Here is a 72089-nt window from a genome sequence, read left to right on the forward strand (position 1 = left end):
GCCTTGCCTTTGGACTTGAGGGTCTTTTGCTCTGGTCTGGTCTGGTGGCAGGGATATTCTCACTCTGGCTCCCAATCTGTTGTGCAAGAGAAAGTGATCAATATGTGCAGGGGTTGAGGGTCTTAGAAGCACTTGCCCGTCGGCAAGTACAGGTTATGTTCGACTTGCCCAAAGGTCATTGCCCACTTGCCCGAAAATCGTCTGTTATAAAATGATGGGTAGCCTAACATTTTAATTACCGTTCAATTAACCACTTTTTTACTTTCTGAAGCTGTGCGATAAAAAATGTCATATCTACAATTTTATACAAATATCTACATGGCTATGATTGAATAATATGACTATGGGTTATATATTTAAGTGTAGCAACAGTGAAAACATCACATTACAGGTCAAATGTGCTCTTATTTCACATTCCACATACTCGAAGACAGAGAGTTCTGGCCACGTTCAGGTGTTTAGACAGATATCTGGTTCCGTCAAGGCCATCCCACTGTCTGGTGGAAACGAGGATTCTCTGCCTTATCTACTGTGGTTCGTAAACAACAGTCTATCTGCCTTTGTGGGAATATACTAGGACGACCCCCACGTGTTTTTGATGGATTTGGCAACCTCGTCATATTAGCAGGAACCTATGAACTTGTCCCACACCCATCTGTCATATACTGTATTCTTTTATATACGAATGTCTGACCACCATCTGAGAGAGAGAGCCTGAACTATGGAATCACCTGTCTGTTCTCTCCAATACAACAATTTATGAATAATAGTCCTGGGCTGTCTCTGAGTCTTATTTCGGTGTGAATTAATTCTTCTGGTTATGGATTTATGATCCATATTTTTTAATAACAAACACTTTGCAGATAGAAAGAGGATAATTCAAGCTTTCCATAGAGCTACAATATTGGTGAGTTTGACGTTGTTTAATACAATCAGATAGCAAAAAAACGTTATGATGCATTGAATTCCTATGGGAGGTATTGCATTCCTAGATTCATCAAAATAAACAAAATCTAGTGTTGCAATTTGCGGTTAGGTTATACCAGTGGTTCTCAAACGTTTTCATGTCAACGACCCCCAAATTGACACTAAAGCCGCAGACAACCATTTGAAAAGATATGCAAGGGACCCCCATAAGATATTTTTACGGCCCAACTATTTTAATTTCAAGGTCCCGCAGTTTGACAGGCATTAGGCTACGGACCCCCATTTAATGCCATTTCTAGACCCACATTTATAAAGTAAAATCTATGTTAATTTACAAATGGAACCGTTAGTCCATTTGGTACACTCGCTGAGTTACAGACCCATAAGGGTCCAATTGGTTCCTAACTATCATTTAGCTGGGGACCCCCTGGAACTCCCTCAAGCACCCCTGAGTCTCCCCGGACCCCCCATTTGAGAACCAATGGGTTATCCTAGACGTGATCTAAAAGGCAAGAAGAGACAGTGCCTTGCTTTGGCTAATTAAGTTCACAGAATCTAACACCAAGAAAGCATGGCGCTCATACAATGGCAAATTTTGAAGAATCGAAATCCCTAGTATCATTATATAAAGCCACATTTAACTATTCGTATCACAGATATGCTAGCAAACAACTTCAGCAACGATTAAAAGCACCATTAAGGTTTAAAACGTCTATTACTGATAGCGCCAAAGAACCGCGCGCGAAAAAACGCGCTAGTAGGTAAACACTTGGCCATAAACGAAACTACTGACCGCCGTGTAGAACAAGCAGCTCCGGGGTGAGGTCACAACAAGAGGATAGAATTCCTTCCTTGGTAAAGACACAAGACGGCCACTTTATGAGTTAGGCTATGCATCTATAATAAAGTATTCATTTTCTTGCAAGTTGCAATCACGCTAAATGTTATCACTCCGCTGCTTCCGCCATCTTTCTCCAAGAATCCGAGAAGCGTCACTTCCGTCAAAGGCAGCGCCTGTGTCTTCTTCTTTGATGTCCCATCTCGGATCCTTTTTCTACGGTCTATGGTTTGGATAGGTACAGTGATGGGGTGTTACTGTCTCCCACTGGTCCTATTGGACATTACACCAATACTGTTTGCATAAAGGTCATGTTTTAGGCAGGGTGTTTTGGACTGTACTTGTACTCTATTTGTTTTGTTTTGACTGTACTTGTGCTGTAGGCCTACTAGATTTTTGTCTAATAAAATATTCAATCAATCAAACCATAACCCAACACATTGATTGATTGATTGATTGAATACTTTATTAGAAGTTCATATAGGAAAAACACAAGACGGTACAGTTCAGATACAAGGTCTAGGACCTACTAATCGGATTTAAACCGAAGACAGCTCAATGGCTTGTTTACATTGGGGTCCTTTTGTACTCAATTCTCGTTTTGTTTCTAAAAAGACCTCAAACACAATCATATCAAATATTTATATAGCAGGCCAAGCCATTAATTGTCAGGCCTGACATATTCATTTGCTGTTCACCTGTAGCCTGGAATGCTCCAGCTATTCCTCGTCCTCAAGATACTGAGCCCTACTGTATCAATGGAACCACCCCAAAAACAAGTTTGTTATCTTTATAGCATCTCATTTTGATTGTCCCATTAAAGGTAGCCTAGCCTTGTGTCCACCTAGGCAGATATGTCTGATAATCTGACTGTATATCTGGCTAGGGAAAGTCCTGTTCTGGCGAAGCCCGAACTGGCGAAGTGGGGATTTGTCTCCTACCGTAGCGATCTGGCGAATCGATTGTCCACGACACTGCAAGCGGCGCGAAGGCCAGCGGACCTTGGTCCTGCTCTTCGCCCCCGAGCGCCGCAGGCGCGAGTGGCCGCGAAGAGCGGGCCAGGGCCGCGCGGCCGGCGGAGCGCCGCGCGAGTTACGAAGCCGTGGTGAATGCAATCGTTATATTTATGCCCAGGCCGTAAGGCCTGGGCAAGCGCACGATAAACGCCCTGTCCAGAAGACGTTCGCCAGATCGCTACGGTATCGGACATTTCCCCACTTCGCCAGTTCGGGCTTCGCCTAAAAGGTACGTGCCCATCTGGCTATGCGGAACTAACCACACTTACCATACCTTTCTCTAACCCGGGTTTTCTCAAACGGGTGTGCTCGAGCTGCCTCTAGGGGTGTGCGAGAGGAAAAATCTCTCTACTACTAAAGTAGTATAGTAAAAATCTCTGTAAGCTTTTCATTTAAGTTTCCATTTAAAATTGACAGGTTTGTGCGAAACTTATAGCAGTTAATTAAATCATTGTTGCAGACCTGCAGTTTCAGTTTAGTGCAAATGTGATAGCACATTGTTGTGCGTGTGCTCTCTTGGATATTTAGTTACATACATATCAAATATGCTCTGATTTATGTTTAAACATAGCTTTAATGGTTTTTATTTTTATTTTTTAGGTATTGGGGATTGGGTGTAGAAGTGGGTGCTGCAATGCCTAAAAGACATGGAATCTGATTATTTAACTCATTCTGCAACTTTATGCACATCAGCAAGAATCTGATCTGGTTCATTATATTTAAATCTTACTCTGAGCCAAGTTTCCTGAATCTTTGTGTCTCAGTTGTCCTTCATAAATGTGGCAGGTAAGAGGTAACCAGTGCCTGCCTCCAACTGTGTGTCATGACATAAACAATGGACACCGGCATATGACCACTTTAGTAATCAGATACAATGACATGATGCTATTGTGTATTACAGCTCAACAGTCATTAAGAGTATAATTTGTCTTCCATCTGTTGTAGAACATCCCACTGCTAGCACAAGCAAAAGTCAGTAATTTATCATATGCAACTATTGCATTGTCTTTTAAGTGCTTATTTATTTACCCAGGGTAGTAGCTGAGCAAATGCTCATTTTTAGCAACGTCCTGCACATATAGGCTACACAGTGAGACCCTCAAAGTGAACCACCTATCCAACAATGAAAAGTTATTTATTAAACATAACATGTGTGATTTGTATCATTCAGCATCATCAATCTAATGGTGTAGTATGTACAATTAATTAACCACATTTTTGGTGAAGAGATTGCTGTGGTCAGTTTGGTTCATTTTCAGTTTTAGCAAACATACTGTAATTATGGTCTCTATGAGTAGGTTATCACACATATCACAGCACTTTGCAATCTTTACATGAAGATAGATAGGCTATATGTATCATATATATACACAGTAGGCCTATATATACATATATGAAGTCAACATGTACCATTGGATCAATACATACAATGCATTGAATGCAATAAATACAATCATAAAGAACTTTGATCTCCATGAGTCACTTTATTGAACATAAGAGCAAAAGGTAAATCAGTGTGCAATGGATCAAGCTATAAGTGCATTCATGACTAATCTTGTGCTAGGCTGCTAGCTCAGTGTAACGCTGTCTCTGCTTCTTCATTCAGCCTGCATCAACTACAAGATGGGAAGCTACTGGGATGGTGAAGTGCGCAAACTTTCAGGTCAGCCAAAGGTTGAGTTGCTCCAGCCGACGTTGGCTGCCTCCATGTCAGTAAAGTTAATATAGATCCTGAAACAGATGCAAGACAGTGGTTAATGTGGTTGGATATTAACTGTTGGTAGATACAGTGTTGGTGAATGTTATGTGCATAACATTTCTCTGTCGATCTGTCTTTATATCAGTCAGTATTTGCAAGTGCATGAGTGCAGACAGCAAATATGTATGCATGTCTGTCACTAAGGTATGGTAATGTGAGTCTGTGCATGTGTGTGTGCACGCGCGCGCGTGCGTGCGTGCGTGTGTGTGTGTGTGTGTGCGCGTGCATGTCTGTGTGTGTTACCTGTCAGCAGATATGCTCAGGTGTTTGTTGAGCAGCCCGCACAAGAGCTTTGAGTATTGTTTGTTCTGAGCACCGTTGATTTTGCCGATACTGTGGAGGGAGCATAGGGCACAGGGGTCCCCCTTTCCTCCAAACATCATCATCTGGTCAGGGATGACGTGCACAGCAATGTACTGATAAAGACAAGATGCAAAACTATTAGGAGCCTGGAGGACATGTATGATTTTCGGACTGAGCTTCAACACTAGAAGCAGTGCTCTTCCGAGCACAGGTCTCCACCAGGCCACACAAATCGGCCTGTTATAGCGCCACCATGAGGCTGATTTAAAAAATGTGGGGCAGAGGTTCTGAATTAGCATCCAGGGAGTGTGTGTGCTCAGTTTGGCAGCGATCGGGCCAACGGCGCCGGAGATTAGCTGGTAACAACCAGGCCACACAAATCGGCCTGTTATAGCGCCACCATGAGGCTGATTTGAAAAATGTGGGGCAGAGGTTCTAGATTGGCATCCAGGGAGTGTGTGTGCTCAGTTTGGCAGCGATCGGGCCAACGGCGACTGAGATTAGCTGCACACAAACTGCGAGGACACACGCACGCACGGACGCACGGACGGACGGACACACGGACGGACGGACGGGAAAACATACTCTCCCTCAGCCTTCGGCTGGTGGAGACAAATATACTTCTGGTGTTTTGAGTATAATTATATCTGTAAAATAAGTAAAACATCCAAGACGAGGGAAACTGATGAAACCTTTCATATGACAGTTGCACAGACTCTGCGCATGCTCTGTCTATAGCGCCATTCACAGGATTAGCTCAATCTGGGTTCATGCAACATTGCATGCATGGCCGGTTTAAACTAAAGCTGGTCTGCATTCATATTTGAAAAGTTAAATTCAACATTTTTCATTTCGTAACCGTAACGCATATGAAGCATATTATCCTACATTATCAACCGAAAATCCTTTATTTATCAACTACTACTAGTTTACCTGTGCAGGTTTGCCCATTGCCTTGGCAAGCGCATCAGTGGCCTCGGACAGCAGCTCTGGTGGAACATCACTCTTGGCCACATTAGTATTCACCATGAACATCGGCATGATTGCTCCGTTTCAAGACTCCTTTTCTTCCTGGAGGAGCAGCGAGCGTGGTTGTGGGTGTGAGTGTGATGCCGTTTTCTGCCTGCAGTGACTGACTAGACTTCCTTGCTAGCTATGATCATGTGACAAACAAGTATCATCATGGCCACACAGCGCCTCCATTCGTTGAAACGGTTTTATCTCACGACCGTCATGGATCGACCTCAATGTGGCGTGAAGCAGTGTAGCCAATTTGCCACGTACGGGACAAGAGTTCACAATCAATCAAAAATAAAGTGCTTATTGAAGGTTCACAAATGTCACAATATGATACGGTCAAGCAGAAATACCTGCATCTTCTGTATTGTTTAATAAGAAGCATTTTAATCCGATCATGGCCATTTTCTCTGATTTTCAACTACGAGACCCCATCGGTTGGAAGGTGTATTGCACTCTGATACATTAATGGGGGAATGGTCACTGATCGGATTAAAATGCTTCTTATTAAACAATACGGAAGATACGGGTAATTCTGCTTGAGCGTACCATAGTGTGACATCGGCGAGCCTTCAGTAAGCACCTTATTTTCTAAATTTGAACGTTTGTGTAGATGTAAGTGGCAAATTGGTTAAACTGCTCCGAACCAGGTTGAGATCCATGGCGGTCGTGAGATACGACCGTCCTGTTTCAGGGCTAGCTTATAACCTGATTATAACATCATGAATTATATAACTACTAGATAATTATGCCTATTGTAGCTCAGACACTCAATATACCAGACAAATATAAAATAGGAGTCATGCATGCCTTGACCTATGTTTTCGCCTCAAAGTAGTTTTAATATCCTAGCCTAGGCCTATACATTTACAGAAACTTTGCAATTGCAACCTAACCCTGCCTAACCCATAGACTGTAGAAAAGGGGCCTAACCCCAAATCTAACCCTAAGGCCTAGCCTACTTTTACTTCTACTCCACGTCTCGGATCCAAATATTGTACTTTTACTCCACTACATTTATTTGAAAACTTTTAGTTAGGCCTACTTGTTACTTTGTAGATTTGATTATTATTACAAAACATACATTTACGACTTCAGCCATATATCAATTTTGTTCATTTGAAAATAGCCGATCTGCTATTTCCAAAAGATGTTTGTACATTTTGAAAACTTGAAATGGGACATGCTGCAATTTCTGCATAATGAGATAGAGTAGAGTACATCTACATTGCAGTATTGATAAAACACGTGAGTACCGTTTCCCCCCACCACTGATTAGAAGTGTTTTCAGGGTGCGGTTTGCTCTTGAGTAATTACGGTAGAGCGCAGGCGCTGCGCAGCAGCATCATCACAGCAGCGCTGTGTAGACTTGAGGCAAGGAGGAGGAAAACACTGCGAGGAGGAACAGCAGCAGCCGTTTGGACACAAGTTGGATGTTTTCTCTCATCTTTCACCACTTCGCCGGCTACTTTGCTTCACCAAAAGACCTCCCGATGGTCTGTGGAATAATCCGCCGTTACGCCGTTTGACTTCCCGAGCTCTTGGTGTCAACATAACAACAAACGGGTACGTACTGTTACAGCTATATTAGCCCTTTCTGCTAGCAGCACCACTACTTTCCAACATTAGTAACGTTGTTGCGGAGGGGAAGGTTATGGTTCTTCCTTCACTCCTTCCTTCAGTCTGGATATATTACAAGTCAGCAAGTTAACTGGCAGGCTAACGTGACGTAGCAGCACGCCGCTGGGTTATTACCTTATAACTCTATGGTTATTACTCTTTACATAACGGTACAGTACATTCACTGTATTGTCATTAACTTGATATCGTTGTGATGAATTTGGGAAACTGGCGCTGCTAATTGCTTTATTGAGCAGTGCATATTTTACTAGCCTGGTTGTCATTTGAAGGAGCTTTAATGCGTCAACCGAGAACATATTTTTGTTTCTACTGACATTAGTCATATTAAAACTAAAAGCCATGTTAAATCATGTTGTTGTTGTTGTTGTTGTTTTTTACCTTTACTTTACCTTGTTACTCTCATTGAGATTAAGATGTATTTTAAAGAGAGACCTGGTCAAGAAGGGCAACAGTTACAACAGTACACAACAAACTCATAATACATAATGTTGATACAATAAGGTAGAAATAACGAAACTATTTATTTAACAAATTGCTGTGCTCAAATGGATGCCTTCCATACGCATCCCATTTATGTCATTTGTTGTTTACTTTACACATGCGCATGCACACACACACACACACACACACACACACACACACACACACACACACACACACACACACACACACACACACACACACACAGGATATGACATGACAATTTTGTATTACAGTTGAACTGCTCCAGTCCGTCGTGGCCCACCATGGAGGAATCTGTCACCACGTTTGAGACCCACCTGACAGCTGTCATGGACAGCCTCATCCGCGCCTCGGTCTGTGAGATCACCAAGCTCTTCCAGGAGACTGTCAACGACTACCTGGTGGAGCTGACACTCAACAGGAAGGAGAACGAGACCCTGAAGCTCCGGCTGAGGCTGACCGAGAACAAGCTGAGGAACGAGCGCAAGTACGGCATGGGGTGGGCCGCGACCCGCCGGAGCGCCGGCCTCGCCGCCAACGAGGACGGACGAGTCGGAGGGCGGAAGAAACTAAGAGTCGAAGGGTCTCGTAAGTACTTGTGACCTTGTGTGCTGTGTGTACGCGGATGGCTGCTTTCAAGCCCGTCTCTAGAAATGACACAATGGTATATTTCACCTTTTGGCTTGCTTGACTGATGATGACTGGAACTGCCTGTACATGTACATTCTACCCGGCTACAAGAACCATCTTTATTTAGTACAAACGGTGTCGTCATTATATATTCACTGTTTGCTGTTTTTGAAACATGCGATATAGGAGGGTTTATAACAATGTATTGCAGACAGTGATTACATGAAGACAGACACACTTGTTTTGTTGGAAACCATCTGGCAAGAGCTGATCTCTCTCCCTCCCTCCCTCCTCTCTCTTCCTCCCCCGCCTCCTCTTCATGCTCGCTCCCTCTGTCCTTCACCTCCCCCTCTCCTCTCTCTCTCCACTGCATTCTGTCCCTCCCACTCCTCTGTGCTTTTTGCACACTCTCTCACTCCCTCACTCCTCTGCACTCCTCTCCCCACCCCCACCTCCTCCACTTCTCTCTCCTGCTCTGTTCCTCTCTAACTCTACCTCCTCCCCTTCCCGCTCCTCTCTCCTTCACGCTCTCTCCATATCCTTCCTTTCTCCCTGCCCCCACCTCCTCCACCGCTGCTCTCCTGCTCTTCTCTCCTTCATCACGCTGTACTCCGTCCCCGCTCCCTCCCACCCCCCCTCCATAATTACACACTCCCTCTCCACCTCCACTTATACTCTCGCTCACCCTCTCTCTCCATCTCTCTCTCTCACTGTCGTCTCTTTCCCTCACTTGATTCTCCTTCAACACATCCTCCTCTTCTCTCCTCTTTCATCCTGGCTCCACTTCTCTCTCCCGCTCTCTCTCTCTCTCTTCTCTGTCACGTGTTCTCCTCTCCTTCCCTCTCTCCTGCTCTCTGGACTGTCCTTCTCCTCCCCTTCTCTCCTCACTCGTTCATCATGTTCCCCCTCCCTCCCTTTTTTCTCTCTCCCTTCCCCCAACACCTCTCCTCCCACTTCTCGCCTCCTCTCCTCCACCCCCTCCTCTACTACCTCTCCGCCCTCTTTTCTCCTTCATCTCTCTCTCTGCTGCACCTCCCATCCACAATATCACACTTCTCTCTTCTCTTCCATTCCGCCCTCTGTGCCTTCCACCCCCCGTATCTCATTTTGTTTCTCTCTCCCTCCCTTGCTACTCCTCCTCTCTTCTCCTCTTTTCTATTCCCTTCACTCCTCTCCTTCTCCACAGGAGGCAAGCAGAAGCAGAGCCCGGCGGCAGCCTATGGCAAGGGCTGGCCTGGAGGTGTGTGGGAGGAAGGAGATGGCGAGGGAGGTGTGGGAGGAGCTGTGGGTCTGGTTGCCGGAGCAGGAGGAGGTGGAGGAGGGAAGGAGGCCAGGGAGATGTACCTCATCCAGTTCCCTGGGGACGAAGAGGAAGAGGGAGGGATGGTGGATCGGGACGAGGAAGGGGAGGGCAGCCTCTGCGGAGAGGGGGAGGAAACGGCTGACATCAAAGAGGAGGTGAGGGAGACGGGCTCTCTTTCTGAGGAGGAGGAGGAGAAGTAGCAGAAGCGGGAGAATGTGGCACAGCATCTCTGTCCGCTTGGCAGCTCCATTTGGAGAAAAGCTGTATGGAGTGAAAGTAATAGTAATACAAGGATTGAGAGTTTCACTGGTGTTTTTCAGTTACTGAATCACTGCAGCGATGTGGTGGGCAAAGGGAAAGGTATTGATTTGATATTTAGCTGCCAGAGGCACCCATTGAATAGGGCACTCCATAGTCCATACCTCAAGTACGGGAAGCTTTTAGGCAGGAATACAACTGGTAGAGGTGAAAAGCTCTTTGCTGTTCCACCCATGTGACCTAATGGGAGGGCACGTTTACGTGCCTTCACCTGTCTTTTGAATATTCAAAGCATGCAGAAAAAATCATTGGGAGCCATTGCAGAGGTGTTTGCTTTGACAGTTAAAAAGAAAAGGCTTTAAAGAACTTGGCCTGCTTTAAACATAATGTTACAGTTGTTTGATTTGGTTTGGTGTGAGGAGCTTACTATCTTCACCCTCGGGTGTGTTGTTTATAAATTATCTTAAGTGGCTGTAAGTGTGACATTACTTCCAATCATAATTTGGGTCCCGTTCCTGAAAGGTGCATACGATCCGAGTTGATTGTAAGCTTACTTTAAAACGTTTCCACAAACATAGTGGCATTATCTGAATTTGGTCTTTGGCATGTATGTTTCTAAACATATAGGAAGACAATACGATTAAAGGCAATTACAGAAGAACCTCTATTAACAAAATATTGCAAATACATACTCAGAGACATGAATATGTTATATTGTTGGGAGACTAATTAACGCAACTTAAGTTGTCGGTAATGGGCATAGTATTAGTCAGTGGGAGAGGCGGTCTCACACGCCAGTGGGAGTACAGTTTGTGGTATGTACTGTTCGCATTAGGCTTATGGTTAAAACCAGCACCATGTGTGTGCACTCACTCTGGCATAGAACATTTTACATTTTCTCATTTAACAGATGCTTTTATCAACTGTAACTGTGGCATGGACACCAGTCACCAAACTACAGAGTAAATGGTCAAGTAAATAGAGACTAAAGAAAACAATTTAAGTGTTACAAAGTAACTCAGATAGCAGGTAAACATAAAACCTTGCATCTGTCTAAACAACATGCTAATCTAAATATCTAAATGGCATTCTCAGCATGTGTGGACAAGCAAGCAGTATACTGAATGTCTATCTAAATAACATCACTGTCGGGCAGAAACCTGTATGTCCAAAAGTGTTATTTTTCAGGAAAGGTAAAAAATAACTTGTGTTCCAATGGATGTATGCAGGGGGGTTGACACTAAGGACTCAGAGGCACTTTACTGTTGGGCAAGTACAGGTCAAGTTCTACTTGCCCGAAAAGTTTATAAAATGTATGTTAAATCCAATCAATAACTGCCAAGTGGCAACACTCACTTTGAAAGTCTGAATGAACACAACTTTGAAAGTCTGAATGAACGCAACTGCCACTTGTAAAACGGTAGCATTATTTGTTCTTTCATGAATAACCAATAATATTTAATGAGGATGTTAGCTTCCCCATTCAAATGCACTTGCCCTGAAACCTGAAGGCAAACTCCACTTGCCCAAATGTCAGGCAGCTGTTAGTGTCAACCCCTGTAATGTAGTTATTATTAAGTCTTATGCTGCATTCACACTGAGAGAAGCCAAGCTAATGGTTTGCTTGGTAATTCAATGTATTCTCTATGCAAACCAGCTTTAAAAATTCCCAAGCTTTTTTTCCAGCTTGGAAATTTTAAAAGCTGGTTTGCATAGAGAATACATTGAATTACCAAGCAAACCATTAGCTTGGCTTTTCTGTATGTGAATGAGGCATCAATAGCAGATCTGTGTTGTGAGCTTGTAGATTGGCTAGTTTTGTGTGAAAAAAGAAAGTAGCAAATGTGCGTGAGAGGTTGGAGAGCAGCTGTATGGGCCATTCTGGGTCAGATTTAGGGGCTTCAAGTGAACATGCAGGTAGACAAAGGAGGGAGTTGCAATAGTCAAGCCTGGAGATGGCTCAAAAGGTTTATGTACTTGGACAATGCAGAGCTACTCTAAAATGCAAATAAAATACTGTATACACATTGCCATTTTATTAGTTATATATTTATACCAAAATCCTAATTTGTAGAATCTGTGGTGTATTTTACTATACTACTTACTACTTGACACCAGACAATGTGGTCTCTTATTGCACTTTTTCTTTGCACTGATCTTTTTTATCCAAATCTGACATCTCCAGTGTCCTTCCCTGCACCTGTAGATGATAATTAACTGTGCATACTTTGCATGATACTTTTAAGTCAAACCATGAATGTTTTAATCCAATGGTGTGCTTTTCTGCTATCACAGCATTGAGTGTATTAGTAATTTCTTGCCATACCCTTTTCCTCCCTGTTTCTATCACTACACTACTTTATAGGCAGTTCTGTTCTTTCAGTTACACATGACAATAATGACAATAAATCAGTTTAAGATGTTAGTTTTTTATTGGGGTCTGTCATGGATTATTTGTACATGACCCATAATGGTCTGCATGCATTTTATGATGTCGACAAAAGTTTTGTGAATCAGATCCATAGCTGCTACAGTGGGTGTTACATGTAAATTATGTTGATTTTTACAACTTTTGCAAAGTCTTACAAAGATAATGAATTGCATCTACTGAAATGTTGACTCTGTTTGACCACAGTGTTATTCTGTTACTCTGATTCTGTGTGCAGTATCCTCAACTAGAGGGCTACCAGCCTGCTTCTCTCCGGCTAATCAAGGAGGCTTTGAAGATGGACCCCCCAACGCAGAACATTCACAGCAGCTCCAGAGCCCACAGTGAAGGTAATGAGAAGAGATCTCAGTCGCCTCTGTAGGGGATCTGTGTGGGAGTATTTTGTGAAATGTTCAAGGAGTCCTTGGTCAACAACGAGTGGAAATGATCACTCATGCTACTGTATGTGTTTCTATTCCCATGCCACTCTCTCTATCACTGTTTCTCTCAGGAGACCTATCAGATGTTCCTCCGGCACTACATCCAGGTGAGAGAGACGAAGAGGAGTGGGAGATGGACTCAACCGAGCCCTCAGAGGGTGGCATGAGCGTGGAGGAGCTGAGAGGGCTGGAGACGGCGTTGAGGGCGGAGAGGGGGCGTGAACAGGCTGCAATGAGAGTCTCCACCCCGGTTACCCCAGACCCCAACATAAAGGTAGAGATCGGCCTTGCGCCCAAGTACATTGGCAGTGAGATCGGCCTAGCGCCCAAGTACATTGGCCTAGACGGGCTAGAGCAGGATGGGGAGCTGGACCCACAGCCCCCTACCCTGGAGCGAGAAGACCTGCAAGAGCAAGACAGAATGAAGGATTGTCCGAGGCTTGGAGTGGAGCTGAGATCGGGCTGGCCTAAGATGAAGTCTGAAGATGGCGTTGAGGATCAGGGATGTTCAGAGGAGCTACCACATCTCTCAGCCCCAGGGAGTGTGGGCGACAGCGGCGGGGAGGAGGAGGGCTGTGGAGACCTGCTGCACTTTTGCCCCCAGTGCGGAGGAGGCTTTGTCTCAGAGGCTGAGCTGGATGAACATCCTTGTCCCCTGGGGGGCGCCCATTTACAGGGCAGCGGGGCAGAAGACACTCCTTTCCCCTGCGCCTCCTGCGGAAACTCCTTCAGCCATGCCTGGGCCCTCAAGAACCACGAGTGCGCCTGTGCCGCCGAGCGGCCGCACTGCTGCGAGCTATGCGGGAAGCGCTTCACACATTCACGCTCGCTGGAACGGCATCAAGTGGTGCACACCGGGGAGAGGCCTCACCGGTGCCCGCAGTGTGGCCGCAGCTTCAGTCGTCTAGGCAACTTGGAACGGCACCAGCGGATCCACACGGGCGAGCGTCCGTATGGCTGCGAGGCATGCGGGAAGCGGTTCAGCCGTGTGGAATACCTAAAGAGACATCAGCTCATCCACAGCGGTGAGAAGGCAGCCAACCAGTGCTCCCAGTGTGGGAAGAGCTTTAACGAACCAGAGCAGATGAAAAACCACCAGTGCTTTTATAGCATTTCGTGAGAGGCAGACATTGACTCCAGTCACAATTAAAGAGTGATTTCACCTTGGTGGAATTTGGACGAATATTGCCTCATTTGCACCCTTTTTGCAAAGAGGATTTTGAAGAATGCTTAAAAGGTTACTTGTATGTAAGGGATCTGGACTTTCCCTTTATACTGCTCTCAATGGAATGAGGGATGATATATATAAAATTATGTTTAACTTAAGTAAATTAAATGTCCAAAGGTGACTGGAAGTCATTTGTACATGGCATATAGCCTATTTTGCATTACCTTAAATAGATGATGCCAGATATTCAGCCACAGGTGTTGTCCTTGTATATAGAAAGTTCTTGTATGTATATTTATGTTTCTCAGAAATATCTTTGTATAAATACTTTTCATGTCTAATTCATGATGGCCTTGGTTTTTTCTGATAGTATCACCATGGATTTTATACGATTGTATTTGCTCATGACAATGAGAAATAAATTGAACAGAGACCTACTGATTCCTTTTAATATGTTTTAATAGACTTATCACTGGCAGTCAATTCAGGAGTCTCACTAACAGATTAGACCACCAACTGACTTGACATGTTTACAAAAGGGGGTTTTGTGCATATCGAGGAGGAATCTGCTGGCATTTGGGCTTAGCATGTTTATTCTCTGACTTATTTCTATGCCAATACCAAGAAGAAAATGGACAGTGTGGGTATATGGTCATAGAGTGGAACACAGGGTGCATTTTAATTGCAGAATAAAAAAATTAAATTACGACTTCACCTATGTTCAACCTATCTTCATATAATTGGTGCTGACGATCATGATAAAATGTAAAACAGTCTGTCACAGAGGAGGCCAGTGTGTCTACAGTTCGGACACTCGCCTACCAGTGAGTGACATCATTAAGCAGATTAAAAATTCCAAACAAGATTTCACATTTTTGATTTTCATTTTTATTAATGTGAGAACAATGGCTTCCATTATAGCATGCACATTTTTCAGGCCTTTTCAAAAGCCTGCAGTTTCTATTAGCTTGGATTCCTTATCGATGATGCCACTGGTAGGCGGGTTCAACTGTCCACAGCCGCCCTTCGAGACACGGACCAAATAGACAAAAATGGTACCATATTATCGAGAGCATTAGTGAGGAGGACCAATTATATTGAAAAATAGGTTGAAAATGGTTGAAGTCGTCCTTTAACTCATTTAGTGCCACCCCTTTCACCACTAGAGGGCGCCCAGTGGCCAGAGAAAATCCCATAGAGATATGCTGGTATATGCAGAAGCCCTGCAGCCATGACTTGCCTGAACACTTTCCTTTGTGCATGACTGCATGTACAGGAAGAGGATGAAGTTAGCTTGAAGTTAGCTATTGGCTACCAAGCATTTTAGAAGCCTTATTTTCGTCAACTTAGCCATGATTAAACCTTGCACACCTCATGCATGGGAAAAAAACAGAGAAGAATGAGCTCTGAAAAATCCAATGCAATCCAGAGTGGATTTGTGCAGTTTGTTCACAGCTTTCAAACAAAAAAATCCGATTGGAAATCCGTTCAGGCATTCTTGAGATAATCGCCCTTATGTTTTACATGTAATGTAAACAAAAATGGCTGCCCTGTATGTTAGATGGGGTTGTATGGGGGTGGAACATGCAAAATCGCGATTGAAATCATGTTCACCAGATTTGATGGGGTCCAAAAAAAAAAAAAAAAAATTCAAAAAAAAAATTTTCAAAAAAAAAAAAAATTTTTTTTTTTTTTATATCCCGAACTTGTTCGGGATAGGCACCCTGTGATACGATCATATATCCCGAACTAATTCGGGATAGGCACTCAATGAGTTAATACTGAGGAAGAAATGTGTGATGGTAATTAATGTTGGTTTGTAACATCTGATGCTTAGCCACAATGTTGCTGACACTGCCCATGAAAGAGACTGATGGGCACTGCCTGCCTTTCCTGCAGAATCTCCTCCAGGGTCTCCAGGACCATCCGCCTCACATCATACCCACGCACAGAGGCCTTCGCTTTTGGATCCACAGGCACAATCTCCTCTCCGCTGTAGCGGTCATTTCTCCCCACTGCGGCATATGAGGGGAAATATAGACGCAAAGATTCAGGAAGGCTGGCATTGTAAGTTGGGCAGCAGTAGGCAGACCATAAGTATTCCGGCACTGCCACTCGGTTGTTGATCCAACGTTCCCCAGAGAGGTATGGCAGTGTCCCGGTGATCACGTATGCAGGCCCTGTACAGAAGGCCTCCAGCCTGGTGCTCACCTCAGACTCCAGCACGGCCCAGGGGCCAGAGTTGGAGCCAAGTTGCTGAGGGACGATGTTGGTCAGGGTGAAGGTGGCCCGGCGGTCATCTTTGTTCTGGTGGTGCAAGCTGGGGTTGAGGTGGCCCTTGGTGTAGGTGGAATTGGTGTAGTCCTGAAGCACTGCCTGGCTCTCAATCACATTCTGGCTGATGGGGCCATGGCGAGGGAAGCGCTGCATCTCTGGGCGAGCATGGGAATTCGCCAGCTAAAATAGTAAGAGACAAGAGATGGTAAGTCTGACATTGCAGTTTTTTGTTTTTTTTGGGTAAGAAGAACTGCCATTTGGACACTGCTCCTACAGATTTTTCCCTAAAATCACGCAGAGCGGTACACAATCAACATGGATCTGTCCCATTTCCCATATTCCCTCCTGATTGGCTACCATTGCCTTCTAAAGTTTGTGTATGCGACCCGGCGGTCGCTTATCTCCCGATTAGGGAGTCTTACTGGTAGTATGGTGCTTGAGTAATTAATACAGTTGTGTATTTTGGAAAGGAAAACTGAAAGCACAGGTTATGTTGTAGGCCTATTAGTTTCCTTTCTTTCTTATCTCATTTGAACAAAGGCGAGTGTGATTCATCCTCTGTGTTTTACAGTATTTGTTGAAAGGCCAGAATGCCAGTCTCTGAAACACAAAATGGACAGTCTACATATTTAATCAATACATTTGACCATACAAACACCTATATTTAAAGAAACTGCCTTTTGGTCTCGCTCATGCATTTCTTCCCCACTCTTTCCCCTCACATTTTCTTCTTCTTGAAGCCCAAATCAACATGTTTCATAGAGCTCTATCTCAAATGTTCAACCTAACCTAATGATAGTTCATTAGGTTGTGACAGTTCTGTGAGTGGAATACTTCCACAAATAGTGAGTTTGGTGAGAAACAAGAGCACCATAAACTCCTCTACAGCTACCGTTTGATGCTGGTAGAACACTAGCACATTTATCTTTAGGAAGATGCTGTAATCCTCCAAGGAGCTGTTGATCCACTTTTTCCCCTGCCAGACCCCTTTTTCAGAATAATTACAAAGAGGAGACTACAAAGTGCTAATTTAGAGACTAGTTAACACTCTCACACAGATTGGACTGTGTAATGGTGCATATTCTACTCAATAGAATATACTGTAGCGTAAGCGTTAGGCCCCCCCCCCCCCCACACACACACACACACACTAAATACATAGCCATCACTGTCACTTTTCTCTCCTTACCTGTGGTTCAAACATCCACTTGTTGCTCGGTCGTTTTCCTGCTGGGGGGGTGATCAGGTAAGCAGAGTATAACGACGTACGATGCAGCCGGTCATATAGGCTGGCAAAGCGGTACTGGTTCTTGTATCGCTGGCATATGGACTGATAACACCTTGTATTGAGGCCCTTTGGTGGAGTGCTCTTGTAGAAGAATTGGGGGCAGGCAGAGAATTCTACAACCTCTCCCAGGACCAAGACATGTCCAAGGCAGGTAAGTAGAAGCAAAATACCTCCTCTGGGGAACTCCAGCATCTCCCTTGGGACCATTTTAGCACAATAGAGAAACCGACAGATAGTACTGTATCTAGGTGATCTCAGAAAGAAAGTTACAGAAAAAGATGCCTTCCAGCAGAACTGTCCTGTACCTTTAGGTCTTCCTCAAGAACTTCTCCTCCAAGCTAGGTAGAGGTTATCGGTTGTGCTGTGAGCCTTTGATCATAGACATCCCACACTCTTTTATGAGCGATGTGGGAGGCGGTCCCGGAACCACCACTCACCACCCCTTCTTCTGTGAACAAATAAATTACTAAACTACTGAATTTCCCAGCCTGGCTGTCTTATGGGAAACAGTGATTGTTATATTTCTAGTCAGCTATTTTGAGGGAGACTCCATCTCCAGTCAAAATCCTTGACTCTCACTGGAATGAGATCAAGTAGCATTCTATTAACGCCACAATTGGTGACATCTAAATTCAGTGTAATACTAACAAACTACGGTATGTTTAGTCTGCTGTCTGAATTACAGATGTGTTACAATGTTCTACTGCATCAGTGAACGCCCTGTCCGTCCATGTGTATTCTCATACTTTTAGAATGCTATCACTGATACATTCTAAATAATCCTGGGGCCAGGAATACTGAAGCCCTGATCCGAACAATAATGAACAGATATGGACAAAATCCAATACCATCATATTATATATTTTTGGGTGGAATTATTTAAACCTTTATTTATAGAGACAGGAAACACAGAGAGAGGAGAGGGACATGCAACAAATGGTCCAACTAACTAACACTTGTGTCAGTCTGCCTATCAACTAGTCTACATAGAAACTGGATGGACAGTGAGTCATACAATCTGTGACCTGTGGTTGACCATGCAATAAGTATACTTTCATTTTCCAATCCAAAGAGACATGATGTTCATTTGATTGAGTAAGCCAGTTTCCCTTCTCCTTCAAATAGGAACTCATGCTGAGTCTTCCTAAACAGTCTGCAGGGAGTGCGAGTGTTCACTTCAAGTATATTCCTATACCTGGCTGGTGGCTCTAAAGCTGAGTTTATTCCTGGATGTTTTCCTTCTCCCCCAGAGTGAATGACATTATATATATATATATCATCTTTATTTCCGACAGTCCATAGAACAACATGTAAGAGAGACATACAACATGGTATTATGTGCAATCCCAAACCTGCCAACCCTGTGGCTCAGGAGGTAGAGCTGGTTGGCCAATGATCCGTGGTTCAAATCCCGGCTCCTCCTGTCCACATGCCGAAGAGTCCTTGTCCGACTCCTTGAGCAAGACTCTGAACCCCTAGTTGCTCCCGGTTAGTTGGTTGGTGCCTTGGTGCCTGGATCCAGCAGGAGTCTCCTGGAGTTCGACCACATCTCCTACTGGACTCCTGGATTGTCAACTCATTTCTCCTGGATTTGGTATCAAACTCGCAAAATTCAACAGAACACAGGAAAATACATAGACTCTGTTAAAAGGTTTCTGGGGAGGACCCCAGACCCCCCGCTTGGGGAGTTCCACATAAGACAATATCCTTAAAAGCATATTAGCCTAATAGCCTGTGCATAGTATACTGTATATTTTGCAACACTGGTTGGATGTCAGTTCATGAGAAAACATACATGATGTGTGATGTCACTATCATTCCTGAAATCCTCTGATAGGATATGTCCAAGATAGGCCTATTTTAATTCTCTAGACTCTAGAGAATTAAAATAGGCCTATCTTGGACATATCCTATCAGCAGAGCACAGCATCTGAGAGATATAATGCTGGAAAAGTGGATTTTCCTCGAGCTACACCTGACAACCATGATGGGGACCCAAACGCATTTGGGTCCCCATCCGGAATCTTCATTTTTGTCTTAGGAATGCGACAAATAAAAAATATATATAGGTCTATTATTGAACTTCCATGAGTCCTTTTGGGCGAACTACTCCTTTACGGTGTCACCAAAGTTTCGATTGACAAGATCTGTAGAGGGCGCTGTGGAGTAGCTAAAACTTCTGGTGAAATGTTTTCTTTTCTGTCCCAAAAGGTGTATTTTAGACGTGAGGTAGGTGGGGGGGGGGGGGGGGGGTTCCGAGTGTTCCCACTAAGGAAAGTAGGCTTTCAACATCTTAGAAACGTCTTTGGTTTGGTGAGTAACGAAAGTGCTTTTTTGTTTTACTACAGACGAGAGGCTATGCAGCCTGGGCTACCGTGGCTTTGAGCGCAAGGGCTCATCGGTGACATAGCGTTAAATCGCTAATGGGAAGGATGCAGTACTGACACCTGCCGCCAGGGGCTTTCCCGAATTTAATGAGACTAAATAAGCGATATAAACAGTTTTCCCAACGCCGTGGTGCATGTTTAATGTACCGTGGGATGGAAAACCATAGTCTGGGAGCGTGGAACTACCTTTACTTTTTGGATACAATTTCGGGAAAAGTGTTTTCTACCTCACCGTGGAAGCGTTCTACAGCAGTCCGGGGATACCTTGGTAGGACCTCATCTCGGAGCACAGCCAGAGCTAGAAAAGGACTGGCTCTCTCCTCTCTCAGCGCAATGCGCGACAGTCCTCGAATGTCGAATGCGTGGCGTGCGCCCTAGGCTACGCTGCGCCGCGCCGAGCCTGTTGGCGCATGTTGACGCATGCCTCTGTCTTCTTCCGTGAAGAGTGAGTCTACTCTGCTGTGCTGTCAAACCACACCCTCCGTCCCCGGCTGCACTGGGGTGTAGACTGTAGATGTAGACCCGAGTCTGAACCGGCCGGGACTTTCTTTAGACAGCACAAACTTTCTCCTCAGCGGTTAGAACAGAACAGAACAGACCTCCGTTCAGAATGAGGAAGACTGAGGATGGCAGACGCCAGCGCGCTTGAAGAGCTGCACTCCGAGCTTACTTGCCCCGTGTGTCTGGAGCTGTTCCGCGAGCCGGTGATCCTCGACTGCGGCCATCACTTCTGTCGCGTCTGCATCACCCAGTGCTGGGTGTTGAAGGCCGACGAGCTGCCGACCTGCCCGCAGTGCAGGAAGTCATGCGCCCCGAAGCTGCGACCCAACTCGCTCCTGTGTAACGTCGTGGACAGCGTGAGGAGAGCCCGATCCATGGACGCTCACGCTACAGTGGCCAGACCACCCGGAGGAGGAGGAGGAGACCCGGAGGGTCCGCCAGAAGAACCCGAGCAGCAGGAGCGCGAACCGGGCTCCAGTATGAGCAGCATCGCCTCTTCCATCGGTTATTGGCCGCCGCGTCCTGCCATGGACACGGCGGATATGTGCGAGGAACACGAGGAGAAGTTAAAGTTGTACTGTGAGGACGATCAGGTCGCTATCTGTTTGGTGTGCGGGATGTCCCGCGACCACAAGATGCACAATGTCATTCCGATAAACGAGGCGTTTGAGAATTACAAGGTATTAATTAGACCCAGGCCAGGCTCTCCTCCTGAAGTATTCATATTTGTATCTTGCATACCTTCTTAAAGTGATCTTGTCAGGTACCTACACGTACCTGTGTGTTATGGAGCGTTATGATGATGGAATGTGCCTCAGTTGTGGCCCAAAGTTCATAGGGTTTAAATCCAGCACCCTATAATAATTACATAAAATCACACCTAGTGTGAAGTGAGCGGTGCTATGATTTTAGTTAATTTCATCAAGCGTCAGCTAGCCAATCACAGCGCGTCCTGCGAAGCTTGGCCAATGGGACCCTGGACATAGGCCTACAACAAAATGTGATCAGTTTAGGCCATATCATATATCATCATATCTAGGCCAGAAGTAGGCCATGCTTCAGTTTACTTTAGGGCCCAGACATTTTCCTTTTACCTACAACAAACGTTATGCCTTTTGTACCAAGATGTAGGCCATATCTAGGCCAGATGTAGGCCATGCTTCAGTTTACTTTAGGGCACTGGACAAAGTCAGATGTTGGAGCTTAACTCCTTCCAGGAGCACCGCTCAAAACATAGTGAGTCATTTGGCTGGATGTTTGGGTTTGAAATTTGAATCAGTCTAAAGTTTGGACAAACGGTTCTTTCACTGCGAGGATCCCGTGACGCGGCAGTTATTTTAAAATAAGTCTTCCCCTTAGCAACACTGAGCACTTGGGGAATTCAGCAGACCAGTGTTAACGCTTTCCCCTTAAACTTTTAACCTTTCAGTTCTGTCCATCAATGTTTTGGCGACCCAAATCACAGCCGCGCATGTGTTTTCTGTTCTTTTTTTTAAAGACCAGTCTGATCTTGTTTGTTTATTTCAGTTGTATTGGGTTGAATAGTTCATTTGGTACAGTTTTTGAAAGAATCATGCGTTAAAGGTGGTTGGTGTTTTCTTACTAAGCAAGCACCAACTGAATCAACTCATTCAGTTAATGTGGTTTACAGTGACACACTAATTGTTAATATTTCCTGTAGACCAAGACCTGTGTACGTTTGCACTGCTGTGCAATTGACCTATTTCTTTATGTCACAGGATAAGTTGGCTGTTGCTCTTGAAAGTGTCCAGCTACAGACGGAAGATGCTACGCTATTTCAAAGCCAGACCAATGACAAGATCCTCTTTATTAAGGTATTGTGTGTGTGTGTGTGTGTGTGTGTGTGTGTGTGCGTGTGCGTGCGTGCGTGCGCGCGTGCGTGCGCGCGTGCGTGCGCGCGTGCGTGCGCGCGTGCGTGCGTGTGTGTTAATCATATTTTGTATTGTGAAAGAGCATATATATTAACCCATTCAGGCCGGGTACACATTTTAGTGTATGGGAGGGGCTTACAGTACATGTACAGTATGTTGCAACATATTTGTTTTGGTAGGCTAAATTCAGATTTAGGCCTAACTATAGGTTCATAATCCAAAACAAACAAACACTACACATACTGTGTGTAGTCTGTCTGTAATGTGTCTGGCATCTGCTGCGTCAAACCAGAATTACTGGCCCCAACATACATTCAGTTGTATTCACCCAACTTCTAAAAGACTGGATGACTCATTGTGTTACAACAGTTCATAAGTCATTGCAGTGTCATGGGCTGTTGCACATCCCTATCATGCGCTAAATAATAAACAGTTATATGATATATGGCATGAATGTAAACATTTATGGTATGTTTTCACTCACTCATTTCTATATAGAATAAGCAAACAAGTAAGGGGTTGGTTCTTGTTTGTGTTACACACCCTAACCGAGATATGTGCAGGATAGGAGATAAGAGCAGTTGGTGACAGAATTTAGGCCTCTTTGCTTTTTCCACCACTGCTGCAGCCTGCTATTATTTTACACAAAGTGCTTTGTCCTCACAAAGATGCAACGCTGAGGAATTATTATGTAGTTCAGCTAGAAAATGAAAACTTGCTGCTCCACAGCTTTTCAAGGAGTTATTACAGAGTTAATTACAGAGTACTGAGATCATGACTGAGTTAGAAGCAGAGTTAGGTTAAGTTTAGCATTTAGTTTAGGTACTGTATATAACGATGAGGTTAGAGTTTTGGTTAGGGAATTGATGTAGCCTGTCATAACAAAACAAGTGTGTGTTTTCAAATCCAAGTTATTCAAGGTGATGTGGTCTTGCTGCTACAGACGCGGAGCAGAAGTCTGTCTTCCTTCCTATCATATGCAGTTCTCTGTAAATTTACAGTTATGTGCAAACTCTCAGTCTTTCAGTTCTCTGTTTGTCATTGGCAGGATGTGAGAGTGAACTAGGTTGAGAGGATGTTGGGCAACTCTCTGCCCACACTAGAATGACGAAAAGCGCGCGTGTGTGTGTGTGTGTGTGTGTGTGTGTGTGTGTGTGTGTGTGTGTGTGTGTGTGTGTGTGTGTGTGTGTGTGTGTGTGTGTGTGTGTGTGTGTGTGTGTGTGTGTGTGTGTGTGTGTGTGTGTGTGTGTGTGGGGGGGAGGGGGGGGGGGTATGCAGCATGACAGCATACCTATCTTGCTGCATGCATGTTAAAAGGCCTAGGGGGTCAACCCTGTTAGTTTACTTAGACCCCTCCCAGTTTTGCTTTACACTAAATATATTTGCCAAAATAGCATTGTGATTTGCTGAGCTTGTAGATCAGCTATTTTTGCCTAATGTTTTGATCACCCAAGTGGTTAAAATTATTCTGTGTGAGCTTCTTTATCGACAATCCAATGAGATTTGCATAGCATACCGGTATATGTTTTCCCAAACCATGAATGTCTTCAGTGCAGTAATGCCAGTAAGATGGGTTTGGTGACTGTGATGATTTTACATTTCATTTAGTTGTTATTAAAGAAGAAAAAAAGCATGGGTTTTGCAAACTACACAAGTTTAATAGATAAGGTAAAAAGGAAGCTCTGGGCTAAGTGTATGTTCTTAAATACAGTGTATGTGTCTGTCCTCCCTGCCAGGAGAATGTAGGAGACCTGGAGGAGCAGGTGAGTGCGGAGTTTGACCGTCTGAGGGACTTTCTTCGTCAGGAGGAGGAAAGGGTCAAGGAGAAACTGCAGAAGGAGAAAGAGGAGAGACTTGACCAATTGGATGAGGCCCTCACCCAGGCCACAGAGCAAATCAGCCAACTGGAGAACACGGCCGCCCAGCTTAAAATCAAACTAGCAGAAGAGGAGAACCCGGAACAGCTAAAGGTGAAAGAATGGAGAGAGAGAATGGAGAGAGAGGATTGAGACATGCAGGGAGGAAAGACATAATGGGGCTTAGAAGACGATTTTTAAATAGGTTGAGAAGTACATGAAAAGTGTGAGGTAACTCAATTAAACCCAAAAAAGAAAAGTGGGAAAAATGTTACAAAACAACAGGCAAGGGAGAGTGGACTGAGTGAATGCCTACATTTTTGGCCACCGTGTCAATGTTGTACTGATGTGCTTGTTCTATTCTGCTCTCTTCCAGGGAATCAAGGACTTCATTGGAGGGTAAGCTGGGGAAATAAATCAGCTGGGATTCGAGGGGATCCGCATGACTGCAATGAGTGCTTATTGAGTTACTCAATCATCTCGAAATACAAAGTAGCTTAGTAGCACCATTCTAAACAACAGGAGCTGTTCAGTACCTTTTATTTAGGAAAAAGCCAAAGATCTTAAAAGCTGATAGGTAAAAAACAAATGAAAGAACAGTCTCTCTCTCTTCCTCACTCTCCATCCCTCCCTCCTTTCCTCCCCCCTAGTGCTGAGAGTTTGTTTGCACGCCCTTCAGAGGTGAGTATGGATTTGCAGTCCGGAGAGAACATAGGACCTTTACAGTATAGGACATGGAGAAAGATGGCCTCCATTCTTCAGCCAGGTACAAACAAACATGTGTAAAAAGTATTCAGGGGGACACATTTTGGCAGTATTTTAGTACTACATTCAGGGGATGTCTTGCTACCTATAACTCTGTCCAGAAGATCAGGTCTGGAATTGTTCCACATGTTTAGTGGCTTAACAGAAGAAAGACACTTACAATACAATATTACTGATTTTGTATTGTAGGTTTATTGCTGATAGAGTGCAAAAAAAAGTAAAACTATAATGGCACTTTAATATAATATAATGGCAAATAAATACTTTGACCTTGCACTGGGGGAAAAAAAGAGCAATCAATCGTGCAGGTCCTGACCTTTCAGCACCAATTAATTTGCCAACTTACTGTAAGTGTGTTCCAAATCTGATTAGATCACCCTAATTTGCCAACTTACTGTAAGTTTGTTCCAAATCTGATTAGATCACCCTATCAGAAACTAATTAACATGCCAGGTATGATCCAAATCGGTTTCAAACTCTCTGAGACGATAACTGTGACAGACAGATCCTTGCCATTACATTACAATTACAATTGCATCATTCCTTCGCAGCTATCTCCGAGGTGACCCTTGACCCGGACACTGCCTATCCCCGTCTGTGGGTTTCGCCGTGTCGCACCAGCGTGCGGGTGGGGGACATCCAGCCCAACCTGCCGAACAACCCTGAGCGCTTCACGCGCTACAACATTGTCCTGGGCTTGGAGGCCTTCTCCTCCGGCAGGCACTACTGGGAGGTGGACGTGGGCTCCAAGACAGCCTGGGGCCTGGGTGTGGCCACCTCCTCTGTCAACAGGAAAGAGGAAATAAGCCTCTGTCCAGAGGACGGTTTCTGGACCCTAGTGCTACGGGACAACGGCGATGGCACCAATGAATACGAAGCATGCACTGACGCCGAGGAGAGTTTGTTGTTTCCCGCGAGACCCCCCAAGAGGGTGGGCATCTACCTGGACTATGACAGTGGCGATGTGGCGTTTTATGATGCCGGGGATATGAAGCACCTGTTCACCTTCTGCGATGCAAAATTCAAAGAACCCGTTTACCCGTACTTCAACCCCTGGCCTATTATAAACGGACGCAACCGTGAGCCCCTCGTCATAGTGCCACCTCTGTTGTGAGATCTTTGCCACATTAACGCTGCTGCTATGAGACTCACCATAGTCATGTTCATTATAACTCAAAGCTGCAATCTGTAAGGTTCACGTTCTAACAAGGATTTGAGCCCAGGTCTTCCCCCGTGGGAGACAACTTCTGTCAAGAGGGAAGTCTAGGGCAGTGGTTCTCAACCTGTGGGTCGGGACGCCAAATTATTTTGGGGGGTCCTCAGATGATTAACTTAATGTGCAACATTGTTTTCTCACACAACAACAGTAAACAAACCAACATAGAGTTTAAGTGCACAGAGGGTGTCTCCCCATTCTAAAATGACAATTTGAGGACTTTTTAATACCTCTTAAATGACAAATGTAACCATGGCACAACTGTCAAATATTAGAGACATAAATTGTGAAAATAGACGATCTACATGCTCACAAGCATGTAGATCGGTTATTTTCACAATAGAACCGTGTTATACGAAATGTAATGTCTCAACTCTTAGAGCTCATCAGGGGGGGGTGGTCCCAAGTTAAAATGTTATTATTTTGGGGGTCACGGTCTGAAAAGGTTGAAGGCCACTTGTCTAGGGTAACCACCTACCTGCTACCACCACCAGTAGGTGTCCGACCTGTCACCAGACTCCATTTGTTAAATGGAAAAGTAGGGAGACCACCACCTCAAACCACTGCTAGTTATATTGTATTAACGTACTCTACCATACAGATTGGTTGAAATAAAATGGCATTCATTTATACGTTCCAGATTGCAGCTTTAATTCCTCATCAGCAATTTCAAAATGCCGTTTCACGTTCTTTGCACCTTTGCCACTAACTCCTCAGCTATGCTCCTCGGGGCATGACACCACAGTGTTATAATTATTATTCACACAATAGCATGAAACCACTGCCATATAGATGGATGCCATGGTGATAACATGAGACCTGTTAAACCCTGTGACATAATGACTATGCTTGAAAAATATGTGCTGCAGCTTAGGTTGATACAATAGAAAGACTGGACAAATACATTGGTAATTTGTTATATATTGGGTGGGAACTGGGAATACTACTAGAAAATCTGGATTCGTTCTAATTATCACAGATTTTATTCTTTTGAGAAATGCCTTGCATATAATACATTTATATTTAGTCATATCTAACCCTATAACAAACTTAAAATGTATAGTGATATTCTAATTACATCTAACACATATGGGCCTATTACATCTGTATTCATATGACCTTAATGGACACATGCTTTCAAAAGGCTTACTGCTATGTGGTTGTTCAATTTAAAATACTTATTTTGTCCTTTGACATGAGGATATATTTGATTACACACTCTAATCTAGCCATTTGCCACCATGATGTTGTACCGGTAATTGCTGCAGGTTGATGAGTATTGGGGTCCCACCACGGCTGTTTCCACTAGAGGGCAGCAAATCTTAACCAAGTTTTCTTAAAATCAACTTGCACAACCAGGCTAGACAGACATTCAAAGCCCTGCAAAGCTATTGTTAAAGCTCATCAACTCAATATATAGTACAAAACTATTCAAAGGTTTCTGGAAATTATTAGTTTCAATATATTATGTTGAATTATGCCACCAACCCCAGGGTTCTTCTGTTTTAGCAGTGCGGGTGTGGTCACACACATGTGCCTTTGGGTCTGTATGAAATGTTTCATATCATTGGCAGGTTTTCTAGGCAATGATCTATTTTGAAATACATTTTTCTGTTCCTGCACAAAATGAGTAACGATTCCTACTAAACGAGTAACGATTGATGAAGCAACATTGCACTATAGTCACCCTCCAATCACCAGCATCTCTGTGCTGGAATGTGTCATCCTAGCTGTGCCAGGAATCAAGCCAACGACCTGTTGCATTGATCTGCTTCTCCACACACCTTTTTGTGGTAGGCTATGTGTATTTGTAAACTATTTTCAAGAAAAACAAATGGACACATTTAATTTACCTTCTGTAAATCATCTTAATTCTTCATATTCGGTGCAGACTGTTGCATTTGCCAAGTCTATACCCTATATAACACATTCCATCCTGCCAAGTTGATCATTTGACTTCTGTGGCAAACAAATAAATGATGAGAATTAGTTTGACCCAATTAAAGCTCATTCAATATCCACGTCTGTTCAATCTCTTTGCGTCATCGGACTGCCTATACTATGGCCCTGTCAGTGTCTCAAGATTACAAATCCCCCCCCCCCCCCCCCCTCTAGTCTCTCTCTGTCTGTCTCTCTTATTAGTCTGAGTGTTTCGTGCACAAATCATGCACTTTATGATAGAAGCATGACATTTGGCACACAGTTAGAACATGCCATATGGCACATTTTTGGCTATAGGGACATCACAGATTTGTCTTGGGAAACTTGTGGGAGCCAATCAAAGTTGGGCTCTCATAGACTTTACTATACAATAAAATAATAACAAAAATACATATGCTTTAAGTAGCATGTGAGGGGTTAAACTAGGGTTTTTTCATAATTCTGAATCCAATGCAAGCATTTTTTTGGCACGAAAAACATTCCTTTCCGAAACACGGCCCCCGCAAAACTGTGGAAAGTGACGACTCATCACTAAACCTTCGTTTTATGGGGGCCGTTTTTAGCCCAAGGAATGTTTTTCGTGCAAAACAAATGCTTGCATTGGATTCAGAATCATGAAAAAAAAACACCTAGTTTGACCCCTCACATGCTACTTAAAGCATATTTATTTTTTGTATTATTTTACTGTATAGTAAAGTCTATGAGAGCCCATTTTTGATTGGCTCTCACAAGTTTACCAAGACAAATCTGTGATGTCCATATAGCCAAAAAAGTTCCATATGGCATGTTCTAACTGTGTGCCAAATTTCATGCTTCTATCATAAAGTGCACGATTCCATCAACATACTGCCCGAAACGCCCGGACTATCTCTCTCTACCGCTATCCTGATCTGTAGATATTATTACAGACTGAAGGGCATCCAGTAACACAAGCCTTCTTTACTTCTACCTTACTGCTGTCATCCATCCCCTACAGTCTCTCCTTCAATCACTCCATCACTCAGGATCAACGACGAGTAGGACGCCGTTGCTGTCTGGCAGAAACCTTGTAAACCTTGCCCCCAAAAAGACCTAAAGGGGCACCGATAGCCTAGTAGTTAAGACCACATACTGTAGGCTCTAATGCAGCCCATTCCTGACCCCGACAACTGTTGCTGCATGTCACTCCCGGTCTCTCTATGTCTCCTGTCGTTCTCAACTGTACCTTCCAAATAAAGGCAGAAAAGCCCCAACAATATCACCAAAATGACTTTTTTCTATCGATCACTCACCCCAAGGAGACTTGAGTTCAATAATATATTTTAGTTTTTGTCACATCAAGCCAATCATTTGAGGAGACTCTTTGTAGGCCTATTGATTCAATGGGGGAAAATTTTATCAAACTATTGGCTTAGGAATGTGACAAAAAATAAAAAATATTATTGAATTCAAGTCTCCATGGAGTGAGTAATTGATTAAAAGAAAAAGTCATTTTGGGGGTGAACTACTTTAAATCATTTAGACCAGTTACGTTGTTATACCTTTCAATCCAGAAAAATGTAAATAAAAACTGTCCTAAAATATAGCAGATCTACAAGCTCACAACACATTTTCAGCTCCTGTATTTTTGCTACTTTTGTACGGCTATCATACAAGTATAAAGGGGCATTACTTTATGAAGAAAAAAAAAGATGAAATATGGAGGTACACAGTTACTGTCTGACAGTGATGACATGATGATTGGCATGCAATGGCGAGATGATCATCTTTGAAATATAGAAGTTCTGTATCTTTCCCCTAAAATCTACCTTTCCATATAGGGGTTACCACTCCTATATGGCCACGCCACTCCGACATGTCTCCATTCCGACACTAACCCTATCTCTAACTCTAACCCTAAACTTAACCCCTATTAGATATCTGAAAGCCATTGGTATGCGGTCAGAAATAAGAACACTTCTGGCTCACGAAATTTGACCATCGTGCCATGCACAGTCTCACACATAAAACCCACAGGACATAAACTACAAGATGACCTGTAGGATTTTATGAACTAGGGGAACCAACCCAATTTAAAATTGCAACATTCTTTCTTTTTAAAAAACAAGATGGCGAAAGCACTTTTCTCTATACTGCATCTTAGGCCTTGACTTGGCCTAGGACAATATATTGAAGTCTTCACTCCCTAATCTAACCCTAAACCTAACCCCTATGGGAGTGTCGCCACTCCGACAATAAGAAGTCAATTTCGGAGTGGCGACATGTCGGAATGGAGAGAGAATCCCCCATATAGGATTCTTTTTAATGTGTCATCTCATCTCTCTGTGAACTCTGAGCTAACCCTTCCCAAATGACACCCGCTCTTTTTTTTTACGTCAATGAATCTATCTGAGCTCTTCAGTAACGGATCTCATTACTGTCTCTCATCTGAGTTTGCCCCCCTCCTCCCCCATCAATAATCAATGAGACAGATGAATTGGAGGACAGGACAGAGAGTGGAGCGGGGTGGGGTGGGGGGAAAGAGTCGCAGAAACAGACGAGATAGTCCTAAAGTGATTAATGAAAAAGCTGACCTGCAACTGGAGATAAGTCAACCTAGACGTAGCCTCATAGACTGGAGGACAAACGCTGTCAACGGTCTGTCTCGGGTTGAAAGAGAGAAGTTTAACGTGGGTTAACAAGAGAAGGGAATAGAAAGGGGAGGAGAAGGATCCAAGGACATTGAAGGGTAGAAGGTTAATGGGGGAATATAAGCAGGTAAGTGTGAGACACGTATATCAGCCTGAAGCTGTCAATTACCAGTATGTTGAGAAGGCCATGGTGTTCCCTAGGAAGGATGGAAGCACTATTAAGCTTAACCACTCAAGCCACCTGCCCATATTAACAGTGCATAACCTTAAATAACTTTAATTCGTTAAAGCCATGCCTAAACCTAACTGAATTGCATTAATTAAGTCCAACTCCTAAACTTCCATCCAGGTTGGCCATCTAGTGATTACCTTAAAATACCAGCGGATCCCTCTTTTATTAAGTAGTATCACAGTAACATTAGACACTTATTGGTCAATTCTTACACTCTGAATTTGCCTACCTCTCCAGATTGTGAGAAAGTGGGAAATTATTAATTAATTTATTATAGAAAGCAGATGCTTCCAGAGGAATTTGTCACTTTTGAATTGATCCATAAAGATATGAATCGGTGTGTTTGTGTTTGTGTGTAAAGGGCTTTTAATCTGCTGAATTCCTGCAAATGGAGGTCAGCGATGATGGATTCACCACGTGTGTGTGTGTGTGTGAGAGAGAGAGAGAGTGTGCATGCTCAGTCATGCCTACTTAATGAACGTATCCATGTAAGAATGTAATGAATTGTAAAGCCACCACAACCATATTGAGTACTGTACGTGTTATACATAGAAATCTTTCATTGTCCCATCACAGCCGATCCTGGCCCCCTTAAAAGTTGGCATGGCACCAGGACATTTATGTAACACAGGACACATGGGATAGGTTAGGTTAGGTTAGGTTTAGGATTGGGGTTAGGCTTAGGGTTAGGTTTAGGCATAGTTTTACTGAGGTTAGGGTTAGAGTTAAGATAGGGTTTGTCGGACTAGGGTTAGGCTGACATGCTTATCTTAAAAACACTTGGGTTTCAACAAAAGGGATGTGAGAGTGGAAGTCAGGGGAAAGTGATGAGGATAATTGAGAAAATGAAATGATGGTGTCAAGAGAGTCAATGATCGCGGATACAAAAAAACGGTAATGACATTCATCAGTCTTCTATCTTGACCTAATCGATAAAAATTGTAAAAAAAAAACAAAAAAAAAACAGACAGAGTAGGCAGAAAGCTGATTAACCGAAAAACTTTAGAAAGGAGGTGAGGAATATTGTCATAAATTAAAAGACGATGAAGAAAAGCAGTGGATTTTCAGTAGGCATCAGAGGCAGAGCACTGCCCCAAAAGAGGAGTGTTTACATGTGACGGAGGCAAGAAGGTGGAAAAAGGGGAGGAAGAGAGGGAGAGGGAGAACAGTCAGTGACTTACAGGTAGATAACGCGAGGACGGTGAGGTTTGAGGAGGTATAGAGTTTCACCTAAAGGGCTGTGAAGCAACGGGTGGGGGCAAGGTGTAGGAACTCAATCCTCACACAGATGATGATAAAAACCTTCTCACCTGGACACAGACAGAGACATATGGAGGGAAGCACAGTGTAAGACACCAAGACACCTGGGGGACAATGACATTTCTGTCAGAAGAGACACAACCGGAGAGGGAGAAGAACATCTGAGCTTTTCTTTTGTCTGGAATAAATAGATTTGTAAGCCTGGGACACAGGAGCAACGGGGCACTTGGGACCCCATGAATCTACACACGGCCTGACCTTTGAGGAACTTTAGAGGGCAAAATTGAGAAGAGGCTGTCAGGCTGACTCCAGTCAGTGCAGTTATTCGGAAGCATTGTAAAACGACAGAAAAGCAGCTCAACGGACCAGAGAGGAGAGCAGGAAAGCGAAAAGAGATAGGCATCGGGTGAGGGAGGGGGAGAGAAAGAGAGTGAGAGAGAGTGTGTGCAAGACCGTGACACCAAGATGTTCATGCTCATTCGAGAGACTGAAGGAGGAGCAGGAGTAGGCGGTGCTGGGAGGTCGGCGCAAGCAGAGAAATCCGCAAAACAGGTGTGTGTTCGTGGTTGTGTTTATGCATCTGTCTCTCTGTCTTATTTGTGCCCTGTGTTTTGACAAGTGTGAATGTAATGTTTTTACGCTGGTTATAGTGGTATAATTAGTGGCAACGTAATGACCTATACATTTGGTTGAAGTGGATCAAATGTGTAAAACGGCACCTTATCTTTTAACTTTTGGTGACAGCTCTTTTGTGGGCGATACATTTCAATATGGTGTATCATTGTGGTATAGCTTATTGAATGTTTAAGAGAGGTAAAAAAAATATATACATAGTCATCAGGTAGTGGTTTGGCCAATTATAATTGCTAGTGACAAATAAAACACTGGTCATCATCATTCATCTTTAAACACATAACAGCAAGAACTGAACCACCAATAGCCTAGTTTAGTTTGGTTTAAAAAATAGAACAACATTTCAAGGAAACAAGATACTGTGTAAGGAAAGGAAGAAGCCGGCAGGGTTGGAATCCTTTCCTTAATGGAAGAGGACACTAATTAACAGATTAAATGTTTAATAAGAACAATACAAAATAATGCAAGTTAACAAGGGGAGCAGCTGTGCAATAAAGAAATAAAAGCACAGAAACTGCACAAAAGAAGGAAAAACACATTAGGAAAGATAACACATCAGTAAACTAAATCATGTGCACTACAGTGAGGAGGGAATAAGATATTGCTTTAGATATTTCTTAAATATTGGCAAGGATAGTGATGACTTAAGTGATGCATCTAGAGAGCTCCCCAAATGCCTACAGCATGCATACATGACTGTCTGACTACAATCCATTTTTAATGTTATGCACATTTTACATGTGATTAAATTAGGATAGAGGTGATCCAGTTCTTGAGTTTACATCAGATTTTACATTTCCGTTTACATTGAGTTTATTTTGCTTGAGTGCAAGGGAAGCGCACAATGTATTCTTGTATTAACTCTTCTATTGTTTCCCTATTTTGCCCAGTGAAAGCACTGTAGCAGATTGTATTTCTTCGAGGCAATCAACCTCATACTGTTATACCAATTACATCTGACACTGACTGACATATATAAACTCCTCAGTGTTCATTTAATCCCAAGAGTGTAAAAACTGTAAGGGACCACTGGGGTGCATTTGTACATTCACAGAGTTAAACTAACACTGTGGATTTTACCGTGAACTGGCCGTGATTCAAAGAGCGGTAACACCTGATCCCTCTCGCCTCGGTCTGTCAGGTTCAGGCAGCCATCAAGAAGAACGTAGAAAAGCAGCGGAGGTTAGCGGAGGAGCAAGGAGGAGGAGCCGGAGCCGGGGAGGGCCAAGTGGGCGCTCCCAGCAGGCCTCCTCGTAGACAGAAGAAACCCAAAAAGAAGCTACAGGAGCTGCAAGGTGACAGCTTGGAGGAGAGGATAGAAGAAATGATGGCGGGAACACGGCGGAAAGAAGAGATGGAGCAGGTGGAAGAGAAGGAACAGATCGACCTGATGCCCATGGTGGATGCTGTGTTCGGACAGGTAGGAAACACGGGCTGGCCCATTGGTGACCCCATTTGACCTCATGTACAATTTTCTGTTTACGCGTGAGTTCATGCATACATGTGACCGCATGTGCGTGCATGCACATGTTCTGTTTATAATTTATATGCGTGTCCACTGTCCATGTACACATGAATATGTGGCTGCGTGTGTGCGTGTATGTGCACATTTTAGATAGACCTTTATTAAGGATGAAACAAAGATACAGGTATGGTAGAGAACAAGTACAGAATAAGTAGTCGTGTAACGCTAGTTAAAAAAGCATAACAAAATAAAAGGCACTGTGAAGATGACTTAACATCTGACTTGGTGCTCAGGTGCCTGGGCTACTTAGGCGTGCATAATGTGTCAGTAAATATAGAAATAGGGGCATTGCTATTGTGTCCATTCTACCACCAATACAAACAAGATAGAGATCTATTTACATAATATGCATATGTGGCCAAATATACACATGAGCAAGCATATGACCGTTTACGTGTGTATGTGTGTGTGTGTGTGTGTGTGTGTGTGTGTGTGTGTGTTTGTGTGTGTGTATGTGTCTTTGTGTGTGTGTGTGTGTGTGTGTGTGTGTGTGTGTGTGTGTGTGTGTGTGTGCGTGCGTGCGTGCGTGCGTGCGTGCGTGCGTGCGTGCGTGCGTGCGTGCGTGCGTGGGTGCGTGCGTGCGTGCGTGCGTGGGTGCGTGCGTGCGTGCGTGCGCGCGTGTGTGTGTGTGTGTCTGGTTCTCAGGGCTGATCATTGAATGTCTTTCAGAGGCTTGATTGAAAACCTAAGCCCTCACATTTAAAATAAAACCCCTGGCTCTGCTCCAACTCTCTTAAATAGCCATTTCTCTCTCTCTCTCTGGATGGGAGAGCACTGCGACCTGAAAAACACATTTATTTAATGCAAAAGTTTGTCCACTTTTCGTACTGTAATAGTTTATGTAGAAACAGCTCTAAAGCATTTTACATTGGGTACCTTACCACAAACAAAGTGTAATCCATAATGCAGTGGTGGGTATTACTGGGTAACCATGTTGTGAAAGATCTACAGTACTTAGAAAAACTTCAGTCTCCCTAAAAAAATCAATTAGATGACTGCAGTTGAAAATAACAGTGTTGGTTTGTATAAGAAAAAAAGGCTGCCCACCCCTGCTTGGATTATAATGTTTTTACAGAATAGCAGTGCAATATATGTATTCTATGGCGTCATACTGTCATCATTCTTTGTTAGGTTTTATTATTACATTATTGACTTATTCGCAATAGTGGTTTGCACTGGGTGACCTCGTCAGCCTGGTTCTTGGAAAACGGCTAAGTGACCATGTGCCGGGAAAGGTTGCCCACCTTAATACCGTAATGGATACTGTCACGGTAAGCTAGAGAACAAACAAACACCCTATCCCGAGTCCTCCTCATGCCCCTCGCCATTGTATCAACTCAGTATCGCATCACATTGCACAGATGATAAGCCATGACACATGACACGACACAGTACACTACACCGTTACAACAACTGTCAATCAAGGGTCAGACATGTACAATAGTAGACTATCGTCACTGTCGGGCAGAAACCTTGTATCGAGATCCAAGTTTCAAATTTGTAATTCTTTTCGTGAAGTAAAGCCCTGCTTCATCAGACAAGGCTGTTGCACAAAAGTAGTTTAGTTCATTTTAAAGCTATACTGTGTAAGATTCTCAACTAGTGGTCAGTAGCCCTATAGCAAACCGCGGTCGCGTTCGCGTCTTTCGCCCGTTTTTCGTACCTTCACACCCCCGCGTCTGCCTCCACAACGCCGAGAGCTATCTTTGGAGGGGTCCCTGGTTCCTGTGCGTTCAGGCATTCCGGAGAAACGGACTACTTCACCCTGCCTGGTAGGCGAGATTACCTTTTGAGTAAAGAGACACACGGGCGACTACAAATATGGCGACCCCACTTCAAGATGCGCTGTGATTGGCCGGTAGTGTACCATGTGTGCATGATCGGCGATGTGATTGGGCAACGTATACACAACGTATACAGATGATGCAGATTACGTCAATTTTGCGCGAAATCCGGTCCACGGCCAGGATCATAGAAAACATATAAAGAGAAGGCTTCAGAAGCTGAAAATAACGGAGTGGGTGTTCTAAAACTTTAGCGATTTAACAGTTAGGACAATTTTAAGATTTGTTTTATAAAAAAAGTTACATGGTACAACTTTAAATGTTAAAAACGAACGGTTTTGGACATACAAGGTTTCCGCCCGACAACGACGCTATGTTTGTGTGTGTGTGTGTGTGTGTGTGTGTGTGTGTGTGTGTGTGTGTGTGTGTGTGTGTGTGTGTGTGTGTGTGTGAGTGTGAGAGAGAGAGATCTTTACTTGTGTCTATCTAAAGAAACGTTAAAGAAAGAAGGAAGATTACACCTAATGATTACACCTTACTTTCCTCTCCACCTTCCCTAACTCATGAGTGGTGTGCATCCACCTCAAAGCAGCTGTTCCTCTCTACCTGGTCATGTTAGCAAGCACAGAGGGAGAGGGGTGAGGTCAGTTAGGAGGGAAGAGATCACACGTGGCTACTGTACTCTTTGTGCAAGGCATTTTACATAATAGGTGTCATGTGACACAAGGCGTGACATAAACTCTGGTTATGTGGCTCTCAGCCCGTGCCCACGCACAGTGAACACATACAGTAAGAAACAGATCAGGCTTGACGATCTGTTGTGTGTTTTTATTTATCCTCCTCACTAATATTTTCAAACCTCCCTGCATGACTAGTTCCCTTTCCTCACTCCATTCTCCTCTACTCTTCATCTGAGAAATCGCTCCAGCCACTGGACACCAGTGGAGGCATATCTGACACCAGATCAGAACATGATATGTCTACTGGTCTTCTGCCCACACACGTAGGCATCGTTTCGTCATGGAGACGGTCCCCATCAAGGGCCACAGTCACGATACCGGAGCGCTGCCCATCTCACGCAAACAGACACTATGCATACCCACCAGTCAATGTCATTGACACCGTTTGTGTGTGTGTGTGTGTGTGTGTGTGTGTGTGTGTGTGTGTGTGTGTGTGTGTGTGTGTGTGTGTGTGTGTGTGTGTGTCACCTTATTTATGAGTGTGTACAATACATGCCCTTGCATATAATAATAATAATACATTTTATTTATAACGCACTTTACATTTGCAACAAATCTCAAAGTGCTAAATGTGTTTGTACACACGCACGCACGCACGCACGCACACACGCACGCACGCGCACACACACACACACACACACACACACACACACACACACACACACACACACACACACACACACACACACACACACACACACACACAGACCACTCCATGATGAGTATGCGCTTAGTTGGTAATGAATCATGCTGGTATTGCTTATCCTTCCCGGTACACCCTAACCCTAACCCTAACCGCACACCGGACTAATGAGACGTTAGACTTTCGTAATGCTGCACAACTACTGTCTTCTGAGGTGTGGTGTCGCCTTCGTGTGACAGTTGGCACTAGGAACTGCCAGTCCATTAAAGTCCGGTCCGAGGCCACAAGATGGTTATCTGTGACTACTGATTTTGTTTTTCTTTAACTGAAAGTCTTCTTTTGAGAAATCACAGACTCAAGTGTGCACGTTATTCCAACCAGTTCCTTTCCCCTCCATCAGGCACCCTGGCTTGCCAGTATAGAGAACCGGATTACTGCATGTTTTTGTGGGTATCTACCCTAGGAGACACGGGGAGAAGATGCAAACTCCACACAGAATCGCCCTTTTGCCAACCCCACCTAGGGTATGGGCACTGATCCCAAAATGTTCCTAAATTAACTTTATGGGATGTCAAACTTTGCCCTATCTGTACCCTCATTTGGAATGCCAGGATCTATTAATATGCCGCTATGCCACGCCTGTAGAATACGCCCTCATTAATATCCTAATATATGACATGCCCACTATACTCAATATGCCGAAATTTCCCTGCCTCTGCGTGTCTAATATCAGTGAGATTAGTCAGTCAGTGTTTGCTGTAATATAAGGAGCTCTCACAGAGTGATTAACCGGATGCACCCTATATGTGCTTCCTGCTCCCGTCTTATCTTTCTGTATATACCGGTACCTGTAATCCTTGCACTTGTAATAGCAAGCGCAGTAGGGGTGAATTGTTTCACTATTCTTAAATATATTTAAATATTCTTGCATTTATTTCATTCTAAGTCTCTTTGTGTTGCGCTGTTTCAACTATTAGGAAATGTTTAAACTACATGTTGTAAATGAGAAAGGAATCAATGTTGAGCGATTGCATGGCCTATTTCTTGCCTTAATGTTAGAGGTTAGGCTAAGTGCCTTGCTCAGGGACGTGGGCCGGGAGTCAAACTGGTGAACTTCTGATTACTCTACCCACTAAGTTACCACCCAAATGCAGGTCACCCCCAAATACAATTACATAAGGAGATTGTTGCGTTACTTTGTGCCGCTGGCAAATGTTGCTAGTCAAACCCACCAAAAGTGCCCACTGCCGATGTGTACAGGGAGAGAGTGATTAAAATGTGGTCTATTTAGCTAAATAGAATGTCATGTGGACTGCTGTGGAATGCTCCACAATGTAATAAGTAAGCTGCTCTCTAGTGGTGTTTTTCTGGTTATTACAACTCTGTATGGCTGTACAGCAGCACCTCCACATACTGTAGTACATCCATACCGTGCCAGAAACGACACAGTGTTACACCGTTACATTACATTTGGTTTGATCATCATATTATGTAACTTACATTCACTTCAGTGACATAATTATATAGTGTAAATCACAGAATCGGATTAAACCACAAAAAAGGGTAGACGCGATACAACAAGTAGGCCTAAACAGGTTTCCTCTATCCGTGGATTCAAGCCATTGTGTGTTTTAAATGAGTCCTTAAAATATAGGCTAGGATGTGAAGCTTGACCAATCCTCAAATCCATTATATTGTCCAATCAGACAATATAATGGATACACACACAGCAACGTTTTGGTTGTTAACTCAACTTCAATAGCCACAATTTGTATAAAGTTTGTATGAATGGAAAGCCGTGGCTCCTGGAGAGAATTGAATTTAGGTATTGTACTCCAGAGGAGACTAATACAAACAGTCTATCTGTCAGAGGATAAGGACATTGAAGAAAAGGAGTTTAAGGATCCCTTTGGTGCTCTGGTCAAGAACTGCAACGTGCTGCACAACATCGTGGGCCCCACCCGCATCTTCCTTGCAGAGCTTTACACTTGTATGTAAACATATCCTAGGCATGTACAAAACTCCCAGACATATGCACAGTATCACAAACCCTTTTACCTTCACACATTTACCGTACTAATCCATGTCATGCACACAACCTAAAGGGCTGTCTCATATCGTCACTGTCGGGCAGAAACCTCGTATCTCCAAGTTTCAAGTTTGTACGTTCTTTCACCAAGTAAAGCCCTGCTTCATCATACAAGGCTGTCGCACAAAAGTAGTGAAAACAGCCGATCTACAAGCACACAACGCCTCGCGGTGCGAGGCGTTGTGTGCTTGTAGATCTGCTGTTTTCACTAGTTTAGTTCATTTTTAAAATGAAAAATACAAAACGAACGGTCTTGGACATACAAGGTTTCCACCCGACAGCGACTATATACTCTCTATTGCTCCTGACGTTTCTCTAAGCTCCGGCGCTCATCAGATTGTGTCCGTGACGTGACCCCTTTACTCATCCATCTCACCAGCTGTGTCATCTGCTGATGTGACACTATGGTGACAGTTGAAAAATGATACTGTATACAGTATTGTGTGTACTACAGTATGTGTCTGAGTGAGAACGGAGTGAGAAAGACATTTTATAAAGAAAAAAAAATCCCAATGTGAAGTGAGCGGTGGTCGTGCTTGCATAACGTCTTCAGACTAGGATATAGGTCTAGGATGTAATTGGTGATGTAATACAGGCTACACACACACACACACACATTGCTATTGCAAAACGCTGAGGAAAAAGTGGCTACAGATAGGTCTAGGACTCTAGGATGTAATTGGTGATGTAATACAGGCTACACACACACACATATTGCTATGGCAAAACGCTGAGGAAAACACATTGCTATGGTAAAATGCTGAGGAAAAGTGGCTACAGACACACGCACAGCCACTCTATGGAGCGGTTTACCACCGCTCAAAAATAGATGGAGAAAGAAATAGCGGAACTGAGACTAATTTATTGCTGTACCTTCCAACAGGACAGAGAGCTGAGCCCAGAGGAAATTGAAGGTAAGATTACTTCCCATCCCGACAGCACATACCGTACCTCATCCCATCAGCACATACCGTACCTCATCGTGTTACTTTACCTCATCCTCTCACGTTTAACCATTACCGCATTGCGTGTGTGTGTGTGTGTGTGCATGTGCATGTGCATGTGTGTGTTACAGAGCTTCACGAGGCGTTTGTGGAGTTTGCCAAGGGTAAGAACGGCCATGGCTACATTAGACAAGCTGACCTGGGAGAGTGCATGAGGACCATGGGCTACATGCCGACCGAGATGGAGCTCATTGAACTGGCACAGATCTGTGAGTGACACAACAAACATGGACACCGCCGTAAACAATATGTTGAAGACAATGATAGCAGAGCAGACATGAAAGAGAAGATCATAATAAGCGAATAGAATGGAACAGAGCGGAATAGAAGAGAATCATTTGGGGCACTATGGTGACAGGCTGAGTACTGTGTCAACCACAGCATCCCTAGCTCAGCTCTAGGGACCTGTGTCTATGCCTGTTGGGCGCACACGCACGCACGCACGCACGCACACACAGACAGACAGACAGACAGACAGACAGACAGACAGACAGACAGACAGACAGACAGACAGACAGACAGACAGGGTGCATAACATAGTCTTAGACAAGTACACTCCAATAATTGCTTTGGAACATTTTGATTGTAATGATAATAGTTTTGCACTTTTAGTTGCCGGTACTCAAGTACAATTTTAATGCTGGGCTTTTACTTGTAACAAAGTTCTACAATCAATGTGATAGTCTATTCTGTGATATGTTTGGCGGTGTGACAGCACCAGTTATAGAATCCCTGTGATTACACAAAGTGTATTAATTAAAACATAGCGCACTCAAGGATTTGGCATTCATCAATGTTGCCTCACTATTGTGTGCCTGTGCCTTTTCTGCCCTGCAGTGGGCAGTAAAATCGATTTTGAGGACTTTGTTGAGCTGATGGGACCCAAAGTGGTGGAAGAGACAGCAGGCATGATTGGAGTCTCAGAACTCAGGGATGCATTCAAAGAGGTCAGTCAGTAGGCACTAGGCAGTAGGATGAGTGAATGTATGCAACTGGCATTTACGCACACACATTTAACATACAATATTGGCCATTTTCATGTCAAGAGATATGGCCACAGACCCATCAGAGAGAGAGAGAGAGAGAGAGAGAGAGAGAGAGAGAGAGAGAGAGAGAGAGAGAAAAATTAACAAAACAATTGTTTCAAAATATTTTACTTTCCCCCCAACTTTGTAGAAAATAGCAGATCTACAAGCTCACAGAGTTGTAATAGCCAGAGTATAAAATTAAAGTGGTTAAACCGATTGTGATGCTATATTAACATATTTAGCTGGAGACCCCCGGGAACCCCCTCAAGGAGCCATGGTGGTCCCCGGACCCCACTTTGAGAAGCACCTACGGTATATAGGTTAACCAACCCTTACCCATGTGTTCATCATGTTTGTGTCCAGTTTGACTCCAACGGAGATGGTAAGATCAACGTAGTAGAGCTTCGGGAGGCCTCGAAGAAGTTGTTGGGAGAACAACTGCCTAACAGTCAGATAGAAGAGATCATCGGAGACGTCGACCTCAATGGGGATGGCTTGGTTGACTTTGAGGGTGAGAGACAAACAGAGAGAGAGAGAGAGAGAGAGAGAGAGAGAGAGAGAGAGAGAGAGAGAGAGAGAGTATGACTGAATGTCCAGGCACAACACAACAACATGACATCTCTTCATCATAAAACCTTCAATGATACGAATGGCCAAAAAGTACAAAATACGTTATGTCATAAGTAAAATAGTTACTAGTTACATGATATACAGTATTACATAGCTATTGAAGGACATAATCTTGTGATTAAATGTCGAGTTGTAGTTCATTGGTATTTTTAAGATAAAATAAATAACAAGATGAAAACATTTTGTGATTTACATTGTTTGAATACATAGCATATGCACTAGGCTACTAACAGCTATGTTACCTTTGCCAAGACATAACTTACTATAGGTCTACTATTTATTGTAGGATTGTTAACAAAAATGAGCTCCCAGGCCCTTGCCAGGAATTCTGGGCCCCAGATAAAAAATAATACTGGGCCTCTTGAAACATTAATATTGTGGGTACCCATGTAGAATTGGACGAGTTAGAATGTCCGCCCTGAGCTTGGAAGGTCGGGGTTTAATCCCCAGCCAGGTCATACCAAAGATTCTGAGTGCTTGGCACTCAGCATCAAGGGTTGGAGTAAGTCCCTGCAACATACTAGCATCATGTCCAGTAGGTGTACTTGTACATCAAGCTGCCTCACGCTACAGAAACAGGAGATAGGCTCCTGCTCTATGGGCATCATGGCTCGGCAAGGCTTACTACTTACTTAATTACCATGTAGACTCAAGCCGCAACAACCATTTAGCTCTTTTCACTGTCTTCCAGTGAGTATAATATAGTGTAGGTACACACTCACTGGGGCTGGGGCTGGCCTATAATATTATTATAGGCCAGCCCCTATGTGTGCACTTTGTCTTTCCATGATTTTGTAGAAGCTGCCATACTAACATTCATCCTCTTCCGACTCTCTTCATTCTTTCCCTCATTTTCACAGAATTTGTAAGAATGATGTCACGTTGACACGACCAGATGTCCAGATGTTTGACAGCAGAGGAGGCTATGGAGACATTAAAGAAGCACTATGTAACTCATAAGGGATGAGGGACCACACTAAACCATAGTGGACATGGATTTTGCTCTTGTGAGCATAGGTTTTATGTCTATTTTAAATAGACATTTAACATAAACTTATGCTGCATTCACACTGAGAGAAGCCAAGCTAATGGTTGGCTTGGTAATTCAATGTAATCTCTATGCAAACCAGCTTTTAAAATTTCCATGCACGAAAAAAAGCTTGGAAATTTTAAAAGCTGGTTTACATAGACATTACATTGAATTACCAAGCCAACCATTAGCTTGGCTTTTCTGTATGTGAATGAGGCATAAGCGTATTGCTTTACTTTACTTTGTTTTGCATATATGACAAAATTGAGATTAAGAAAGCTAGCCTAAAACATGCATCACTTATGCAAGCATGCTATCCTTTTTTTACTGTATGTATTTTTGATATTGTTTGTCCAGTGTAAAACCTTGTGTGTAAAATGTGATGTTACATTAAAAATCAAACCTCGGTTCGAAGTGGAGCGGTGTGTGTGTGTGTGTGTGTGTGTGTGTGTGTGTGTGAGTGTTGAGTGTGCCTGGCCTGCACAAAACAGCGCCCCTCCTTTAACTAGTGTGTTGTGTGTGGCCACTCAAGGTATTGCCAGGCTACAGACAGGGCCAGCAAGCCACCCACCCAGCCAGCCAGCCACATACCCACGGACATACCTGTCTATTGGGAGCGCTTTCACCGCTCCAAAAAAAAAAAAAAAATACAACTCAATGTATTTATTTATTTAGGTAGTTAGTTATTTTAGTTAATTATTAAATTGAGTGACAGGGCATGACATCCCTGTGACAAGGCCTGACATCATGAATCATGGTCAAAATCATTTCAGTATCATGTCAGTTTTGTGTCAGTATCATTGTCGGTATCATGGCCAGTATCATGTCTTTTTTCATAAATCTTTAATATATTCTTAAGGTTTATTTTATTTGAAAGTGAAATATCCCTTTAAAGCCTTTTCTCCGCCATTATAGTTATAAGTAACAATACAAAGACATGTTTGAAATCAAGATTTTTATTTTTATTGAAAACTTGGCCAGGATTCTGTACAGCAGAGAGGGTGTGCAATGCACAGGGTTGGGAAATCAGGTGCGGGGGGGGAGGGCTCTAGAAACTCAGTTTCCAATGGTGCATCAATACCCTGAGCCGAGAATCACGTTGTAAAACAGCAAGAGAATTCTCGTTCCCTCTTTGGTGCTGCAAAGAACTACAGAGGGGTAAAGGAAGCTGGGGGAGGGCAAAAAAAATGAAGAAACTTTGGGGGAGAGTGGGAGCAAAGGTCGGACCATATAGGGTGAGAAAGAGAAGAGTAGAGATAGAGAGAGATAAAGGGTTGTCTGGAATTTTATTCAGGTTCGAATGGTCCTTCCATTGAGCTGTAGCCTCAGAACCGAGGTGGGACTAGAACCTCCCCCCTCCCCCAGGCTGCGTCAGATCGTAGACCTCTAAAAAGTGTTTTCAGGTGAGGTCTCAGACATCTCTCCCCCTTTCCCTCTTCCTCCGCCCCACTCCCTCGCTTCCACTCTTTCTCTTTCTCTCCCGTCCCGAGCCTCACTTGCTGGCCATGGTGTAGCAGCCCTGCTGGTGCCACTGCATGTCACGGATACGCCTCACAGACTGGAACTGAGGATGGCGGGCGCCGTACTCGTTGAAGTGTCTGAACTCGCCCTTCTCCAGCAGGTACTGGCTACCACGGTAGCCAGGGAACTGGTATCCCACCCAGCTGTATGGAGAGGAGAACCACAAAGAGTCAGAAAACAGCTAGTTTCAATGTGGATCTGCGGTCTACAAAATCCCCTGCTATATTCTGTTCCTTCTACAATAGCTCTTTCTGTTCAGTTCAAGTTCTCAGTTTGAGTTCTCCTTGTACTTGTTTTGTTGTTGTTACTGTATTTCTGTGTGTTTTGGTTCTGTTCTTCTATTCTTACTCTCCAGTGCTGAGTACTTTCAAGCTGGCCACTGCAGTACTTAGGTTATAACAGACTCACGTTCCACAGCTGACCATGATGCTGCCCACTCTGTCGGTGAAGCCGTAGGAGAACAGGCTGGGAACATCGTCATCCATGATCTCCATCTTGCGGCCCTTGAACTCGCCAACCTCATACAGGCAGATCTTGTGCTTCTCGGGGTCCTATACAAGAGAGGACCAGGGAGAAACACTTGGTTACCAAGTAGAAATACTTGGTATGTTAAGGGGCTGACAGTATTTAAACAACTAAGCTAATCATGGTTGGAGTTAGGAGGCGGATGTTGTTCTCACCATCCTGACGGGCCTGAAGGACAGCAGGTAGTCGTTCTTCTGGCAGTTGCTCCAGGAGTCCCAGCGGGGGTACTCTCCCTTCTCCAGGATGTACATCTCACCGCAGAAGTTCATCTGCTCGAAACCGACGAAGCTGGCAGAGCACAGAAGGTTGTTATTAATCTGTTTGCCCATTCAAAGCCATTAGTGTGCATGAGAAGGAAGTCTCAACATTGTGCCATATTTAAGCAACATAATGCTACACAAGTAGCTTACTTTTTTAACTTAATGCTTAACACATTACACTGTTTAACAATGCAGGCTCATAACCTGAAATGTTGCAATATAGTTGGGACTGTGGCTGACTTACGGTCCACACTCAACGCGCAGGGAGCGCACGCGGTCCATGCCCATCTCACACACATTCATGCACTCGTTGCTGATCTCAATCATGCGACCCTGGAAGTTCTCCTGGTCGAAGACGTACATCTTTTGGGGGAGAAAGGCACATAGGTAAGTCGTGGTTGGACTGTTGATGCTAGTACTTTAGATGGATGTATTTCATTTCAGATTATTACGTGGCGTGTGCTGTAGAACTTCCAGTCCAAAGTGAAAGCCACGTACCTTGTAGGCATGCATTCCCATCTCAGACTTCTTGCTCTGGGCAGCCTTTCCGTCGGTCTGGGAAGCAGACTTGGCCTTCTCACTGGACATGATTGCTGACAAGAGACAGAGGGGAAAAAGACAGAAGTGAATGAAGGTGTTGAATTATAGGATTGTGTAAAGATATGGAGGATGAGAGAAATGTGTATAATCTGTCTAAAACATATCACTATGTGCTTTGTATGTGAGCATATCCAGTAGGTGCATGTGTGTTTACCTTACCTGTGTGTTTGTGTGGTGCCTATACGCCGAGCCTCACTCTGAGTGTGTGTGGCTCGGAGTGTGCCCCTCCCTTTTATACGCTGGCGCCCACATGGGAGGGATTAGGCAGAGAGAAACAAACCCGCTGAGGTCAGAGACAGGGGACAATAGAAGCTCCTCATCATCAGAGAGGGACAGACAGGGGTGGGGAGGATGCACAAGATGAGGAACAGTTGGTCTACAGAGTGCTATGAAGTGACAGAAGTTAAGAGGAGAATATGACAGAGTTTACATTAGGTGGATAGGTGTTGTCTTGGAGTTTTTTCCACTCATGATTGTGAGGGCAAGAAATGGAATGAAATATCTCACTATAATTGTGTGTATATACTAGGTGTGTGTATGTATATGTATATGTATCAATTCACACAGTTGTTATTGAAACATTTGGCACATGATTCACCCAGTAGCTACTGCTGTCTTACTTTTGTATAGATAGCCTATAAACCTCTTAGCTTGATGTGTGGTGTGAGTGGCAGCATTCATCAATTCATTTTGGCTATGAATATGATTAGGTTGTAGCCATGCTTAGCCTAGACTAAGTGGTGCAAAATTCCCTTATAGGTTACAACATATGTATTAAAAAATCACACCCAATGTGAAGTGAGCGGTGGTCGTGCTTGCATAGCGTCTTCAGACTAGGATATAGGTCTAGGATGTAATTGGTGATGTAATACAGGCTACACACACACACATTGCTATGGCAAAACGCTGAGGAAAAAGTGGCTACAGACACACGCACAGCCACTCTATGGAGCGGTTTACCACCGCTCAAAAAAGAGATTATGAAGATATCGTGGACTTTTAGTTAATAAATAATTGTTATGATTGGGCGTAGGTGGAACTGTGTGATGGGGGCTTTAGATAGACTATAGGGCATAGCAGTGGTGGTCATTTTGTGGTGCCAAATACAAGAAACCCATTATTTTCATCCCATAGAGAAATATTTATATAAATCATTTTAATGCTGGAACCAAACCACCCAGGCTCCTCGTGCATCATGGCCATAAAACATTTGATTATGTGTCCCAAAAACAAAACAACATTGCCAAAATACAGTATTTATTAAATATAGTTGGCTGTATAATATAATTAAATATTCAAATATTTTTTGACACTATGACACTATTCTATCCGTGGCACCACTGCTATGCCCAGCTATATGAAGCCATGATTGTGCATTAGATCCGTGATCGATCATCATGGCTGCTACATTTGGATGTTTGGGCTCCTGTCGCTTTTGTGCATAAACAGATGATATTGTAGCCTATGAAGTCAAGAAAAATTTACTTTTTTCCCAATCAAACGTCTTCTTTAAAACTTTAATATAAACCTATCCTAATAGCGCAAAGGCGCCTCTCTACGCTGCCGCCGATAATCCCCGCATTAGCTATCCCTATGCAGGCCCTTTGTGCCTGGACACACGCTGGACTGCTGACCGGAGCGCGTACATACCGGAGCGCTTTTGTTCCCAGCCCAAAACAGCTCGTTGGAACGTGCGCTCAGAAAGGACCAGCAGCATTCTATAGGATGTGCTGAGTTGGCTGGGGTTGCAGTGGAACACCATAGAGCCACTAGAATGTCCAGGGGCGCGCTTTGCCTCGTCGCTGGTGTCCTAAATGGCCAGGGGGGTCCCACGTGCGCTCCACCGAGCCATGCCGTGGACGCGCCCAGCCAGGCGCGCTCCACGGCAGCCGGTATAAAACTGAAGCGCCAGGTTCTCCCAGAGCTCTACGAGAGATAAGTGTAAGGCGCGTTGCCACTCCCGAGCTCTTCGAATAAGTGCCAATCTAGGTAAGGTCTCAATTCTGTGCATTTAACACAAGTGAGGGACAGCTAGACGTGTGTTATTGGGCTTATTCAAGGAGCTTTTATGTCAAACAAAAGAGAAAAAGCACTAAAACGATAAATAACCCGTACAACACATTTGTTTGTAGACTTGTGTCAGTGACTGCAATTCAATTTATGTTAGATAATAGGCCTAATTGGTTTTCATCAATAAATGATATGGTCTTAGTCCAGCCCCAAAACGTCTGCTTTATTTCATAGCAAGATAGCAGATTTGTAATAGCTAATTTGGAAAATATGACATGGCTCCTTGAATGATGCTTTCTGGTTTATCCAGCAATCACAATTTCTGTCATGGTTTTTGTGAAGTGAACTTGCAATTACTTATTTTTAGGTCTTTCAAAGTCAAACCTTAAATAAGACAAATGGACTGACTGAAACATTTTCTCTCACTGCTTCCTACCCTACCCCCTTGCCTCCTTCCTCCCTTTGCCACCTTAAGAGCAAAGATGTATAGAACCACTAAATCCCCAATGATGCAGCCACTGGTCAACTCGGGAATGGGCATGGCTCCTTTCTTCAAGGTAAACACACACACGCACACACAAACACCAGAAACTTCCCAAAAAGATATCGGTCCAAAATGCCATCAGCACATCTCTGCTTGACGCTCACATCGTGTCAATTTCCTGTCACTTTCATCGCTTCCTTCCTCCTCTCTGGTTGTCATCAGGTGACCGTGTTCGAGCAGGAGCACTTCCAGGGCAAGTTCCAGGAGTTCACCTCCGAGTGCTGCAACATCCAGGAGTGTGGCCTGGACAACATCCGTTCCATCAGGGTGGAGAGTGGAGCGTAAGTCTCACGGCATCAAACAAACTCATTGTTTGCAGTAACAAAACGGTAGCCTGCGTGGCAAGGGTGCACTCTGGGTCAAGGTGTCTCTCCCTAAGACCTGAAGCAGATTCTACAAAGATCTTCTAAATCCTTCTAAGGGTGTTTTTGAAAATAGTCAGTGGTTCTCAAACCTTTTCATGTCAAGGACCCCCGAAATTATATGTAATTGGCTGTGTGCTCCATCTCAAAATGTGTTGCTCCAGGGACACCCCCAGAAGCAAAGATTTGAGTTAAAGAATATATATATATATTCAAAGATTTGCGCAAATTTTCATGATTACAAAAAGAATAGCAGATCTACAAGCTCATAGCTATGAGCTTGTATATTTGAATAGCTAAAGTATAAAAATAATGGTTAAAGTGATTAGAATCTAAAGTGACACAGATGCTTTCCCAGCTAACTTTGACTTTCCCCTCACCACCTCCATACAGCTGGGTGGGCTTCGAGCACCATGACTTCCAGGGCCAGCAGTTCATCCTGGAGAGGGGAGAGTACCCCCACTGGGACGCCTACAGTGGCAACATCTCCTACCATGTGGAGCGCCTCATGTCCCTGCGTCCCATCTACTGTGCTGTGAGTACTCCAGACCACTGTTCCCAAACACTGGCTCATTCACATGGGACCCATTTGTGGGCTGTGGACACATTTTTATTTTGTTTCCTACATTTTGTTTTTAATTATTATCATACATTTTTTAAATCATTTTTCAAAAAAATTCCCAAGAGCAAAACATTTAATTGATTAAAAACAAAATTCAATGATTTTTGTTTTCAATAATTTCATGAAGAAAACAAAGAAAAATCGAATAAATTCCATAAATTAGAAAACAAATATCTAAGAAGTAGTGTAAATAGCCGATCTACAAGCTTGCAATGCGACGCGAAGTGACGCTGTTGTGAGCTATTTTCACTAGTTTGTGTTGCGGGCAAACGTCTAAATCTCTCTTTTGGGTCTCGACTTCAAAGTTTTGGGAACCACTGCTCCAGACTATCAGAGGTTGTGCAAAAAACAAAGGATGGAAAAAGGACAAAGGGGACAAATCTTTATAACACTTTATGTGCATGCTTTTATATACCTCCAGCGGGTATTTATTTGACCCCGACGGGTATGTGGTGCGGTGCCCGGCAGCTGTTTCCCCCCCGGGCGATTATTTGGAAAATATACAGTTAACATGTAATGTTTCTATATTGTTTTGTGAGGTGGTGTGTGACTATTTCTCTAACCTCCCACTCCTCTGTCCTACCTCCAGTCTCACCAGAGCAGTCGCATGATCATCTTTGAGAGGGAGAACTTCATGGGCCGTACCGTGGAGCTGTGTGACGATTACCCCTCCCTGCAGGCCATGGGCTGGATGATGCCCGAGGTTGGCTCCATGCACGTGCAGTGTGGCGCGTAAGTTACTGCTCTCTCTGTAATACAGGGTATAATGGAACACTCATAATGATCACGGAAATGCCCTAAACCGACAGCAAATATACTCTGCAAAGGTTAATTAACCCATTTAGAACGGGTACACATTTTGTGTATCATTATTTTATGCTTTAACTATTGAAAAATAGCAGATATACAAGCTCACAGCGCGGCACCGAGTGCCGCGCTGCGAGCTCGTAGATCTGCTATTTTTGAAAAGTCGTGAACATTAGAATTTTGACCCGATTCTATAAGTGTCTTTTGAATCCTTCTAATTCTAGGCCTAAATGGGTAAAAAAAATAAAAAAAAAAAAAAGATTAAACAGTGTGCCCTTATGGGTAAATTGTTACACTGAGTTATATTAACACCCAGGATTTGGCACTAGTGTTTGACCCAAGTATGTTTTGTTGAAAATTACAGCATAGAATCTGTATGATTCTGTCCCAAAATTGCAAAAGTTAATCTAAAAGATCCTTCCACATCTCTCTCCTTCCTGTAGCTTTGTGTGCTACCAGTACCCTGGCTACAGGGGCCAGCAGTACATCATGGAGTGTGAGAGACACAGCGGAGACTACCAGCACTGGAAGAACTGGGGATCCCACAGCCAGACCCCCCAGATCCAGTCCATCAGGCGCATCCAGCACTAAGAGGTGGAAAGGCTGAGACTGAGGCCCTAGTGAGAACCGGGGCCCACGGACAGCAACCCCCCTTAAGACTCCCCCATCCCTCCAACACCACTTTAACCTTCCGTGATCCGTGATCCCTGACCCGAGTACCCACAACTACCCCAAACCAACTCTACAGTACTGACTTACAGCCGCTTCCGAATAGGTGTGATAAGAGACAATATCGCACCGTTAAGCACAGGGATACACACATACAGACACTGAATCACACACGCCAACACACCTGCGTTGTACCGTACGCCAACCTGGTCAGCTCACCTGGGCTGGGCGAGGAATAGTCCTGCCGTCCCTGGGCGTTGGAACCATTAGGAGGGGAGAGGTAGCTCTTAAATGGTGCCAGGGTCAAAATGGTCTCCCAGTTGCACTTGGCTCTCCTCAGCGCATCAGGGAGCATGGCAGAGACTGTGTTGTGGTGCAGAGCAGATGTGCTGTGTTGTTGTGTAGGAGGTTGAACCACAGGTTAATAACTAATAAACTCATGTTGACTTCATATGTCCTTGTTCCATCATTTACAATCGTTATAAACCAAATCTATTTCTCATAAAAGTGTTGTGACTGGCACATTTTGTCTGACCTCTGAATTTGTATATTCTAGCTTCATAAATGAATAAAAGAACACAAATACATAATTCACAGCCTTAGTATATACTGGACGTACATACCATATTACAGAGTAAGGTTAGCTGTCCACTTCCCTTTAAATTGTCTACTTACAAATCCCTAAAAGGTTTTTGTTATGAGAAAAAGAACATTTCCAAGACAGCAGGTCATGTAACTGGTGGCAATTATAGATTCTTGGAAGCTAAATCATGAGCATACAGCCACCCAAAAAAATATTATTATTTGAGCTGTGAAGCAATAGCAAAACGTAATAAGGCCGTCTGAGTTACTGTATAAATGTATGTACGGTATGTAAATTAGTATGTCACTGTTTGCAATATGTCGATATACTGTATGATTGCCAAATCACAACAAAGGTCACAAACCATTATATATTAGGGGCTCTTTTGTCCATGCCTTACTTTTTTGCAATTTTTTAATATTTTGAAAAACATTTTAGAATATTTCAAATAGCTTATCTACAAGCTCACAACATGTCATTGTAGATCGGCTATTTGAAGTATTATAAAATGTTTTTCAAAATAGTGAAAAAAAGGGATGAGGGTAAGGCATGGACAAAAATATAGCTGTATATCTCTAACTTAGTATTTGACATATGGTATTGGTCAAAGGTCAAGATGAATCAACAAGATATTGTAAACAAATGGTTTACAATATTTTGTAATGGTTTAAAACCATCATAGAAGGACGATTGACTGCATTTGAACGTTTGTCTGAAGACATGTTTTAGGACACTGGTCATCAAGTGTTGAGCCACATGGCTTAACTACGCACAGTCGCACACATCTAGGTTTCTCTTTGTTAATTCTAAGAATTAAGGTTAAATAAGGTATTTAATGAGGGAAAAGCAGAAAGGTAAAACTGCCAGGAATTCAAACATTTATTCCTTTAAAGTGCTGTCAAAAACATTAATAACAAACAAAACATGACAACAAGAACTCTACAATAAACAATAACAAAAGATGGAACGGAACACTGGCAGAACAGAGGCTGAAACTTGCCAATCATGGACACATAATGTATGACCAATGACAACTCTTGATTCCACTTACACAACAAAACCCTGATTATGGCGGGAAATCGCTTCCCCTTTCAACACAGCTAAAATATCTCTTCACAACAAAACTGAAAAAACAGTTACACAAATTATTAATAGTACAAACGTTGTACATAAGAACAATACTTAAGATTCCAGTTATCGGTTATTTTTCAAAACATGCAAAAGATTTTTTAACAATATCACTGTCAATAAAATTTGACTGTGCACTCAACAACAAAAAAACTCTACATCAGTACTTGTAGGTGTCTCCAATATTATCTTTGGTATACAGTACAGCTTTTTCCAACAGAGCAAGTAAATCTCTCATCAAGTTCTTCTTATACTGGGTCGATGGTGCCAAGAGACTGTTTGTAAGGCTGTCTGCCTGGGGGAACAGAGAGGAGGTATTTGTGACAATTAGGGATGGGACAATATGAACATTTCATATCACGATTTGTGACCAAAGGGAGTGAAAAAAAGACTGTATCAAGTATGTATATTATAATTAAGTTTTACCAATAGAGGGTTTAAATGATACCGGATATGCAGCTTGGCAAATAAAAGGTGAATTGATCCCAGTGCATGATGAAGGACGATTTCACGATAAATTAAAACTCCACGTTATGATTATCTTGAGTGTTTTTTATCACGATAAACGATAACATTGCTTATCGTCCTATCCCTAGTGACAATAGGCGCTGTGCATAACTGTAGTCCCAGTTTCCTGAAGCATACCCACTTCCGGTTTCGCTGCAGTTTCCGGCTATATGCACAGCAGCCATATTGACCGAATTCACGTTACGCAACTTCCTGGTGCTGACGTCACGGTTGAAGGGGAAAAACTACTAATATCCCATAGAGTTAACACAGAAATCGCAAATTTAATGCAATTTCCGAATAGTAATGTATAAAATACGGCTAGCATGATCAAGAACACAAGATAGTAAAAAGCACAGAGTGTTATAATTTACTTTACTGTTTGAAATAATGATTTGTTGGCTTTAAGTCCAGCAATTTCTATGTTATCTTACCCTCCAAAGCTGACGTCATCAGCACCAGGAAGTTGCTGAGAAATTCTCTGAGTGCGCGTGCGGGCTGTGAATAGGGTCTATTGGACAGAAATTGGGCCCCTTCCTTACTTCGTTCACAGGTGTTACCAAATGATACTAATGAAGGCTCTGATCCATTCTGGTCAAACAGAGTCAGGGTGCTCATACTATACATATGTTGGCTCACTGGAAACTCTCTTCTACACCAGTGGGTGCCCTTGGGGGGAGGGGGGGGGTTCCAAATGGCCTCTTATGGGTCTGTAACTCTGAGTGTACCATTTATTTTGTACACTCTCAGAGTTATGATGGTCCTTGAAATTAAGAAGTTTGAGAACCTCTGTGCTACATCAATGGAACAGAGCCTTCATTAGTATCATCGGTAACACTTGTGAAGGAAGTATGGCAGGGGCCCGCCGCCCAATTTCTTTCCAATATGGTTGCCTATTCTTGCTTGATTGGTGCAGCACCACATTTTCGCTGGAAACACAAGATTGTTTCTTGGTGGTGGTGGCCCCACCTTCGGAAAACTGGGACTACAGTTACAGTATACTGTATACAAGCATGGAGCCTTCCCTAAAACACATCACATCACATCATCTACTCTCCCCAAAGAACAACCCTATGTATGTTAAAACTATATATATATATATATATATATATATATATATAGGCTATATACATATAAACATTAAAGAAAGTATATTTTATGTATTTCTTTAGCTTGAATTGGTGTTAGTTACTGTAGAAAGACAACCATGTTTGCTTTAGCCCTATCAGACGCCGTCTCGTCTTTCATAACTGGCTCAACATGAGACCAGGAAAAAGGACCATGTGTCTTTTTACAGATAAGCACTTTGGTACCACTACCAGACCAGAGCTGCTGTACCTCAAATCTACAGAACAGTCATTGCATATAAATAAGAATATGTATAATTTGGAAAAAGTATATTCTAAAAAAAAAGAAAAAAAAAAGAAAAAAAGAAAAGGTTAGTTACTTTTGAGGAATTGAAGTTAGGGGTCAAGAGTCTTTCTCAGGGACACCTCAACTGGAATCGAGCCTGGGACCTTATGCTACCCAGGATAAAAGAGTAGGAAAAAATTCCACCAAAACAAAACTATCCCGTTAAACAAATGTGGACAATAAACTCACCTCAATCAAAGCGGTGAAGACAGCAGGCTGATGTTTTGAACATTGTCCATCTCAACATCCGTCTTTTCACACTTGATAGGCTGAGGGTTAGGGAAGGGGCTGGTAAATCCAATAATGTCCACCTCCCACTCTTCCTCTTCCTCATCCTCTACATCCTCCCTGCTTCCTGTTGACCCCAGATCAACCTTTGTGGTGAGTGGCGCTTGTGAAATGACTTGCTCTGGAGGTGGCGTTGCAGGCCGAAGGTTAGGGAGGGGGCTGGTCCATCCAATAATGTCCACATCATCCTCTTCCTCATCATCCCTGCTTCCTGTTGACACCAATTCCACCTTCTTGACGAGTGGCGGGTGTGGAATGTGTGGCCCGGGAGGTGTTTTTGTGCAAAGGCAGAAAGCCTTTTGTGCAAAAACAGAATGAAAATCCACCGGTGTCTTCCTCGTTCTGTTGGGCGTGTTATGGAGGTCGGTGTAGCAGCATTTCAAACAGACATCATTTTCTTCTACCACATCGGTATTCGTGTCAGAGTCAATAATGTTAATGTACTCATCACTACTTGTCCCTTTCAGCTCTTCTTCACTGGTATCCCCCACGTTCTTTACCACCTTCTGACTGCTCTCTCTTATTTTGAAGTTGGTCCACTCTGATGCTGCTTCTTCTCGTTGCCCGCTCCTCTGTGCCGTTGCTCGCCCATCTTCACTGGCCAGTGTGTAATTGTGATCATTGTTGTCAGTGTCAGAGGAGTTAAGGACTTCTACATCTACATCCACATCCTCTTCACTCTTCAATGTCATCACCAGCTCCTCACTAGATACTCGAACGACATCCTTGAAACCAGAGTAGGATCGGAGGAAATCCTCTGGTTTGGATTGGATTGTACCGGGCTCTAAGACCGTCAGTTCAGCCTGTTCAACCATCTTCCTCTTGGCTGCCTTAGTACCAACATCTTCCTCTGATTCTCTCTGTCTCTTGTCACCTCTCCTCTCTGGCCCCTGTAACTCTTCTTCTCTGGTCTCCCTCATGTTCTTTTCCACTTTCTGACTGCTTTCTCTCATTTTGAGGTTGATTGACTCTGATGCTTCTTCTCCTCGTTGCACCACCTCCTGCGTCGTTGCTTGCTCATCTTCACAGGCCAGTGCGTCCTGTGGGTGATCATTGTTGTCACAGTCGGAGCGGTTAAGGACTTCTACAGCCCCTTTCTCTTCATTTGTCACAGTCACAACCAGCTCCTCACTCGACACTGCCATGACATCCTGGGAATCAGCGTGGGGTTCCAGGATGGAGGTCTTGGGTTTGGTTTGGAATGTACTGGTCTCTTCATCCTGTTCAACGCTAGTCGTTAGCTCTTCCTCTGATTCCCTCTGTCTCTTGTCTCCCTTTCTCTCGGGCGCCTGTGAGCCTTCTTCTGGTGATGTTGGTCTTCCCTGTTCTTTTTGTTCGTCTCTCCGTTCCTCCATTTGCTCACCCACATCACTGAGCTCCACGGGATGTGGTTGTCCGGCGGAGATTGCAGGAACTGATTTATCCACCGGAAGGGGATCAATCTCCTGGCCAAGTCTGTCTTTTCTGTCACTAGACACTTCAACGACATCGTTGAAACCAGAGTGGGATATGAGGACGGGGGTCTCTGGTTTGGATTGGATTGTACCGGGCTCTGAGACTGTCTGTTCAGCCTGTTCAAGCCTCTTCCACTTGGCTGCCTTAGTAGCTAAATCTTCCTCTGATTCTCTCTGTCTCTTGTCACCCCTCCTCTCTGGCCCCTGTAACTCTTCTTCTCTCGTCTCCCTCATGTGCTTCTCCACTTTCTGACCGCTCTCTTTCATTTTGAGGTTGATTGACTCTGATGCTTCTTCTCCTTGTTGCATCGTTGCGCGCTCATCTTCACTGGCCAGTGCATCCTGTGGGTGATCATTGTTGTCACAGTCGGAGCGGTTAAGGACTTCTACAGCCCCCTCCTCTTCACTCACCACCAGATCCTCAATCGACACCGCCATGACATCCTGGGAATCAGCGTGGGGTTCCTGGATGGAGGCCATGGGTTTGGTTTGGAACGTACTGGTCACTTCAGCCTCTTCCTCTGATTCCCTCTGTCTCTTGTCTCCCTTTCGCTCGGGTGCCTGTGACCATTCTTCTGGCGATGTTACCCTTCCCTGTTCTTTTTGTTCGTCTCTCCGTTCCTCCATTTGTTCATCCACATCACTGTGCTCCACGGGATGTGGTTGTCCTGAGTAGATAGCAGGAACTGGTTTATCCACCGGAGGGAGATGGATCTCCTGGCCAAGTCTGTCTTTTCTCTCACGTTCCGTCTTCAGCTCGACTCTGTGAATTCCGTTTTTCAGCTTTTTTATTACTATAGGCCGGACAACTTGGGGAGAGCTGGTTGGTTGTTTGGCCGGAAGTGCGGGTTCTCCAGAAAGTGTCTTGACAACATGCTAAATAATACACAGACAAAACGTAGTCTTAATTATTAAGACAAATAGATTAATAAGTTGTTGAAAATGGCGACCCATAAAACTGTGCTTACAAAAAGTTATCACCGGTTCAACACTCACCTTGTCCCGCTGATTGGATAACCTGCTCCTGATAGGGTAGGCCTTCAGATAGGTTTTTATCTGATTCTGCACTGGCGGTGTAATGGTGCTCTAAACAAGACATTATCACCACAGGCTCATTATCAGGCATTTGGGTTATTTTTCACATACAGTACTGTCACAACTTAAGATGTTAGCTCAGTTTGAAGGGGAATCTATCTATAAATGCGAGAAGTCTCTGCGTGTCTGCGTGTATGTAATCCGCGTATCTCGAGAACCGTTCGTCCCACCGGCTTCAGATTCGGCACGCGCGTTCCCCGCCGCGGCACGGAGTGCAGTGCCGGGTCTCGAACCGACCCGACGCGCGGTTTTCCCGAACCGGCGCGAAACGTTCGGAATCTCCTTATGCGGGGTTGATTGTTGACATCAGGCTGTTCCGGAGGAAATCGGCGAAAGCTCTGACTCATTGTGACATCACTTCATAAAAGGCTCTGACATCACGTACGCCACATGAGTCAACAAAAAATCTCTGTGAGTGTGTATGTATGTATGTAATCCGCATATCTCGAGAACCGTTCGTCCCACGGGCACGCGCATTCTCCATATATGGGCATAAAATGAATGCCCCCATATCTCCATATATGGACATAAATGGACAGAGGCAAACAGATGGTCAAAGATCTCCATATATGGGCATACAATGGACGCAGACAGACAGATACAGATATCTCCATATATGGGCATAAATGGACACAGGCAAACAGATGTTCAAAACGGGTCCTATGACAACAGGTATAATGAGGTTTGCATTAAAGGGGGAACCGGCACTGTGTCTGCAACACAGTTGGAGGCACAGACAGATACTCCATATATGGGCATAAAATTGACGCAGATAGACAGATATCTCCATATATGGGCATAAAATGGACCCAGAACTATAACTGCAGTGATCTCCATATATGGACATAAAATGGACGCCGACAGACAGATACAGATATCTCCATATATGGGCATAAATGGACACAGGCAGACAGATGGTCAAAACGGGTCCTATGAAAACAGGTATAATGGGGTTTGCATTAAAGGGCGGGGCATTCATTCCCTATTTACATTGTTCCGAGTTGGCCAGGTCGCCGACTAGACGCTGGGCCGCCCCAGCTTCTAGTACCAATAATTCACAACATATAAATGTTGGTATATTAATGACATAGTTCAATGTTGAAATTGAGTGGAATTCCCTTTTAAACACACGAACCCTTGCATCCATACATTTTGGGATAAAACTTTAAAAATTAAACAAAAGAAGATAAAACTAATTCCATAAATTAGAAAAATAGTAGTCAAAATAGCTGATCTTCAAGCTCACAACATGTTGCACTGCTGCGAGTTGTGATCTTGTAGATCGGCTATTTTCACTAGTTTGGGTCCCGGGGAGACTTAAGACTCTCTTTTGGGTCACGAAGATGTAGGTAACCACTGGTCTATAGGGTGTAAGTGCTTAATGTGTCCCTCCCGATACATATGAATTACCAATCATTACTATAAATAACATTTCATTAGAAGCTGTATAACAGATTCATCACTCACCTTCAAATCCACACACTGTCCGCTGAACAACTTTGGTATTCTGAGTATTGGCTGAAGGCTGTGAGGCCTTTTTGCCTGCTCATTATGGTCCCCATTGCCTTCTCCTTTGGGTCGCCTGTGCTTCTTCTTAATGACCAACTTCACTTCTGGTTTTCTTACACTGTTGTCTGCTTTGGGCTGTATGGGAGGCACATGCATAGTAGAAACACTACTAGCAACGGCACCAGCAGCAGAAACAGGCTGCACTTCACTGCATGCGTTTTCTCTATTTTTGGGTTTAGCAGGTCGGGCAACTGATGGCTGCTCAGCCTGATCTGGAGAGACCTTTCTATCTCTTGATCTAGGCATACCTCTTCTTCTTCTGTCTTTGTTCTGCTGGCTGCTGTTTGTTACCCCATCAGAGCTGGGGTGTTTAGCAGCACTGACCGGAGGCAGCTTTGAAGAGATCGGAGGAGGAGTGTATGTGCCTTGGTTTTGTGGGTGCATAGGAGACATGACTGCCTGTACAGGGAGGGGAGAGTGTGTGTTCTCTAGATGAGACGGGTATATTGTACTTGCGGCGTGCGTGTGGCTCTGTCCTGCTATGAACCGGTCCCTGCCAGCAGTGCAGGGCTGGCTGCTTGAACTTGTGGTCGATGCATCGTCACCAGCATGTGTGCAGGTCTGACCATCCTTCTCTACCCTCGCCCCGGTGCTACAGTGAGAGACCTTCTGCTCAAAGGACAAGAGGAAGTTGTCTAAAATGTCGCTCAGACCTCCCTCTCCCTGCTGCAGCTGAAGAACAGGTACTTCATGACTACCAGGAACGAAACCCCCAATCCCTGTCGCCACAGTAACCGTCTCCATGGGGTTGTCGTGGACACCTGAAGCCGTTTCCTGGAGAGCGGTAGGGATGGACCGCTGCTGGCATTCATGTCGGTTGACAGCGCTGTCAGTTCCAGTGGCTGGATGAGGGAAAGCATGTGGGTGAGAGTCCTGGGTGCTTTTGCTGTTGTTGTTTTTGTCCAATATGTCAAGTCCCATCATGACCTCCTCCAGCAGACGGTCAAACTGCTGGGCGTGCTCTACATGGGACGGAGGTTCCAGGGAAGGAAGGGGGGTCGTATGAAGCATCTCTGGGGCTGGGGGCAAAAAGGGAGCCTGGGGGATAGGCAGGCTTTGGGATGAGGACAGCTCTGTGGGTGGATTCAACAAGGCATTGCTGTTCTGAGGCAGCATGGAATGGAGTGAAACAGTTGGGGGAGTGTTTTGTGCTAGGGCGCCCTCCTGTGACAGAGAAAAGTAATGTTTTTTTGTGGTTATTCTGCTACTGCATACATAACATTGAGTACTACCATCAAACATATACTTTTCCAAATGTCTGTCTGTCTGTCTGTAACAGCGTTTCTCCTCAGTGGCTGGAGCAATTGATCTGAAATCGCATCACCATTAGCATATGAACACACCTGACATAACTGTGAAGCCCGTTTGTCACTTTCACAAATCATATGCTGTATATTAGCATTTTTATGGTGTATCTATTCTGCATCTAGCATGAGGCTTATCTATTCTGCAACATGTTTAACCAGCTGTGTGTGTGTGTGTGTGTGTGTGTGTGTGTGTGTGTGTGTGTGTGTGTGTGTGTGTGTGTGTGTGTGTGTGTGTGCGCGCGCGTGTGTGTGTGTGTGTGTGTGATCGGTACACAGTATCTCTGTAGCCATTAAATGAAACAGGTATTTCTTACATTGATGCCCATAACCCACACACTGCACATCATTTCGGAGCTCATATCTTTAAACGGGTAAGGGCTAGTTATTATCAATATGGAGCTCCTGAAAGTAAACTTATGTCCTTTTTTATATATATATATATATGTTCTCTTCTAATATTCTTTCCTCTCAACATTAGTAATAGCAACATTCAATGCTAGCACTTCCTTATTATTTTTTAAACCTTTTTTCTAGAATAGATAGATAGATAGATAGATCATCATCCAACATGTCATGTATAATTGAGAGACAAATAAACCCCCTTGAAGTTAGAGAGTCACCCTCACCTGGATGAGTTGCGGAGCAGCAGCTCCTCCAGTCTCCCCGGACGGTTCTTCTCTCTCGCTGCAGATCTTCCATGATTTGCCACGCCCCCTTTTCTTCAGACAGAGCTTGATTGGCTGGAAATAGTCCCTGGTATGCAGGTAGAGCATCCTTCCCACAGCTCCTCCCCCTATGCCACTCCTCCTGGCCTGCACACCCCTACTCCTGAGCCAGCTCTTCGGAGGTATGCTCTTCGCTGCTTCCTTCTCCTCCCCTGCTGCTGTTGCTGCTGCTGCTGTCTGCTGCTTGGGTTGCCTTCCCCTCCGCCTCGTCCCTGCTCTGGGTCTTTCGGCTTTTCCCTCCCCTGTCCTGGTCTGCCTGGCCCCCCTTGCGCCACCACCCCGCCTCCTTCCTCTGCGCCTCCCGCGGGAGCACTCCGCGTCACCTGGGTTCAGGAAATGGTTGATGAATCCCGCGATGTTGCCCTCAAACTGCTCAAAACCTTCACCTCCACTTTCCTGAGACAGCACCTCGGCTACGTGGTCATAAACCACCGCTGGTGTGTGACATGTAGGTATGAGGGAGGAGTAGGATTGCGGCACAATGAAGAAGGGTCCATGTCCGCCTGCTGTGGGTTCCTCAGTGGGAACCATGTAATCGGAGTACGATGGGTGGTGCGCTAGGGTTTGGGTTCCATCTGGTGGGTAGAAGATGGAAAGGGGGACGTAGGGGATGTTATGGTGGGGGTCAGGGGCTCCTGAGGCTGGCTGGGGAGTAAGGTGAGTGGCTTCTGTCAGCAACTCACCCATTTGAGTTTGACTCCCTGTGCCCCTTTCAATACTGCACTGTGTCCCCTCCTCGAGCATCACTGGCTCTGTCTGTATGCCCACTGCTCTCCGCCCGCTCCTGTCCTCGCCACTTTCCCTGACCTCCACCAGCCCACTGATGCCCAGTCTGGCGGTGGCGGAGAGAATATCCTCCCTCTCCTCCTCTCCCTGTCCAACCACCTCTCCGGAGTACAGCAGACTCACCAGCCGGAGCAACGTGCTGGCTCTGACAGCCCCGAACTCCACTAAGTGTCTCTGTCCATTTGGGGGTGGAGTGCTGGGCAGGGTGCAGGACAGCTGAGGGCTCAGAGCTGATAAGACACAGCTGTGGGCAGGCACAGACACTCCTACAGGACAGCAAAGTAGAATTTGGGAGAGTTTAGGAGAGGAGAGTGCATAAAAGATTGTTTCTGTTCCAGAACAATGTGGACCTACAACAGAGTCTGCACACACTCAAGAGTTAAAGGATTTATTTTCTATCAATTACACACCCCATGAATCGATGACCCGGTCATCAAATTATTGGCTCAGAAATGCGACTTTTTGTGTCTCCATAGGGAAAACAGCAGGCTCTTTGTGTCTCCACAGGGAACCATTGCTGGTCATCAAATTATTGGCTTAGGAATGTGACAAAAACTAAAAAATATCCATGAATTCAAGGGTGAGTAATCGATATAAAGTATCCCTTCAAGGTCAATACACGCTCCTTACATAGTCAGACAACTGCCCCCTCGGACGGGCTTTCTGAACTAGTTCAAAGTCAGGACATCTGTGGATGCAGGAATTCTGAGAGATTTGAGATCACACATCAGAAGTTCAGAATTTTGTAGTAGAAGGAGCATATATTGGGCTTTAATTTAGCACCCCTGATTTTATCGACAGAGATTATTGATAGACAATTATGTTGTTGTTCGTACCGTCAGCCCGGAGCACAATGTCGCAGAACTGGCTGCCTCGTTGCTGTCTCTGCAACTCAGCCAGGAGTAGGCCTCTGAACCCTGGTCGTTGGTACTGCCACATGTCTCTGTCCACTTTAGGAATGAATGAAGGAATGTAATAAACATTAAATACAGGGACGACTCACTGAGAGTATTCTCTATTTTTGCAGGGTTACACAATGGCACAAAAATGTTACCACATACAAGTTAAAACCTGGAATAATGCAGCAATGAGATGGAAACTGTAAGTGATTTATGTATTTGTATGCCAAAAAGTACTATTAGATGATAGGGGAGGTTTACACTGAGAATGTGCAGGGTACAATGAATTACAGAATATAAGAATGCTGGTAAGATAATGTAGTTTTTGGAGCAAAGCCATGTAAATGTAAAGGATAGTGCAATAACAGAGAGGTGTGTATTACAAGTCAAGACTGAATGGAATCAAAATTGCTGCAGGGTATTAAGCATACACTTTTAGGTATACATTTGTAGAATCTGCCTACAGTACAAATAGAATGGACAGGTGTTATTCTGCTATTGATTATGAATACATAACTTGTGTAAATAGAACTGGACCTAACATAGAGGAGAGGGTCTCTATAATGGGAGCAGACTGAGGTAGTTGTAGAGATGGTGAGGTAGTATAGGACTGGATAAAAAGATAGTTTTTTCCATTTGGAGGCACTGTGTATTGGTTGAAGCTTTTGTAATACACAGTGTACTTGTGCAAGAAAGTATCGCTGAAATGAATGACTGAAAGGCTTCCCGGGTTTATGTCATGTACAGTACATCAGTGTTTCTCAAATGGGGGTACGTGTACCCCTAGGGGTACGCAGAGGTACTACAGGGGGTACTTGAAAGAACATGGAAAATGAAACAAATTTATTTTATAGTTATGTTTAATGATCAGACATGTGAACGTGTATGTGAACGTGTTGCTCCGTAAAGCTTTAAACCAAATTAGGTTCGAATTTAACTGTTACTGAAAAACAGGCTACTTACTTTTATTTTCAATATATTGACATAAAAACTGGACTTTTGATGTCAGTATTTTCTAGTCAAAATGTTGTTGTCGATTAAAGGAGGTACTTGGATTCAGCAATCCGGAAAAGGGGGTGCTGAAGCCCAAAAAGTTTGAGAACCACTGCAGTACATAATGCAGGATAAACAATTTCATTTCATGCATTTCCTTAATGCACTGTACACAATTTCCACATTTTATTTCTTGCATTTCCTTTAATTCACGGTTAACACATTTGCATGTTTCATTTTCAACATAAATTAACATTAGTTTGTTTTACCAACTAGTGATACTACTACAGACATGCTCTGGCCTGTTCTGTAGCATAGGATGGCATACAGAGGGCTGTCAGTGGTGGATAAAGTACTAAAATGTTTTAGTTAAGTAAAAGTATCAATAGGCTACTGCAATGTAGAAATAGGCTACTTTGTTACAAGTTAAAGTCCAGAATTTATGTACTTGAGTAAAAGTACAATATGGCATCAAAATATACTAAAAGTACCAAAAGTAAAAGTACTCAAAAAATGTCCCATTTCAAGTTTTCAAATGTATAAAAATCTTTTGAAAAATAGCAGATCTACAAGCTCACAATGCATCGCATCATTGTGAGCTTGTAGATGTTGTTCAAATGTTGTTCAAATGGCTACTACAGAAGTTATGTAATAATGATCAAAATCTACAAAGGATCTAGCAACTAAAGAATTCATATAAATGTAGTGGAGTAAAAGTACAATATTTGGATCCAAGATGTAGTGGGGTAGAAGTAAAAGTATTGGAAGTAGAAAGTAAAGTACAAATAACTCACAAAGTGTATTTACACCAGTGGTTCTCAAAGTGGATTCCAGGGACTCTGTGTTCCTTTAGTGGGGTCTGAATGGACCCATACAAGTCTGTAACTCTGACAGTGTACAAAATGGAACCAAATGAACCCTAACGGGTCCATTTGGTTCCATGTGTACACTGTCAGAGTTAAGGGAAGACTTGCAAATCGAAAGTTTGAGAAACACTGCTTTACACCACATGGCTACTACTGTTAACATGCTTCTAGCAATAGCTTCCAAGTTGTTGTTGTTGTTGTTGTGCTTCCACTTTGAAACACATGGCGTGAGCTTCTCGTGATCGCGCACCTGTTAATGTGTCATGATGAGCATCAGCAAGCAAGCATTTAGAAAATCCGCAACACCTTGCAAAGTTTGGTCTATTTTGAGTGCAAACTCCATGCCGACTCTTGGAATAAACAACATGGCTTGCATATGCATGCATGTATGCGAATGATCACTCACCGTCTTACACAAGCTCTCTCAATTAAGTCCAGCCGTTGCAGGAAAAAAACAACAACAAGCGATTTGCAATTGTCAACGTATCAATAGCATGGATTCAGAATTTCAGAGATAAAAATCTTTCAACTTTTCTAACTTTTTGTGTTTTTAATCGTACCGTATTAACTTTATTTACATGTCCGGACAGTCCACACACTTTCCAACACACTCCCCATCATCATGTCAGTTTGGTTTGGTGAGGTCATCATTCACAGGTCAACGTGCATCGTTCAAGTAAGTTGCAGTATTTCGTTTGGCCACTAGGGGGTCGAGAAGAGTCGCTAAATGCATGTGAGCACTTACATCCACTTCTTTTTTTAAATTAAACTTTTATTCATAAAAAAAAAATCAGACCATATCTTTCACACAACTTTCATTTCTTGTATTAATTAAATGTGTGATACTTGTTTTAATTTAAGATGTAGCAATAGAACAGGCCTAATTCTAAAATAGAGTATTCTATGACAAACTGTCACAACATGAACTGTCTGGGATATACAAACTCCACAGTCGACACTGGGATAAAAAATAATAATAATCAGAGCATATCTTTTACACAACTTTCATTTCATGAATTAATATGTATGATACTTAAGATGTAGCAATAGAACATGCCTAATTCTAAATTAGAGTCTTCTATGACAAACTGCCACAACATCTGTTTGGGATACAAACGACACACTGAGAAGCAAACTAGATTAAGAAATTAGAACATAATTGTCAAACATCCAATTATCGTCTTGGCACATATATTTTTCCCACTGTAGCCTCCAGGTCTCATAAATGGGACAGGTGAGGAGGGACTCAATTATAGAACTAATCAACACAGCCCAAACTGGAATTCACAGTCAGTGTCTGCTCTCATTTTAGCAGCTTCCTGACATACAGTAACTCCCTTGATAGTCATTCACAGTTCCACAGAGGAAAAGAAAACCAGCAAGGATTTCCATTTTGCAATGAAATATGATCAAAGTGTGCCATTTCCCATGAAAACGTCGAGGAGGTCTTGCGCCGAGGTGGAGGGGATTGGGCTAAATGGCGGAGAAGGGGGATGTGCCTCCTGGTGTTTTGGGTCAGGCTTCGGCCAGCGCTCATTAAACTTGACAAAGAACAGGGGGTCCGTGAAGGGTCCTCCATAAACGATTCTATGAAGCAGGTAGAGGAGAACCACAACCAGAAGGCTGATCAGGATAAAGGGGATGAAAGGCCTCAGGTGATGCCAGACCACCCCGAACCCGTACCCGAGCCCAGTGATAGCAGTCTGCTTCCTAGTGTGGGACGTTCTCCGAGAGGAACCAGGAGCAGAGTAATCACAATTGAAACCATCCGGAGAGTCTGAGGAGGACTGTCCAGGAACGTTGAGCAAATCCATCGCAGAACACAATGCCAACACAGCAGGCCGCCTTAAAGTCCTTTTTGAAGTTCCTTTCTTCTTAAATCTTACAGTCTTCTCTTAGTCATACTAAAATCAACAAGTTCAAGGCTCAGAAAAACACAACGACATGTCTCTGTCTGACAGACCACACAGATACCGCTTAATAATACATTAGGTCTACCTCATGACACGTGTTAACAGCTCATTGCTGTCAAAGTGGTATCTCTTACACATATGTCCGCCTTGTTTCTGACTTGATCTTGGCCAGTTCGCATGTCGAATTCTTCGCAAACATGTCTCCTGTGGAACGTGCTACTTTCCTCTGGTGTTTAATCCTTCCTCATGTGCCTACAGTACATAGGGTTACAAGACAGAGATCCTATTTGAGCGTGAGAGAGAGAGTGTATGAACGAGAGCGAATGATCCCTAAATAGATATGGTACAAGTGACAGGGAGGAGATCACAGGGAGGGACGTATAATCTTCTGCGTGGTGGTGGTCTCAAGTTTAAGGAGAGGGACATGCGCGTTCCAGCTGTACGAGTCACACGCCATCTCATTCTGTCTACATTTCTTTCTCTCTCATACATACATGTGTATGCACACATAGGCCTATAGTATGTTAGATTTACACAAGCTACACTTACGTATTCAAATGTACAGGGCTGTACATTCTCTTATTTTTGTTTAGTTTATATATATATATATATATATATATATATATATATTTTTTATCCTATATTTACCAAAGGAGGTAGCTAAGTTAGGGTGCTTATTTTCAGCCACGCCCTGCATAGACACACACTCACACATTCTACCCTGGGAAAGCAATTTGCACACTACTCTAATCTTTAAGCCACCGCTGCCGCTCCGAGCTGCATATGTATAAATAAATAAATCATTTGATTTCATTATATATCTGAGGGATGATTGAGGTATTTCTGTCTAGTTTTTCTTTTACACCAATAAGCATTAATAACGCTTAACCAATATGCGTACAGCAGTCATGTTTGTTTCATTTATTTGCCTATGGAACATGGAATGTGTCCTCTACATTTAACCCATAGGGGCAGAGGGATGTTATGGAACAGATCCCAGGGAGTAACTCCAACTCATATGCCAGCTAGTGCCCTGGCACGGTATGTCCCTAACATGCATGTCTTCGGTGTGGAATGAAACCGGATACCTCAGAGGAAAGCCATGTGTGTGTACGGGGAGAACATGCAAACACCTCGCAGAAAGTCAGCTTCAAATCCAGGACCCCCCTCGTTGTGAGGCAGCACTGCTAACCATTGATCCATCCTGCCACCTTGTGCTCAGAATCATAGTGGAATTCTATGTTCTATGGACACTATGTTCAGCTTTTCTAGTTTAGTAATTAAAAAAACATACAACAAGACACAAGACACAAGACACGTATTGTAAAAGGTGTTTAAACTAGACAATAGAATTCCACTATGCACACACTTAAAAGAAGAATATTACTAAATATAGATAACATATTTAAAAGTGTATGTCACTATAATTAAACTGAGCAAAGCAGCAGTCATAAGTGTCCTAAATCTTATACCCGTATTACACACAAAATAAAAGGTTCACAATCTAACCTTCACCATACTGTACACACTACCCTGTGGTAATGCAGAGGTTAACAAAAAAAGGTAAAGACTTCAACTTGCTTTGAACGTGAATCATTGATGCAGTTCTTCTCATTCTAATGTTTTTTTGGGCCCAACACAAGATTTCATTAAGTCTTTTTGTAAGACACTCAAATAGGTTGCTTTCTACCAGGCCTGGAATTCCATCATTTTAGGGGCGTGGCCACTTGGCCTTTGGTGTTGTCCATTTTTTTGTGCACAAGGCCAAATGCCAGGGCAGGAAGGCCATCAAATAAAACAAGATTTTAGTCCATTGAAAAAATGTGTTGAATTTAAGGATTAGGGTCAGGATTAGGGATAATAACCGCTTGGGCATTAAGGCCACTGTGGCCTCAGGTCATGGCATTGGTTTGAGGGGCACAAGGCCAAACTGAGGGGCAACGGCGGCCATGACCTTTCATGGCCTCCATGAAATTCCTGCCCTGCTTTCTACACTTGAGTGCACACTTAAAAAGCCCTTGTGATGTAGGAACTTCAATTTCAATGTCAACAAAACAGTACTGGAAGTGATGAGACGTGTGGAATACTAAAGCTGTTGAGGACACTGAGTGAGGACATTGGAGTCTTCTTCTTCATGTCTGTCTTTGGACAATCCTGACATTTTCTATAGGCTTATCCAGTGCACAATGAACACATGAAGCGCGCGCGCGCACACACACACACACACACACACACACACACACACACACACACACACACATACACACGCGCGCGCGCACACACACACACACACACACACACACACACACACACACACACACACACACACACACACCACAATATATAAACGCTACACCTCTTTCTCAGGACACCCCAGTATATCCGTTCTCAGGATGAATGTACGAGCTTAGTAACAAGAGAGGATAGTCGAGGAGTTGCTAATGTCAACACTCAATCTATAACTGTGTTCCAATGTGCCCTGAGGGTCATGTTCACCAGTTAAAAGGCTTAATGTAAGCATGAGAACTAGCCCTCCTAGGAGTCAGGGGAGGGCGGGGCTGACACCAGACAGGCTATTAAAGGCTCTGTCTGAGAGAAATGCTGACATACCAGTACACATGCACATGCACATGCACCACAAAAGCATAATCGATCACAAAGATATTAGAGAATAATTAACTGCATGTGGACTATTTGTGTGTAGCTCATGGAGGACTCAAATGTCCACATATGTGCTTTCCAAGATATGGGCTTAAAGGAGTAGTTCACCCCCAAAACGACTTTCTTTCTATTGATTAGTCACGCCATGGAGACTTGAGATGGCATCCCAAATACTAGGCCCTTGATGGGGACCCAAATGCATTTGTGTGAGAATCAAGGGGGGTAAATTTACTTGACCCTTGACCCTAAATTTACCCCCACTGATTCTTACCCAAATGCATTTGGGTCCCCTTCCAGGCCCATGCATTTGGGTCCCCATCCAGAATCAATGGGTGTACATTTACTATAATCATTGTTTTTGTCTTAGGAATGCAACAAATACAAAATATTATTAAACTCAAGTCTCCATGGTGTGACTAATCAATAGAAAAAAAAGTAATTTTGGGGGTGAACTACTCCTTTAATATTGATGACATCAGGATCTCCATATATGGGCATAAAAGGGACAAGACTGATGTCAGTGATCTCCATATATGGGCATTAATTAATAAGCGAATACATTTTCCCCATTGACTTGAATGAAGAACATTCAAATGGTTATAAGAATTCATTTGACAGTGTGACACACTTGCAATTTCTAATTGCATCTTTCTAGTTGTTGTTATTATTAGGCTATTATTTCCTATGCTGCAGTTTTCTGCTGCATTGTCTGAAGGAAGACAAACGATTAAACAAGCAGATGCAATGATAGAACACAACCTTGAACCAATTGATGTCTTACAGAAAAGTTAGGGGCAAAAAAAGTACCTAAGTGACACAGAGAGTCCATGCGGTTTCCTAGGCAACTGAACACAACAACAGTTTCAGCAGCTTAACACTGTTGTTGGCTCCAGCCGGTAGCTGTAGTCAGCAAAACGTTTGACGATTTGGACAGCAACTATTTAAGCTGTTTTATTGTTTGCCGAACATAGGCTACTATAGATAATAAGTAAAACAATCTCAAATGGATGGAGAGGCTGACCAGAAAGAAGACCAAAGTCCCTACAGTGACACTGCAGAGCATAGCAACGATGCAAACCACCAGCAGGTAATCTAGAGGCCTTTATCCACAAGTTTCCCCGGGGGTTTACTGGAGACTATCAGGACCAAACTTCCGGGTTTAACAGCAGACATACAAGCTCACGTCGCGTCGCAGATGCAACCCGTTGTGAGTTTGTAAATCGGCGGCGGAACCTCGATGCAGACGTTTGCGCAATGCACTATGGGGCGTTGGAAACTCGTGGATAGTGTGTTGTAATGCAGTGGTTCCCAAAGTGGGGTCCGGGGACCCCCAAGGGTCCGTGAGGGGGTTCCCCGGCAAAATGAGTTATGGCATGGGTTGGCATGGCATCAACATATCAGTTTTGATTGATTGATTTATTGATTGAAGAGTTTATTAGCAGTTTGCAATAGAAAAAAGCATTTCATGACAGCACAAATCACTGGTACAAGGTCAACTAAAAGGAGATCCTTGTAAGCTTTACAGCTTATTTACACAGGAACCACTAAATTGATTGAATACTTTCTCAGTCAGAAATGTAAACAGCACAAGGTGCAGTCAGACATTTAGGCTAAAAGGATTTATTAGGCTAACCCAAAAAAGTCCTGGGAATTATTAAACACAATAATACTGTACATACATGTCAAACACTGGTTATTTGACAGTTGTAATGCATTGTGAGCTTTTTTAAAAGACAATATTTGCTTTTGAGATGTAGATTGTAGTGGATGCAATTGGAAGGTTGTTACTTTACATCTTGTGTATATGCACGTCTCTGTAACTTTGTAAATACTGTATACTGCTGTGCTACTTCTGGACAACTGAATTTCCCCCTTGGGATAATAAAGGTATCTATCTATCTAAGAGTAAAACTTGTTTTGGTTTTGCTTCCTTTCCTTACTAATAACAACAGCTTAATAGGCTAGATTTAAAGAAAAGAGAGAATAAAAAGAGCATCTTCATTGATTGATTGATCGAAGTATTTATTAGAAGTTTGCATAGGAAAAGGTACAGTTTCATGACAGTAGCCTACAGTTCACTGGTAAGGTCAGAGGCCACAATAACTTACCTGACCTGGCGGAGACCTAGCTGTGCTCGGAAGAGTGAGCACTGCTTATAGTTATTCATGTTTTGCCCCATTTTTTTTCATGGGGTGTCAAGTTCACGGAGGTCAGAGTGACAGTTTAAGTGGTTAAAGGTCTGAAAATTCATTTGCACATGAATCCAACTAAAACACATTATGCCATTCCCGACAAAAGTCAGGATTTCAAACCCAGCCGCAGTGTGCTTTTCCCGATAAAAGTCGGGATATCGTTTTATATTAAATAACACTAGCGCGGGTGAAAGACAACTCAATCTCCCGTGATCATTTGGGCGATGACATCATTAGGAAGTGAATAATATCAGTTGGCTTCTATGCATT

The 72089-nt window shown here is 43.6% G+C and overlaps 7 protein-coding genes across 7 annotated transcripts in view; 4 read left to right on the top strand and 3 right to left on the bottom strand.

Moving 5' to 3' along the window:
* LOC308302358 (uncharacterized protein) overlaps nucleotides 1–1864 on the bottom strand; it is a gene marked incomplete at its 3' end in the record, with an annotated part of 7065 nt that extends 5201 nt beyond the window's left edge. The window contains exons 1-2 of the mRNA XM_080746613.1: nucleotides 1721–1864; nucleotides 1–76 (exon numbers count right to left, since the gene is read on the bottom strand). The exon at nucleotides 1–76 is cut by the window's left edge and continues 366 nt beyond it. The remainder of the gene's footprint in view (nucleotides 77–1720) is intronic.
* Nucleotides 1865–4225: 2361 nt separating this feature from the next.
* mif (macrophage migration inhibitory factor) lies at nucleotides 4226–5982 on the bottom strand. Its single transcript, XM_080746155.1, has 3 exons — nucleotides 5777–5982; nucleotides 4784–4956; nucleotides 4226–4512 (listed from the first exon to the last, which is right to left on the bottom strand). Exons 1-3 carry the CDS (start codon nucleotides 5882–5884, stop codon nucleotides 4446–4448), a joined length of 348 nt encoding a protein of 115 aa, XP_080602281.1. The 5' UTR covers nucleotides 5885–5982; the 3' UTR covers nucleotides 4226–4445.
* A 1285-nt stretch (nucleotides 5983–7267) lies between these two features.
* LOC308302359 (uncharacterized protein) lies at nucleotides 7268–14142 on the top strand (the record flags this gene model as incomplete). The annotated part of the gene is made up of 5 exons (XM_080746614.1): nucleotides 7268–7426; nucleotides 8218–8551; nucleotides 9780–10051; nucleotides 12821–12932; nucleotides 13094–14142. The coding sequence occupies exons 2-5, from the start codon at nucleotides 8248–8250 to the stop codon at nucleotides 14140–14142; spliced, it is 1737 nt and encodes a 578-aa protein (XP_080602740.1). The 5' UTR covers nucleotides 7268–7426; nucleotides 8218–8247.
* A 6626-nt stretch (nucleotides 14143–20768) lies between these two features.
* Nucleotides 20769–26448, top strand: LOC308302200 (E3 ubiquitin-protein ligase TRIM39-like; the record flags this gene model as incomplete). Its single annotated transcript, XM_080746455.1, has 6 exons — nucleotides 20769–21323; nucleotides 22383–22478; nucleotides 24272–24505; nucleotides 24768–24790; nucleotides 25042–25157; nucleotides 25708–26448. 6 exons carry the CDS (start codon nucleotides 20769–20771, stop codon nucleotides 26268–26270), a joined length of 1587 nt encoding a protein of 528 aa, XP_080602581.1. The 3' UTR covers nucleotides 26271–26448.
* A 6431-nt stretch (nucleotides 26449–32879) lies between these two features.
* LOC308302360 (calcium-binding protein 2-like) lies at nucleotides 32880–43376 on the top strand (the record flags this gene model as incomplete). The annotated part of the gene is made up of 7 exons (XM_080746615.1): nucleotides 32880–32966; nucleotides 34189–34467; nucleotides 40712–40742; nucleotides 40904–41041; nucleotides 41670–41779; nucleotides 42224–42371; nucleotides 43351–43376. 7 exons carry the CDS (start codon nucleotides 32880–32882, stop codon nucleotides 43374–43376), a joined length of 819 nt encoding a protein of 272 aa, XP_080602741.1.
* A 1636-nt stretch (nucleotides 43377–45012) lies between these two features.
* Nucleotides 45013–46414, bottom strand: crybb1l1 (crystallin, beta B1, like 1; the record flags this gene model as incomplete). Its single annotated transcript, XM_080745930.1, has 5 exons — nucleotides 45013–45184; nucleotides 45450–45592; nucleotides 45722–45854; nucleotides 46071–46189; nucleotides 46325–46414. The coding sequence occupies 5 exons, from the start codon at nucleotides 46412–46414 to the stop codon at nucleotides 45013–45015; spliced, it is 657 nt and encodes a 218-aa protein (XP_080602056.1).
* Nucleotides 46415–48918: 2504 nt separating this feature from the next.
* On the top strand, nucleotides 48919–51362 carry LOC308301460 (beta-crystallin A1-like; the record flags this gene model as incomplete). Its single annotated transcript, XM_080745457.1, has 5 exons — nucleotides 48919–48993; nucleotides 49143–49261; nucleotides 49736–49877; nucleotides 50554–50696; nucleotides 51215–51362. The coding sequence occupies 5 exons, from the start codon at nucleotides 48919–48921 to the stop codon at nucleotides 51360–51362; spliced, it is 627 nt and encodes a 208-aa protein (XP_080601583.1).
* Nucleotides 51363–72089: the final 20727 nt, after the last annotated feature.

This window comes from Nannobrachium achirus (genome assembly GCF_963921795.1).
Source record: "Nannobrachium achirus genome assembly, chromosome: 17".
NCBI lineage: Eukaryota > Metazoa > Chordata > Actinopteri > Myctophiformes > Myctophidae > Nannobrachium > Nannobrachium achirus.

Coding starts and splice junctions, on each gene's coding strand:
- mif (XM_080746155.1), bottom strand. CDS start 5,884: ATGCCGATGTTCATGGTGAATACTAATGTGGCCAAGAGTGATGTTCCA. Junction 4,957..5,776: donor CAATGGGCAAACCTGCACAG/GTAAACTAGTAG, acceptor TGTCTTTATCAG/TACATTGCTGTGCACGTCAT. Junction 4,513..4,783: donor CTGAGCATATCTGCTGACAG/GTAACACACACA, acceptor CATCTGTTTCAG/GATCTATATTAACTTTACTG.